Source organism: Lepisosteus oculatus, chromosome 27 (genome assembly GCF_040954835.1).
Source record: "Lepisosteus oculatus isolate fLepOcu1 chromosome 27, fLepOcu1.hap2, whole genome shotgun sequence".
Classification (NCBI taxonomy): Eukaryota; Metazoa; Chordata; class Actinopteri; order Semionotiformes; family Lepisosteidae; genus Lepisosteus; species Lepisosteus oculatus.
This window is the reverse complement of record NC_090722.1, coordinates 3,548,981-3,599,711: the sequence shown is the minus strand read 5'-3', so window position 1 is coordinate 3,599,711 and position 50,731 is coordinate 3,548,981. Positions and strand designations below refer to the sequence as shown.

General features: G+C 51.1%; 3 protein-coding genes across 7 annotated transcripts; all 3 read left to right on the top strand.

Moving 5' to 3' along the window:
- The first annotated feature begins 3,000 nt into the window (after positions 1–3,000).
- Positions 3,001–10,114, top strand: LOC138225275 (histidine N-acetyltransferase-like). 4 transcript variants are annotated; one of them, XM_069184927.1, is made up of 4 exons: positions 3,001–3,090; positions 6,156–6,358; positions 7,187–7,405; positions 8,044–10,114. In XM_069184927.1, the coding sequence occupies exons 2-4, from the start codon at positions 6,167–6,169 to the stop codon at positions 8,599–8,601; spliced, it is 969 nt and encodes a 322-aa protein (XP_069041028.1). In that variant the 5' UTR covers positions 3,001–3,090; positions 6,156–6,166; the 3' UTR covers positions 8,602–10,114. The 4 variants fall into 4 exon arrangements, with proteins under 4 accessions (XP_069041028.1, XP_069041030.1, XP_069041031.1 ...); XM_069184929.1 differs by lacking the exon at positions 3,001–3,090 and adding an exon at positions 4,988–5,094; XM_069184930.1 differs by lacking the exon at positions 3,001–3,090 and having other exon boundaries at positions 5,691–6,358; positions 7,187–7,347.
- A 592-nt stretch (positions 10,115–10,706) lies between these two features.
- Positions 10,707–15,376, top strand: LOC102693390 (zinc transporter ZIP1). Its single transcript, XM_015336629.2, is given in 5 exon segments — positions 10,707–10,986; positions 12,202–12,467; positions 13,282–13,359; positions 13,362–13,396; positions 14,563–15,376. Coding segments are annotated over 5 exon segments (1,116 nt in total). The 5' UTR covers positions 10,707–10,963; the 3' UTR covers positions 15,277–15,376.
- Positions 15,377–19,079: 3,703 nt separating this feature from the next.
- LOC102693587 (CREB-regulated transcription coactivator 2-like) lies at positions 19,080–46,217 on the top strand. 2 transcript variants are annotated; one of them, XM_069184667.1, is made up of 15 exons: positions 19,080–19,259; positions 23,886–23,987; positions 24,689–24,802; positions 25,862–25,923; positions 26,572–26,646; positions 28,477–28,577; positions 30,052–30,078; positions 31,359–31,441; positions 32,081–32,130; positions 33,643–33,875; positions 36,330–36,820; positions 37,290–37,805; positions 39,603–39,689; positions 40,278–40,482; positions 41,951–46,217. In XM_069184667.1, exons 1-15 carry the CDS (start codon positions 19,092–19,094, stop codon positions 42,136–42,138), a joined length of 2,502 nt encoding a protein of 833 aa, XP_069040768.1. In that variant the 5' UTR covers positions 19,080–19,091; the 3' UTR covers positions 42,139–46,217. The 2 variants fall into 2 exon arrangements, with proteins under 2 accessions (XP_069040768.1, XP_069040769.1); XM_069184668.1 differs by lacking the exon at positions 26,572–26,646.
- The last annotated feature ends 4,514 nt before the right edge of the window (positions 46,218–50,731 follow it).

Below are 50,731 nucleotides of genomic sequence, written 5' to 3'. Positions count from 1 at the left end.
TATTTGCTTTTAAATACTCTTAAAGCATAGTTTTATAATTATATAATTCAAAATGTACATATGCTTTTCTAGCTAGATTATAATTATGATTTTTATAATCATTTGCTTTCTCGTGTAGTGCCTATTTCAGGTGAACTTTTCTGACACTGACACTGGACGCAGTGCCTTGTCTCCTTGCAGTGTGGGAGACTGGGGCTCTTATTTGCACAAACTAAAAGCTCTTTATGCTGTAAAGCCAGCTGTATAGCTGTAGACTTGCAGATAGCAACCATGTTTATTTTCTTCATGATGCCAGTTTGAGGTGTAATGGAAAATGAAACTCAATAAAATGACAGCTAATAGAGATGCATTTTAATTTGAAAAAATGTCATTTTCCGTTTAACATCCGATATGTATCCAAAGCACTCACCGATGCTGAATTCAGAACTCCAATTCCCATAAACCCACAGGGTGACCTCCTGGCAGCGTCTACATCACCATTCCCTATGTTACCTGGCCTTGGTGATGTTCTGCAGCTCCAGCCTCTTTATTTTTTTTAGATATGAAATATGTCACCTTAGCTTAGTACAGTGTAACCCACATGTATTTCATCATCTTCGTTATCTCCAAACAAGCCAAGGTGGTGTGTGTACAATTTCCCTTCGGGATCAATAAAGTCTTATCTATCTACAAGTAATAATAATAATTGCTTACACTTGCTTACACTTATATAGCGCTTCTCTGGACACTCCACTCAAAGTGCTTTCCAGGTCATGGGGATCCCCTCCACCACCACCAGTGTGCAGCCCCACCTGGATGATGCGACGGCAGCCATAGTGCGCCAGAACGCATCAGCTCTCAGTGGGGAGGAGAGCAGAGTGATGAAGCCAATTCATAGAGGGGGATTATTAGGAGGCCATGACTGGTAAGGGCCAATGGGAAATTTTTGCAAGGACACCAGGGTTACACCCCTACTCCTTTCGAGAAACGCCCTGGGATTTTTAATGACCACAGAGAGTCAGGAACTGGGTTTTACGTCTCATCCAAAGGACGGTGCCTGTTTACAGTATAGTGTCCCCGTCACTATACTGGGGCATTAGGACCCACATGGACCGCAGGGTGAGTGCCCCCTGCTGGCCCCACTAACACCTCTTCCAGCAGCAACCTTAGTTTTTGCCAGGAGGTCTCCCATCCAGGTACTGACCAGGCTCCCACCTGCTGAGCTCCAGTGGGCTGCCAGTTGTGAGTTGCAGGGTGATATGCTGCTGGCATAAGTATGGGTGTGTTACCCGTGTTGGGAGAATTCCCTCTCCCTAGTCTTGCGTGGGTCTTGTCAGGGTTCTCTGGTTTTCTTCCTCTTCCTGCAGACCAACGGATTCGTTTTTTTTTTTATTTGCGATCCCTGGTCCATATGACGACGGGAGCTGGGACGGACATCTCATTACTCTGCCCAGAAAAGAGCGACTCCGGTGCTGTGACCCAAGTATGTGCTGCAGAGACAGATTCGCCATCTTGTCAGCTTGGTTACACAAGCAAACACGCACCTAATTTAAATACAGGGAGAAACAGCTGGGCGGAACACAACACAACATTTCTGAACGTTTCTACAATATGGATAACGTTTTGTGCTTGACCTAATTAAAGATGCTCCTCGGGATTATTTAGTGAGAAAAATGTCCATCATTAGCAGGTTATATATTGGTGTACACCTTGAAACCTTTTAAGGCTAAATAAGCACAGTAAGAGGGGTAAGTTTAACATAAAACGGAAAGATGTTTGTACTGAGTAAAATCAAGAATTAATGGTTAGACACGTTGTTAACAAAAACATAGTCATATAAACCCACAACTTCTATAAAGAAACTAAACAATCTTATAAATACACTACCTATTTTTTGTTTCTCCACAAAACAGCTGAGACTCGTCAAATGAACGAAAGAAACTTTACTGTAACATAGTAATAGTAATGTCCGGTTTCCTAGTTCATACAAAAAAAAAACCCTCAGAGTGGTGTTCATTGTACGGCGCCCTACAATCAGCCGTTTAGCTATTTTCGGACCACTTATCCAATTCGGGGTCACAGGCAAAACCAGGAAGTAACGGGAGTAAGGCAGGGTACACCCTAGACAGGACGCCAGTCCATCGCTGAACACACACACACTCACACCAGGGCCAGTTTTCCCAGAAGTCAGTTACCCCACCAGCGTGTCTGTGCACTGTGGGAGGAGACCCTAGTGAACACGGGGAGAACATGCAGACCCCGGTATGGAATTGAACCCCGAGCACCAGCGCCGACATGGGGTCAAAACTCCTTCAAATCCAGACTCAAAAACTTCTTTTTCAGAAAAGCCTTTACTGAACTGGTTCCATTCTTCACCCCTCTGCTCTTCTTAGTACCACCTTCCACGGTCTCCTCTATTGTTATTGTTGTATTGCTGTAATTATAATTGTGTCTTATCTTCTGAAATCTTCTTATTTATTGTTGTAGTCTTCTTATTTATTGTTATTGTCATCCTGTAAAGTGCTTTGAGAAGTCACCTTTAAAGGCGCTATATAAAATAAAGTTTATTATTAATATTAATACTAACCAGCGTGCCACCGTGCCGCCCTGCAGCCCCTCGCCTTTTGCAACTGCATTCTCGATTTTTTGCTTGTACATCAAACCCAGACGCCGCCCTCGGCTGCAGGAGACCGGCTGCCCGGGGTTCAACTCTCCGCACGAGCGAGCCGGCAGCTGCGCGAACACAGAGGCGCGGTCCAGCTCGTGACAGCGAGAAAACTGATTTCGCCGTCGCCCGCGCATCGGGGGGCGGCGCTCTCTCGCGTTTCTGAAGATTAATTTCGTGAGGAGGTGCTTCCTGCTGGAATGCACCACAATGCATTCCAATGCAACGTACAAAAACAACAACCCGAGTTACCTTTCTGAGCGCTAAAAACGTGGTCGACGGCAAACTTCTAAGAAATGCATCGAGCAGCTTGTAGGCGCTGCTCTTTGTCAGAAAGCAGAAGTTTTTCAAATCTGCAGGAGGAACAGTGTTGAGCTTCCCAAGTGCCATTTAAGAAACCTTTGCACCGAAAGGAAAACAAATGAATCTCGCCTTCAAATAATAAAGTAAGTAGAAAATACTCTTTTCGTTTTCATGCAAGCTTGCGTTGAATGTTGTGGTTTTCGGTTGGATTAGTGTATTTTTTGCCGTGCAGACGTGTGATTTTGAAGTCGCTGAGAAAATATATGCTTCTTTTAAAGGCGAATAAGCTATGTGTCTGGCTTTATGAAAACCGTACTGGAAAATGTTTTACTGTTGACATCTGTATGCAAGATCTCAGTGTGACGTCATTGAAAGCCCGCTCCCCTCTTGGTGACGTGGCAACTGTGTTCGTTTTGAAAGGCAACCGAGCTCTTACTGTCCAGGCGCAGACAATCAGTGAAAGATCCCTTTACCCTGAACTCCCCTTCTGATTATACGCAGACAGACTCTGTCCTGGTGATCTTTTAAACTAGTCTTTTGCACCTGAGCCGATTTGGGGTTGTGAAGCTCGGTGATGAATATAGGGTGACGGGAAGCCAGTTCTTCAGGTACCCCTCTGGGGTGCTGACTGCTGACAGACAGCTGACTGCAGATCTCCCCCCAAATTTCCCGAAGGATTCCAGTCAGCCCCTCGCCTGGGCCGCCCCAGGTCGGCCTCTCCTTGTTAGACACCTCCAGTGCAGCTCTGCCCTGGAGCCTCAGTGTGGATGTCTGCCCAGTGTTAGATGTTTGGGTGACTCCCGCAGGTTTAGGTGCTCCATTCCTTCTCCCCTCAGTCCTGACAAGCTGCCCACTCCCGGCTGATCTCAATGCTTGACCATAAACTCCATTCGAGGTTTGTATGTGTCATGTTTTCATGATCAAAACATCTAACCATCCTCACACCTGAACAGGGCTCCTCAGCCGAAACGTTGTGTTCTGTTTCTGCACCTTGCAGCATGGAATGGGCTTTTTTACCACATGCTGACGCAGTTTCCCACTCAAATCATTTTTATCAATGGCTTCTTTCCTGTCACAGCCCCCATTGCAGGCTTGGTGAGTGTGGGGACTGTAATATTCAGTTCATTCACTTCATTGTCATCCTGCACTCATACAGATGTACAAGAGAGAAGGAAATCTAGTTTCTCCTGGCCTGAGGTGCACAATACACTAGGAACAGTCCGCATAATGTCGCAACACAAAAGAACACACACAAGGGGGGGACCGAGAGTCATTAGCCGCTATTGAGGTAGTATTGGTATGTAAGTAAAAGTAAAACAATGTACAGAGTAGATAAATAGATAAAAAAATGAATAAATGGGTATTTACAGTACTGTGCAAATAAGTGTGCAGGTGAGCCCTGACTCCCGTCACAGTAAATATCCATCTGCCCAGGTCACCACTGGCTTCAAGGGGGGCTTCTTAACCAGATTGCCCTGCTGGAAGAGAGGCCTGATCAGGGCCAGTGGGATCTATGTGGTTCCACTTCTGAACGAGACACACTTCACTATATTCCAGTGGTAATCATTCATCCATCCATTCATTCATTCCCTAACCACTTCATCCAATCCAGGGTTCTGGGAGAGCCGGAGTCTATCCCAGCAAGCAATGGGCTCAAGGCAGGGTACACCCTGGACGGGACGCCAGGCCACCACAGGGCAGACACACACAGACACACTCGCACCTGGGCCAGTTTCCCAGAAGCTAATGTGACCGTCGCGTTCCCGCGCGGGCTCGTGCCCTCCGCCGCTCCACCCCGCCGGTTCGTCCCCCAACACCTGGGGCGCGAACCCGGGTCTCCGGCATAACGCCACAGGGAACCAGCCGCATGAGCTAAAGGAGACCCCCCCCAGCCCGGGCGGCTGAGGCCCCTGCTACGCGCAGGGAGGGCGATGACATCACCGTGTCCAGACTAGCTCCTCTACACTCCTTAACCTGCCAGTGTGTCTTTGGACTGTGGGAGGAAGCACCTGGAGGAATCCAACACAAACCTGGAGAGAACATGCAAACTCCACACAGACAGCACTCCATGTCTGGCGTGAACCCAGGACCCCAGTGCTGCCTGGCAACAATGCTGACCAGTGGGCCACCACCTCGCCTTTAAATAGGTAATCAGTGACTCAGACACCCTGTTACAGCCTCTTCCTGGACCACTTCCTCCCGGGTTTTCAAGCCTGGTTTGTTGTGTCACCGTGTGAGCTGGGCCTTGAAAATCAAAAGTAAAGAGCTTTAGAGTGTCAGATACATTTACTCTGCAGTCAGTTCTAAAAAAACTTCGATTACACCACAGAGATGTGCTAAACAGACTCTATGTTTGTGATTTTTTTCAAATTAACCTCAACCAATTTGGGGTTGTTACAGCAAAGGTGTTGAAAATTTAAGCAATCGGAGATTATTCTGAAATATAACTTTTTTACGTACTATTAACATTTTGTATCGGTTAGGAGTACAGAATCAAGAAATACAGGCATTATGTTTGTGAATATAAAGTTGTGTTAGAAATTATCATGATTATAGGCTCAGAGTACAGTAACCCCAAGGAAACTGCAGGAGAGTGAATATCGTTACAGGACAAAAGTATTTTTTTCTTGGGTTTTTTACATTGTTTTTCCTTTAGGAGTTATAAACATTTAACCTCTGGTGACTTTTCTTCATGCAATTGAGCGCAATAATTTACAAAAGAGCTCAACCTAAAGAAAAAGACAACAGTGTTCAACAGTGTACTGAATCAAACAGGAAATTTGCTGAAAATGTCATGATCGTTAAAAAAGTGTCCAAAAAAAAGTCTAAAAGTGTGCATGTTTAGAAACTATTTCAATAATTGCATTGAAAAGCTTGAATCCGCAGCTGTTTAATGGCTGGAAATAATTAACAACATAACGATGTTTAACAGTACAGGCAACAGAGAGGCCAACAAAACCCGACTAAGCTAACCTAACTAGATCAGCAACTCCTACAGTTCAGTATTATCATTAACCAGAGTGTCTCCCTGGACTGTACTTGTACAGGATAGCACTGGTCTGTAGATACCAGTATAGCAGCCATTCTGCACCAGCAGCCACTGCACAGCACAGCAGGGAGTTAAGGACAAAATCTGCTAAAGAAATCTGGGATAATGCAGCATTCCAATGGAGTGCGTCCCTCCATGCCCTTGTCTGCTGTTTTCTAGTCTCGTGCGTGATGGCAGATTTCGGAGAAGGGGCGGGTCAGCCGGAGCTGGAGTTCTGCCCGGCCAGGGAGGAGGACGCCGAGCAGGTCCTGGCCATCTCGGACGACTGCTTCAGTGGACTGGACTACATGGCCGAGACCTACCATCACTGGCTCAGGGAGCCCGATCGCTTCGTGTTCCTGACCAAGAAACACGGGAGGGTGGTGAGTTTGTCTGCTGCTTCCCGACGAGCATCAGACATCAGGTTCTGAAACTTCCCAGGGGAATCCAGTAATCTTCACGCAATCTCTGTAGCTGAAAACAGATCAGCATTCTGTATGACCTGAGGCCAAAAATCAGATAAACAGTCACATTAAAAACTGTCTTGGCTTGTCTGTTCTTTACATAATGCAAAAATGTCATGCAGTACTATTTTTAATCTACTTGTCCTTGAAATAGCAAATATCACCAAACCTGTTAACATCAGTAAAGAAACCACTTATTGATATGGAACAGTGGGACTTGATCTCAGTAAGTGGCTTTTAATGTTATGCAAGGGGGTAGCATGGTGGTGCAGTGGTCAGCACTAGGTTCGGTTCTGGCCCTGGGGTGCTGTCTGTGTGGAGTCTGTATGTTCTCCCATAGTCCAAAGACATGCTGGTAGGTCAGCTGGCTTCTGAGTGTGTTCGTGTCTGTGTTTCTGACTGTGATGGAATGGCATCCTCTCCAGGGTGTACCCTGCCATCCGGGTTTTGCTTGCAGGATCTGTCTCTCCTGTGATCCTGAATTGGATAAAGCAGTTAGATAATGGATAGGCAGCGCTACAGTTGTTGGTTTTCTGACTTGAAAGAGTTAATAGTCCAAGGGCTGTTCCTTAATCCAACCATATTTCTCTCCGGTATATGCAAGACAGTTGACAAGCTTGAAACGTCAAATCTTCTCTTCCCTCCAAACAGTTCACAGATGATGATATCTTGGTTTGGTTTGTAATAAGTGCAGAACTAGCAGTGTGATATACTAGTGGCCTCTTTAACTGTGTTGGCGTGCTGCAGATCGCCCTGGGCTCGGCCCTGCTCGTGGACGGACGGGGGACAATGGTGACCCAGGGGCTGCGGGTGGACCCCGCCCATCGAGGCCAGGGGGTGGCGTTTGCTGTCCGGAGACACTTGATCCAGTTCGTCAAGACCCGCTTCCCCCAGGTCACCACCTGCAGGTGGGCCACAGAGACAGAACCCAGACCAGACGCCGACATCCGCCTGCTGTCCCGGGAGGTACTGGAGCATCTTTCTGCAGCTGTTCTCATCACCCCCCTCACTCCCTCAGGGTCCGGCTGCTGTCCCCCTCACCCCCCCCGCCTGGAGTCACACAGACTCTGCCTGCCTGCTGCTCAGCTGGACTTGCTGACTGACATATTAACTGACTGACTGGTGACTTTCTAGCTCACTGCTGAAATCATTAGCTCCTGACCTTCTAAGAGACTTATGTAATTACTTACAGTCGCATGGGCTTATGATCATGCTGTCTTGCTTAATTAGTAATGTTTCTGTGCAGTGCTTGATTAACAACTTTTAATCTTTGACTGTGTTAGTGTCCCACAGATCACACTAGGGACCCACCTAGCCAAGCATAAACTCTTGTTACCTCATTTAATCATTGATATTGTGTTTGTGTACAATGCAGGCCCATCATGCATTGCTGGGTGTTTACTTAAGTCATGCATGTGCTTCTGTTTCACTGCTGTGTGTCCATACAGGTGAAAAGGTACAAAACCCCTAGAGATTGACTCACTGATGATGCCACTGGTGCTGATTGCTCTGGACAGCAGGACTCAGACAGACAGCTCAGATACCCAGACACTCATGGCAGATGTGATTAAGCTCTCGTTGTTTTGAACCCTGACTTTCCGCAGGCTGTCCTGACCCTCTGCTGTGAGGTGGCAGACCTGGGCCCGTTCCTGCAGGAGCTGGGCACGAAGCTGGGGCAGCAGGCGGGGGGCGGTGGCCCCCAGCCCGTGACCCTGAGCCAGGAGGAGGCGGAGAGGCTGGTGCTGAGCCATCATGTGGTGCAGAACCTGCTGCCAGCCGGCACCATCATCAACGACTGGGAGCCCCTCCGGCCCCTGGAGAGCAACCTGGAGATCCTGCGCCGGCGGGGCCTGACCTGGGTGGCGGACCGGGCGGAGCTGCCCTCTGCGCTCAGTCTCTGCACCACGCCGCACCGCGTGCCCTACCGCGCCGACGCCCTGCACTTCAGCATCAACATCTTCAGCGGCGAACAGACGCCGGCGCGCGCCGTGCTCCTGGCCCAGCTCCAGGGGCTGCTCCCCTCCCTCCGCGGCTACGTCATCTTCCATGTCTGCCTGCGTCCCTGCCTCTGGGCCGGGATGAGGGACTTCTGTCGGAGCTCATCCGGGGTTTCCTTCTTCCGGGAACACTGGGAGCAGCTACTCCTGGAGAGGGACGTCTGAGACCAGGCTCAGCCTCGGTCTGCAAGAGAGAAGATCCCCAGGGGTACGGACAGTGCAGTTCAGGAGGGCCTGGTCACAAACTATTTTAAAAAGATAAAAAAATGCAGGAAGCCTAGATGGAATATGCAGCAGAACACTAAAGTATTATGCTGAAGCACTGAGTGAAGGGATCATGCACTTGTTCCAGCTCTCTATAGACACTGCTATTGTCCAGGCTGTTTGGAAACACTCTGCAGTTGAACCTGTCCCTAAGAAGAGCACACCTAAAGCCCCCAGTGACCTCAGGCCTACAGCTCTGGCTCCGTTAGTGATGAAGACTCTTGAAAAAATATTCAAGTCACATGCTGTGGCCACAGTAGAGTCAGATCTCGACCCCTCCAGTTTGCCTCCCATCCTGGAAGGGGAGATGATGATGATGATGATAAAAAAAAAATCTGCTAGATGTTCTTCATAAACATGCAGAGTGGAAAGATTCTTGAGCCAGTCTTTGCCGATTTCTCGTCAGCCTTTACAGCCACGCATGTTGGTTGAAAAACTAATCACATGTTTCAAATTAGATCATGGGCTTGTCATGTGGATCATTAGTTTTCTGTGCAGTAGAACACAAATTGTATCTATTAATGGGGGTGGCATCTGTAAAGAGGTTTTAGCACTATGATGTCTATTGGACAGAGCCCCCCCCACCCTGGACAGAGAAGTGGTGGGTGCTGCTGCCTCAAAGCTCCCAGGTGACATTCTCACGTTGGGGTGCCTGTCTGTGTGGAGTTTGCATGTTCTCCTGGGTATTTGTCCAGGTGCTGTGGTTTTCTTCCCATTCCCAAAGATGAGCAGGTCTTGCATGACTGGCCTCTTTAAATTGGCCCTCACAAGCGGTTTCAATGCATGGCCCCCGGGGGCTCATTAATGAAGTGAAATGGTAAAGAATACCAAAATACCGTCAAAACTAAGGTGACACAGACTACAGATGCACTGTTGCCATCTATACCTCAAGCCTACCCGAAGAGAGAAAGATTCAGATTTATCTTGTATTGGTATTTAAGATTCTGGGCTTTTCTGCAGAGGGCTCGGGTGCAAACACCAGATGGGACACTGTTGTTAGGAGCATTAGGACAGGTGGAAGGAAGGGGGTGTTCGTAAGAACATTAAAAAGGCTGCAAAAGCCAGAGTAGGCCACTTGGCCCTCCCATCCATCTGTTTCCTGGAAAAGAAAAAAACAGTTTGGCTTCAAGAGCATGGGCGGGCAGCTTGTTCCACACTCCCACCACCCTGTGTGTAATGTGGTGCCTCCTGTCCTGACTGGCGGATCTCACACTGTTGTTTTGGGGGGAAAGGCCAGAGTTTTGGCTTCTACAACTTGGTTGGGCGGCTTATTCCATGCAGACCACAAGTTACTTCCTTAAATACTGCTGCAGCAAATGACCCGCTGTATAAAATGGGTTCTCCACACAGGCCCTGGCGATTTGTTTTTATTGAGATTAAATAAATTTAAATAAACATGCCTTCATTTGCAAAACCAAAATCTATGGGGTTTCTTTCCAGATAGTGCCGCACAGATTTTTGAAATGACACCATTTTTAGATAAAAGTGCCAGGAAGTGATCACGGTGTTAAGCTCCCAGCGGGAATTCCCTTTCGGCGATATCTGTTGTACCTGGACGGGATCAAGGAAACCGGCGTCATTACGGCTCTACAGAGCAGTACGTGATCACGTTCCCCGCTGAGAAATCTTGAGCCAACATGGCGGACACGCGGTGTCCGTCGCACAGACCCTAAGCGACCTCGCTTCGATTGGACCGTGTTAATGTCAATCCACCGGGGGGGTCTGCCTGGTGTTTTTTTTTTTCCCGCCTACTGTCAGCTGACAAAGACTGTACATGGAAAATTGAGTCACAGGAACTGTAACTGTAACAGTGTACTTTAAAGTCGGTTCTTCCCGTTTTTAAAAAAACAAAACACCGAGCGCACTAAACGCGTTGCTGCGTTTAAAGTTTTACTCCCTGGAGTGAAACCTCATCCATTTTCTTTGCGTATCTTTCATCATTTGTTTGATCACATTTCTTTACCGTATGTTGGACAAGAGGGAACCGGTGAGTTGCCAGGCGATGTACTGTAAAACCCCGTACCGTGCGGTACCGCCCGACACGTTGCATGTAGTCCAGCCTGGGCCTCAACACTTTCGCGTTGTGTTTCGGGCAGGAGACGAGCTCGCAAAATAGTAACTCCAGCCGAGGCCGCTTCTGTTCACCGAGTGGAAGTTATATTCGAGTTATACTGTACTTTAATCCCGTGTGCGAAATAACTTTCCGGCTCAACACACCCGATCGCCAAAAACGACTTGAAAACGGAGAACCTGAAAAGGTTTCATGCTGTTCTTGCCCCGGACTACGTACGTATACAAATATAAACTCGGGTCTCGTCTGCTCTGGTGGGGGGACAAACCCGTTTAAAACGCCGAAAACCAAACCGACAGCTGTGTAATTGCGAGTTGTTGTTTTTTTTTTAAAATCAGTGCTCGATACCGTTAGTGACAAAATGAAAACGAAGAAAGAAAACGGATGAGGGGACCCCCCCAAGGTGGGGCGTTCATTTTAACACGTTCTCGGGGGGAAAGGGGTTCTTCATGTCTGGGGTCCCCCCCCCAAAAAAAAACCCTGTATTACCATGGCGCACAACCCTGGCCGAAATCATGATGTATTTATACAGAACCATCTCTCCCTCAATTCCTTTCTGCGGCGCTGCTGTGTGGGCATGTGTGGCGGGGGAGGGGAGGTTCAAGACATAAAAACAGACAAATCGCATTACCCCCCCATACTTCAAAAAGTCTAACGGGAAAATCCGCCTCTTTCTCCTTGCCTTCCGAGAAGTCACTTTCGGTAATGTACTGGGATGCTATTCCGCGATTCCTGTCAGTGACTCAAAGCCAACAATAGAATTGGACATTTTCCCGGTAAACAAGACAGCCAACTCGTTTAAAGTTGAACTGTTTCCCGTACCCACTACTTGACGCCCAGAACAGGAGGCATTTTTTCCCGACGTTAAAACAGCTTGAAGAAACGACATTCATTTCTGTAATGAGAAAACAGCAGGATTGTTTTTGCATGTGTATGTCGCATGTGGCCGTGTTTTTTTGTTCGCGAGTCTTGAAACAAGTTGCAACGACCCGACGTGGAAAATAACTCGCCCTTGTCGATCACGCCCCCTCCTCCAACCCTCAGGATTTCGTGTCAGGTAAATCTGGAAAACGAAATGTTGCCGAAAATGCACGAAGCTGCGCGGTTCGTACCGGGAGCCTACTCAATCCTTCTGCTTGCGTGTGGACTGCGATAGCGATATTTTCCCCAAAACTACTTCCAAGAAACTCCAGGGCGACACTTCGTGGGCAGTAGCGATGTAATTAGGGTGAACAAACGTAACGCCTGTTAATTAACCCTTATTCCGGTCTGCGTATTGCTGAATGAGACTGAATACTAGGACTGGATAACGCAATGTGATCATATATCCGCTTCAGACACAGTTCTGGATCTCTGTCGATACCGTTCATGTCGTCTAAGAGCCGTGAAGTTGGGGAAATTGACCGAAACAGTTTTCTTGTTCTTCCAAGGACCGCGACTGCGTTTAACGGCCATGGAGGAGTCGGAGTGAAGCCGCCCGGAGAGCGAACAGAGACGGCGAGGATGAGCTGGGGAGCGGGCGGGCCCGGGGTGCAGACCCCGGGCTGGGAGCAGGCGGCGCCCCCCGCCCCCGGCTCGGTCTCCGGGCTGGACTTCAAGCTGGGCTCCCTGTTCCTGCTGCTGGCCGCGACGCTGCTGTGCGGCTTCGCCCCGCTGTGTCTCGTCAGAGGCTCGGGGAGATGCAGCACGGACCCGGGTGAGTTTCGGGGGAAATGAAGTCTCCCCCCAAAAAATGTCCAGGTCTGTGTGGCACCGACACACAGTCAAAGACCGTAGATAAGCAAGAAAATATCCGAAACCTAAATCCTGTTTTATCTTCAAAGCCGGTTGTCTGATGCATGTATGCTGTGCTCAGCGCCTTACACCAAACGCAGCATAAAGAGCTGTGTAGTTCTTGACCATGAAAAATAATAATCACGTTATAGAAAAGAAATACGCGTTTAGTAAAAAAAAAACAACAGCAGCACGATGAACCGGCACAAAAATAAAACGTACTCCATGCAAAAGATAATCAAATATTAATTTGATTTAAAAAAAAAGCCGGAGCAGTAAAGGTTTTAGAAAAAGCCACTGACTGCCAGGGTTTTTCAGCAGGCTGTGCCGACAGGCTGTCGGGGATGTGGGGAGTCCTGGTCAATTTCACTTTCCTGCTCAGGTGTATCCAGGTCTTTCCCAGAATGTCAATCCTTGAAGAGCCTAGGACCCTAAACCTTTCCCTACGGATCTGAACAGTAGTAGTTTCTGTGCAAGCAGTGTGCTTATGTGTGAGATGGACTTTAATTGACATGCTGCACTGGGGGGAAAAGGGACTTGTTTACATGGAGTACTGACGAGGAAATGAACTGGATCTGTATCTGTATTGATAGGATTTGTAGCCCTTTTTAATGATCAAGGACTCGAAGGATCAGGTCCTGTGTACCAACGTGACTGCCTGCCCTTGTTCTGATGGGGGCGCTGTGCTGTCTGGGGCTCTCGTTCTGATGTGGACGCTGTGCTGTCTGTGGCCCTAGATCTGCGGCGCAAAGTCCTGAGTTTGGTGAGCTGCTTTGCCGGAGGTGTGTTCCTGGCCACCTGTCTGCTGGACCTGGTGCGATCAACGAGGCCTTCGAAAGCATGCAAATCACGGTAAGGACTGGCCAGTGCATCATGCCTTGACGCACAACCTCTGTTCTCTTCCTCCAGATTCGGTTTCCTCGGCCAGTGAGGGTCTTCCTCATTCACCGTTCTGGAGGTGCATTGTGTTTGCCGGGAGCACTGCTACCTCCATTCCTTCTCTGACCACTTCCTCCAGTTCAGGGTTACAGGGGAGCTGGAGCCTATCCCAGCAAGCAACAGGCGCAAAGTGGGATAAACCCTGGACAGGCCAGTCTATCGCAAGGCTCACATAGACACACACACTCACACCAGGGCCTAGTTTCCCAGAAGCCTATTTAGCCCACCAGCATGTTTGCTCCCAAGCTCCTGTAGGAAACCCTCACAGACACGGGAGAACATACCAACTCCACACAGACAGCACCCTCAGGAATTAAACCCGGGGCCCCCGTGCTGTGAGGCTGCAATGCTCACCACTACGCCGCCATGCCACCCAGAGTTGCTACAAAGGGTCTTTGTTCAAGCCTGGCTGTTGTGCTCATTTGAGTATTTATTAGTTGCCAGTAGAGCCCGTGTGAGTCGCGAATGTCCACCCAGGAAGAGAGTTGAGCACTGAAGGGGCAGCCAGGAAAGGCACTCACTCGGAGCTCTGTGGCCCGAGCCCCAAGCGTACCAGTATGGGTCAAGGTGCCAGGAATTCTCCAAGCTGCCGGCCCATGACCGGCGGAGCGGGGCAGGACTAGGGATGGGATGAGTCCTCTTCCTGGCAGACAACAGCTTTGGCACCTTGCTGGGCGCCTGCGAGTTGGTGACATCAGCGAGTGACGATCTGCTCCTCCAATCGGAGCCGACGCTCCCGTCAGGCGCCGTGGTGCCCTCGGCCTGTCAGGAGACCACTGGCTCCGCAGGTGGATACGTTACAGGAGCACGTCTACCTGTCTTATTCCTCCTACGGCAGGGGTCACTGTCGGAGAGTCGAGTCTTAAACTGAGTGTATTTCAGGTTTGTAAGGTAATTGACCATTGCATTTTTTTTTAAAGCATCTGAAGTAGTTTCTCCATCTGAAGCAAATGGACTGTTCCTTCCTACCTGTCATGTTGCAATCCTTGTAAGATCTTTTTTGAAATCTGTTCTGGTGGAGTGAAAGCAGTGCCCCCAGATGGCCCTGCACTCACTCTTCCCCTCTTTGTCTGCCCCAGCTGCAGTTCCCGCTCCCCGAGTTCATCTTGGCCATGGGCTTCTTCCTGGTGCTGGTCATGGAGCAGATTGTGCTGGCCTACAAGGACCAATCCGGGGGTTCGCTGGAGGAGAGGCGCGCCCTGCTCGTGGATCCCAGCATCCAATCGCATGGCAGGGAGGCGCATGGCCCCTCCCGTCGGCCCTCTGCGATTGGCCGGTCCGGAGACGGGGAGGCGGGGGGAGGGGAGGGGGTGCACCTCCACGTGGACCTGAACTCGCACTCGGCGATCCGCTCCTTCATCCTGGTCTTCTCCCTCTCCCTGCACTCGGTGTTCGAGGGGCTGGCCGTGGGGCTGCAGCAGGACCGGGAGAAGGTGCTGGAGATCTGCCTGGCCCTGCTGCTGCACAAGAGCGTCATCGCCTTCAGCCTGGCGCTCAAGCTGACCCAGGGCCGGCTGCGGCGGGCGGCGGTGGCCGGCTGCCTGCTGCTCTTCTCCGCCATGTCGCCGCTGGGCATCGGGCTGGGCATCGCGCTCACCGAGACGGCCGCCACCCCCGAGCACCGGCTGGCCCGCGCCACCCTGGAGGGCTTCGCCGCCGGCACCTTCGTCTACATCACCTTCATGGAGATCCTGCCGCACGAGCTGGGCGCCCCCCAGCAGCGCATCCCCAAGGTGGCCCTGCTGCTCCTGGGGTTCACCGTGGTCACAGGCGTCCTCTTCATCAAGCTGTAGGCGCCTCCCCCCACCCACCTCTGGGCCGGCGGATCTGCTTTCTTCAAAGAGGAAGGGAGGATTCTTCTCCCTTTGTCGCGGCTTCGGATGGACGTGACAACTGAGGGCGTCTTCCCCTCTTTTCAGATGCGTAAACCACGGACCTTTTAACAAGCATCTGGCGGTATTGCTAACATTGCTTTGCAGAAAAAAAAAATTAACTAGGATAGAAACAGAATTAGAGCAAGACTGTAGGTTCTTTTTAAAATGGTAAGTTTTGGACCAAAAAAAAAACAAACATTTACATAATAAAGATCATGGGTTGGAATGTGAGATCCGCAGTGTATAATCCAGGTGAATTGAGAGCATAAGCACGCACATCATGTAGTCATCTGACCTTTAAAAGGATCTAGGGGTCAACGCTTAAATGCTAACATTTAACATCCGAACCCCGGTACTCCTTCTCATGCGGGCGATCCAGAAACGTCGGTCCTGAAAGCCAGTTTCAGGTTGTGAAAATCTGGACGGGTGCTTTTCTTCCAACCGAAGTGTTGAATACGCCATCCTTTATTTAGCCTTTTGAAAATCTGTCTATGTAAATCATGTATATTTTTCCACTGAATTATTTTTGTATCGTCTCAGTGGACGCACACAGTGAGTTCCTCGGATTCCTCTGGGTGCGAGAATCCCTCCCCCAGACTTCGACGCCTATAAAGCCAGGCGTTTGATTGGAGGCACTTTTTCCTCCCACTTAATCTGTGTTTGCCGGGATCTTTTGCAAGTATCTCAGCCGAGATCCAGGCTCACGGAGGCCCGCTGTGGCTGGGTGTGCCCTGGCTGTCCTCCGGGGGCGTCTTGCTGGTACAGGAGAGATGAATCCCTCTGTCCTCTTGCGCGTGAGGGTGCGCCTGGCTGGGCAGTATAATCCTCACAAAGTGACCGCGGGGGTCCTGTGCACGGGGAGGGGGCTGTGTGCCTGCCCTGGGCACTGCTGGGTAAATGGCACAGCGCTCCTGGCTGACTCTAGACACCCCGGGGAGTGTCGGCTGAAGTTTGGAGTGGAGTGCCGGATTGTTTTTTTTTTTCTCCTGCGTGGGCTTTATCGGCGGTCTCTGGAAGGTCAGAGGTCTCCCCTCCCCCCCCACACACACACACGCTCTTGGCAAGACCCAGCGCCTCTCTGCCAAGCTCAGTTGACGGAATTGCGCACAGCGGCACGCCTGCTGCACTCGTGGTGACTGGACCTCCTGCGCCCGGGTCTGGAACCGCGCGGGGAGGGGGTGGGCGCCAGACCTTGCCCTTTCCACGGAGCCCAGGTCTCTAAAGACATCAGCACCCGAAGGGGGGGTGAGGATCCCTGAGCCAATGAGACGCCCTGTCCCCATCCCCAGTGGTGTTGTGCTAGTTGTTCTCCAGCAGATGGCGATAAGACTCGGGCTCAAACTAGCGGCCTGGCAGGGGGTTCATTCTCAGAGCAGTCCGTTTCCTGATCTATTAACTGATGCTCCTAGATGGCTCTCAGCTCTTCAGATCTGCTTTTTCCATATGTGTCTTCCGAAAGGGCATTACCTTATTCCTCGCTTGCAAAAAAGCCCCCCCCGCCATCTTGCAAGTGAGGAATAAGCTGTTGTAGATTGTTGTGCGGCAAAATAAACGTTGGCATATTTCACCTCGCGTGGGGCCGGGAGACTGACCTTTTCCGGAGATCTCCGGAGCTCCGGAGGAACGCAGCAGCCCTTTGCCAGCAGTGTCAAGAGCTGATCCCACCCCCCTCCTCTTCCGTGAAATTCTTTTCTGCGGAGCTCACCGGATGCTGAATCAGGCTGTCCAGACAGAAAAGACTTGCACAATTCTCTGTTTCCACTAATACTTTATCTCGGCAGTTAAAAGGTTGTTGAAGTAGCAAAATATCGACACTGGGCCCTTTTTAATCCTTCTGTACCTCTCCCAGCTTCAGCTCTCGGCTTCAATGGATCCGATATTGAACATGCCTGCTTGTGGTGGGAGGGAGTCTTTCTCAAGAACATCAGGCAGGTTACAAACGAGAGGAGGCCATGGGGCCCACCTAGGTCCACTTAGGTATTTAGTAGCTAATTGATCTGAGGATTGGTGCTGCAGTGGTTAGATGCTGCCTTGCAGTGCTGGAGCCTTGGGTTCAATTGCAGACCGGGGTGCTATCTGTGTGGAGTTTGCATGTTCTTACTGGATGAGCATACAGCATTCGGTGCATTTGGTTTCCTCCCATAGTTCAAAGACACGCTGGGGAGTTAATTGACTTCTGGGAGGGTGTGTCTGTGTCTTTGTGCCCTGCGACGGACTGGCGTCCCCAGCACCCCTGAATTGGGTGAAACAGTGAGAAAATGAAAGGAGGGATGACCTGAGGATTTGAAAGAAGCCAGTGTATCATCCTTCCGACATGACGGTGTAGCTCGTTCCACGCTCCCCCCACTCTTTGTGTAAAGTGGCTCCCGCTGTCTGGTTCAGATGCGCTCCCACATTGTTTTCACCGCGGTTTCTCTGTTCTGGTTTGAAGCGGACTTGAGCTGCGAGTGCAAGTCATGGACTGAAGAGTCTCAGTTTTGACACTTAAAAGCCGTCTCAAGAATGTGCAGATTGGGCACCACGAGTGTAGAAGAGGAGCCAGGCTCCTGTAATTTTAGGTTTGCTGCTTTTTGCCTTTCTGCCCTGACTCCTGAAATTTCTCTGATGGCTCTTTCAGTGAGGGAAACCTGATATGGTGCAACGCGCGTACGCGTGGTTCCAGCTGTGTAGGTGTACATTAGCGGTGGAATGAACAATATTACCAACTTGCTTGTTTTAAAATGTTTTTTTTTCTGGCTGGATTTTTGCCTCTTTTCTAACTCAATAAAAGTTTTTTTTTGTACCAGAACGCCTGGTTTTGACTTTGTCATTGTTAAGCCCTGTACTAAATCTGCTTTCTTGTGAAACCGAACGTGAATTATGGTCGGTGTCGGCCGTCTCGGAGCGGGGAAAGCCGCCGCAGTGACGGCTTGGCACGATGCTGCCCTCTACCGGACAGCACAGGGCGCAGCACGCCGCCTCATGGACACGGTCACAAAATAATATTTGCGTCTGATTCTGAAATAATATGCAGTGGACATTGAAACGGTTTTATTTTTTTTTAACAAAAGCAAAGTATGACGTCAAAGCAGCACTTGAACGTTTTTGATGGACGGCTAATTAACTTTCTTTCGAGGACGTATTGCAAACTTTCCACAAATATTACAACTGGTAAATCATATGAATTATTGACACAATTTGAAAAGCTTCAGGATGTTATTAAACACTCCATGCTACGGTGACGTTAATTAAATATCGCTTTTTTATGACCTACATGGTTTATTTTTTTTTTAAGGTAAAGGCTGGCAGTTTAACTGGAATGACTCGAGTTAAGGTTTATTTTCAGTGTACCGCGTTGATGTATTTTAAGTCTGCCTCTTCTTCCGTACTACAATTATTGTTACTCTGTCAATCTTGGACAGAAACTTCAAAGTTTTTTTGCAGGAATGCACCCGGAAGAATTCACAGCTAGTGTATCAACATCCACTCCTTCTGTACGTCACTGCGCATGTAAATAAACTACATCTCCCATGTCGCACGACAATGTTTTCCTACGTTTGCGCGCCCCCGCACAGAGCGAGCATGGGAGTTGTAGTTCCGCCAACGCGCGCCTCCCTTTTCAGCGAAAGCGGCCACCTCCACCATCAAAACTACACATCCCACAAGGCCCGGTGGCAGGTTTCCAGGGATTCCCCCCTCCTCCCTCCGCCCCTCCCCGCTTGCCCTCCTCCCAGATTGCTTTCACTGAAGTAAAGATGTCTGCGGCGGGTGCGGGTGGCTGCGGACCCGGACCCGGTTCGGGCGCCGGTTCCGGGGCCTCCAACCCGCGAAAGTTTAGCGAAAAGATTGCCCTCCACACTCAGCGACAGGCCGAGGAGACCGCTGCCTTCCAGGAGGTCATGATGGACATCTCTTCGACCCGGGTGAGTCTGGAGTCAGGGAGGCAGCAGAGAGAGAGAGAGACACATCCCGGGGGAGGGCAGGCCCCTCTCGGGGTATCCGAGATGCAGGGGCCCCGGGCTAGCCGGCAGCGCGGCCATCACCCCCCGGGCTGTCTCCTGACGGCGACCAGCCCCTAATTTGAGCAGGCTGGCGCGTCCGGAGGGAGGAGGGAGGAGGGACGGCACAGCCGCCCCACACGGGGCGCAGGCGGCGCGCCTGTGCCGTTTGCCCAGCTCCGGGGCACGGGCAGAGCAGGGGCACCCCGCTCCGGGGACACGGGCACCCCTCTCCCCGGCACCCTCCGGGGGCTGTGCGGTCGTCAGGAGTCGAGTTTTCCAGGACCGGACTGGCGGGGATGCGCGCTGAGTTGGGTGCGTGGGGGTGGGAGAGCGGGTCGCGAGTGACAAGTTCCCGTTTGCCCTTTTTTTTGTTTGTTTGTGGGTGGTGGGAGGTGGGGGGCCCCCTCTGACTCTCCCAGGAGGACCCCCGGGGGCGACAGGCGAGGCTGGTGACGGCGGGATGCTCTGACGAGCCGGTCCGGCCCGGGTCGTGGCGCCCAGTTCGGCTGCGGTTCGGAAGGGGGGTCTCGGCGAGCGGAGTACAGTCGCAGACGACCTGGGTCCCGGGGTACCACCCCCCCCCCCCTCGGCGAAACTGGCAGGAGCTCATTCAAAAAAACTGAACATGTTTCTTAAAAAAAAAAAGAAAGAAAATCGGAATACGTACTTTATCGCTTTCGGGGCGCCCCCTTCAGGTCTACCTGGAGTGAACTCTCCGCCGCGGGCGGTGGAGCTGGCTGGTCGCGTTGCTGCTGTCCGGCGCGTTTGGCGTTTCGGGTCGGCGCTGCGATTTTCAGTCTTCATCTGTGTGCCTTTCGGCGTTGGTTTTTGTTGTTGTTGTTGTTTTTTTTTGTCCGACCAACGAATGAAACAAGCAGGAAAACCGCAGGGCAGCGGGACGCCGGCGTTTTCTTCGAGGAAAGACGGCGCTGTCGCCTCGCCGGAGGTAGCTGTTGCCGTGACCTGTACGTGTGGGCAGGGAGCGACAAAAAGGCGTTTCATTTCGCATCCTTAAGAAGAAAGATTACCACCTGCACGCCTGGTCTATTTTTTATTTCTTTATTTGACTAAGTACTGTAGGTCATTAAAGAGGAATTGCTCCCAGCTACTGAATTCCACATACATCATCCCAGCTGGGATTCGAACCCGTGACCTTCCTGTCCAGGGCCCTAAAAACTGCTCCGTGCTGCCGTCTTGGAGAAAAGAAAGTAGCAGCAGTCTCAGTGATGTTGTCATCCACCCATTTTCGAACCGCTTCCTTGAATTTCAGGGTCACGGGGTTAGCCAGGAGTCTATCCCAGCAAGCAACAGGGCGCGAGGCAGGCTACGCCAGGATCAGGACACTAGGTCATCATAGGGCAGACGCACACTCACGCCAGGGCCAGTTCTCTCAGAAGCCAGTTAACCCACTGGCATGTGTTTGGGCAGTGGGAGGAAACCAGAGCACCAGGTGGAAACCAGCACACACCTGGGGAGAACATACAAACTCCACCCAGACAGCACCTCAGGAATTGAACCCAGGGCCCCAGCTACCTTTGTGACCCAGGGTAATTTATTTTTTGTGAAGTACCCCTGCCACTACCCCCTTAAATCCTTCATCACTTTATCCAGTATCCGTCTCTCAGTGAAGTGATATTTTTCTGTGAACACATTTTTCTGCACCCTTCCCCCAGGTACAGAAGTCCCCCCGTCCCTCTGCCGTCCCTTCCCAGCGTCCTCTTTGTCTCATCCTTGGCAGCCCTGCTAGATTCCCCCTGAAAACCCCTTAGAAGTGAGGTGTTGTACCGCTAAAACATGCGGATGATATTTTTATGGCACTGCTTTGCCGAAGTGGGATGCTGAACGATATCGCCGTGCTCTTACAACTCCTGGATCTTCTCTGGATGACACTTTCTCCGGCCTCTAACCTCACGAGCTCTTTTCCCGGAGGGCTGGCTGACAGGTTCATGGCATCCTGCTCCCCAGGAGTACACAGGCCATCACACTGACCAGCCCCGGCGCCCAGAAGGAAACACACAGACCACAGCGCTGGCTGGAAGACTTTGTGTTTTATTCAGAAATTAAGAAATGCAGATTAAGACGTGCACACGCGAGGACGAGAAGAAATTCGGGCTTTTTTTTAGAGGGAGAACCACTCTTCTCCAGAAGCGCCGGAGCACCGCAGAGAGAGCTCTTAGAAAAAAGTCCCCATCCTCCCAGTTAATCCCACCAAAGGCTCTTTCCCTTTTATTATAATTAAATTAAAATGAGCCTTCTAATTGTTACTCTCCCTGTTTGTTTGTTAGTAGATCTAATTTCCTCCTCCTGACTGATAATACCCCTTTTCACTTTGAGCTAAGCCCATCTCTGTCCGCTGTGTTGTCGTGTTCCTGGTCTGCTGTCCACTCATTTTCCGGACCGGGTGCAGAGACCTGTTGACCAGCACAAGCTTGTACCCCAGCCCCCCCAGACCCAGTAAAAATAAGGTCGTTCTGGAGATCACCAGGGCCCTGGCAGACCTGCTCCTGTTTCAGGTGTGAAGTGATTCTCGAAAGCATCACTGGGAGACTCCTGGCTCGATCCCCGTCCGAGGGGAGGCCGATGCTGAATAAGAGGGTCTGGCACCCCCAAGACTCCTGGGGGGGGTGTCTTGTGAAGGCCCCTGGCAGACCTGTGGGAGAAGGGAGGGCGATGTCTGTCCCTAACGGTAATACGGGTGCATCCGCGAGCTCCTTTTGCGCTTCGATTTGAGACGCAGTTTCAGTGGAGGGGGGGAAGGTTCCTCCATCTCGATGTCTCTTATGACCACCTCTTCCACCTCCATGGGCTCCTCCCTGTCCTGGGGCGGGCTCACGCGGAGTGCGCTGAAGAACACGATCACGCTGTTGGGTATTTGGTAGCACTGCATTTTGAATTCAGTCTCCTGGCTTTCTTTCTCGCTCTGTGGGGCTTCGTTCGGCTCAAGTGTGGGGGGCCTGGGGCTGAATTGTAAGGTGTCGGGGTGTTTTTCCATCGCCATGGATACTGCACCCCAGCACTCCGCCGTGTAATAGTAACTCAGGGCCAGGCCATTATGGAGTCGCCGAGTCCTCCCAGCCAATCAGAATCCTGCATTTTCAGAGATTCCGTGACATCATGTTGTGGACCCACCCATGCGTGCTGGTTGGGGGTGGGGGTGTGTGAGTGTGTTTTAAGTTGAAATTTGCCCTTTCTCAACACTCAATACTCAATTGTATGGTTTTTTTTAGGGGATTGGGGTGAGAGGTGAAGAGCTGATTTGAGGCATATTCGGTTTGAAATTCTGTTTTTCATTTAATTACCCACCACTACCCTCTTTGCCACCTCGGCTGAAGTGGTATGGCCCCAGTGATGATAATACAGTTTTATTTATGAGTGCTTTTCAAGAAGCTCACAGTACAGTACAAAAGCACACTTATGATATAATTTGCAGAAATAAAAAAAAAATAAAATGCTGAAATTATACGTTAAACTCTGGTGAGAAGATAGATCTTTTAGAGAATTTTAAAAATGTCCACAATTGCAGAGACTGTAATGGACTTGGGCAGTGTTCTCCACAGATTAGAGTAAGAAGACCCCAATCAACAGATCGTGGGTTAAGAGTAAGAATGTACTCATATAATAAGTCCTTAATTAAGGTATCCTATGAATTTTATCATTCAGTACCTTATGCATGTGCAAGGGACCCTCAGACACTCATTTTAAATTTCACTGGTAGCCAGTACAGTTCACAGAGGACAGGGGTTATGTGCTGATGCAGAGTGATGTCAGCTAGCACGCCAGCCACTGAATCCAGGACATCCATTTTCTAACCTCTTCTTCCAATTCGGGGTTGCCGGTAGCTGGAGCCTATCCCAGCAAGCAGCAGGCGCAAGGAGAGGTACACCCTGGGCAGGACACCAGTCCAGCACAGGGCAGATAGACACAAACACACCACTCAAGCCAGGGGCCAGTTTCCCCAGAAGCTGATTAACCCACCAGCTTGTCTTTGGACTGTGGGAGGAAACCCACATGAACACAGGGAGAACATGCAAACTCCACACAGACAGCACCCCAGGTCTGTCATTGAAGTTCCAGTGCTGTGAGGCAGCAGTGCTAATGACTGTGCTGCCCTGCCTCCCCATTCTGGACTAATTGAAGCCTATTTAGTACCTCAGGTGATATCCCAATATGTGAGGCATTAAACTAGTCTAATCTCCCGAAATCTAAGGCATACCTCACGTGCCTGTGAAGAGGAATAGAACGATACTTTAGCGTTAAATTGATTTATTTTACTAGGGAGCAATTCTTTTCCACAGAGCAATGGAAATCTGGTGTAGCGTAAGTTCAGAGGCAGCAGGCAGTGAAACTGAAGGTGTGCTGATTAGGGGGTTAATGACTAGTCTGGTCTCGGAAAACTGCTTTAGTATCCTGGAATGTGAACATGTGTCTTGGGGTGGATTCTGGATGGATTGTGGGCAGCCCAGATGATCTTGATCAGTTGAGGGTGTCTCCTCGAATCCGGGACACGGCTTTCTGACGGGCTCCCTGTCTCTCCTCCTCTCTCTCCAGCTCCAGGCTCAGAAGGCACGCGTCGCTCGCACCCAGGGCCCGTACTACGGAGGCTCCCTGCCCAACGTCAACCAGATCGGGAGCAGCGCCGGCGATTTCCAGGTGGGGCCCGCCGCCACAGCGTTCCCACATCCTGGCGGCCTCTGTCGTACGCAGCGCGGGAGGGATCGGTGAGGTGGGAATGTCGCAGGGGTGGGTGACGGTAGCCAGGGACACGACCCCGGCAGTCTTCGTCAGGAGGAAACTGGAGAGCCCGGAATCTCGGGGGAGAACGTGCAAACTCCACACAGACAGGTGCCCCGGCGCCCCAAATCGACCCTGGAGCTGGAGCTGGGAGGCTTTACCGGTTGTGGCAGGGCGTCACGCCCTCCCCACAGCGATCGGAGAGTTATCCGAAGCGTGAGAACATCATAGCTGACTGTGCGCACGTGGGAAGGGTCTTAAATGTAAAAAAAAAGGTGCATTTCAACATTTAAGAAAAAAAATGCTATTTTTCGGGGAATTGACGTTATACTCAAATTAAAAACGCCCTTCTTCGAAAAGAACCTCTGCACGTGTACGGGGATATTCTCTCCAACACTGGTCCTGGATCTGCGGGTTCGTATTTCACAAGAGCAGCCGAAGGAGAGACGAGAGAGATGTGATCTGCTGAGAGTCTGTCTGGGTGGGGGGTCAGTGGACAGTGGGCATCGAGGGCCTCTCGCAGGTGGTCAGCCCGGCGGGCTGGGGGCTGAGCTCGGCCAGTTCTGCTCGTGACGCCCCCGTCCACCCCTGGCCTGTTTCTCTCTCTCTCCGTCTCACAGGGGCCGTTCCTCTCGTCGCTGGACTCCTCCCGCGGCACGCGGCACCACGGCCTGGTGGAGAGGGTGCAGAGGGACAGGAGGTTCATGTCACCCCTGCGCCATTACCGCCGCCAAGTATCCTTCACACCCGCCAGCCTGGGGAAAGGGAGGGAGGGGGCGGGGGCTCATCTCTGGTGGCCTCAGCATGCTGTTCCGTCTGACCTCCTTCGCGAATGTCGGTCAGACACCTTCTTCCTGCTGAACGTGGCTGTAGCTGAACATTTAGATCAAAAGAGACGCGTATCGTGTGTGTGGGGCTCTCTTCTGGTTGTTGCCTGCACAGCACAGCGATCCAGCCTTCTCTGTAAACAGACGCCGCTCTTGGCTGTGATGACGTGGCTCGGCACCCTGTGGAGAACGATTCCAGTGCCGATTGCGGAGGACCGCATCGCTGCGGTGTTGGAAATCGTCTGGGAAGAGAGAAGGGCTGTAAAAATTGTTTCAATGTCATTTTCACTCAGTGGAAGGGAAGAATCACCCTCCCTTGTCCTGTTTAAACTGGCACAGGGGCAATTAGTCACCTTTAGCCACTTTCCAGGAATGGTCCAGATGCTTTTAATGAGTAATGAGCGTTCCGCTTATATAGTGCTTTTCTGGACACTCCACTCCAAGCGCTTTACAGGTCATGGGGATCCCCTCCAGCACCCCCAGTGTGCAGCCCCACCTGGATGAGGCGCCAGTCCGCTCCCCACACACCAGCTCTCAGTGGGGAGGAGAGCAGAGTGATGAAGCCAGTTCAGAGAGGGTGATTATTAGGAGGCCATGATGGGTAAAGGCCAGGGGGACATTTGGCCAGGACACTGGGGTAACATCTCTACTCTTTTTTTAAAAAAAACACCCTGGGATTTTTAATGACCACAGAGAGTCAGGACCTCAGTTTTATGTCTCACCCGAAGGACGGCGCCTTTTTTACACTATGGTGTCCCCGTCACTATACTGGGGCATTAGGACCCACACAGACCGCAAGGTGAGCACCCCTAACTGGTCCCTTTAACACCTCTTTACCACCACCTTTAACATCTTTTTGTAAGAAATGCTTACAAGGAAAGGGACAAGGTGAACGTCAGAACTGACCTGTGAAGTCAGGCAGCCTGGTTTGTCTGTTTTTGCTTTTGCCTTAACGGCCTCCACTAGATCGACAGCTCGCCCTACAGCGCCGCCTACCTGTCCCCGCCCCCAGACGCCAGCTGGAGGAGGTAACTGCAGGACCCCCAGGTCGGGGGCGGCTGGGCGGCCGGGGTCGTCCCGCAGGGTGCCTGTCTGCTGCTGCGTTCCCTTTCCTCTGCAGAGCTCTGTCGCTTGGCTCTCGTCAGTGTCCGCGGAGTAGCCAGACTAATAAGCAGGCTTGGACAAGGGCATGCCTTGGCTCATTCTTCGCTGCGAATAGGCCCTCCCCAGTCTTCTTCTTGCGCCACAACTATGCGTTAACCTCAAAGGTCTCTGTTAAAAAACCGATGGGGCCGGCGGTTTTTTTCTCTTCTCTTCCCGGGCTCTGCTGCTCTTCTCATTACACTCTTGGGCTTCTTCCTCTGGGATGGGACTCCCCCCTGTTCGTTTCCTCTCCTCTGCTCACTTCCGCCTGCTTTTTCTTCACTTTCTTCCCCAGAACAAAAACACAATTCTTTTTAATGACATGAGAACGCGGACGACAGACTTGGGAGCCGGGGAAACAGTCGCTTAGACGCTGCTGGTAAATGACGCAGCCCCCGGGGAATTATGGGATGGATTGCCAGCTCTTCCCTGTCTGGGCGCGGTCCCTGTCTCGCAAGCCTCACTGTCCTCCCTGTTGGGTTTTTTTTTGTCCCTTTGTTGTGTTTAATGGCCTTCTTGTGTTGCCCACAAAGGAACATGAACTGGTCCACCAACTTCCTCATGGACAAGGGACAGTTTTTTCGACTGCCATCCGCTGCACTCAACAGGTGAAGCCTTTTGCCATGTCCCTTAAAGAGACCTCATTCTTGTCCCTCGCTTTGGTGCTCAGTAAGTGTGGGTGCGTGCGTGGGGTGACCGGGAGGAAGGGGGGGGGGTGATCGTCGGCTTCCTCCCCACACCTTTGTGAATGGCGGTTCCCAGTACCCTGGAAGTTGCCAGAAGTTGTCTCGTTTCTGTATCGCAGGGATCGCCCGTGTCGTAAGAACACGGGGCAGGTCTTTGTTTGAGGGTTCTCGCGCAGCCACGTCACGAAAGAAACGGGAGTACCCCCCCTTCAACCACGTGGCTGGGCGGCTTGTTCCACACCCCTGCCACCATTTGTGTAAAGAAGTGCCTGATTTTTTTTTTTAAAAGTGCACAGTCAGTGCCTTTGCAGATTTTGAAGGCTTCTGTCGGGTCTTCTCATAGTCTGTACGAGACTAAAAAGGTTCAGTTCCGTCAGCCTGTCAGAGCAGGACCCCCCTTTAAGCACAGTAATGTGTCTTTGTGCTCTTCTCCAGCCTTATTCCACAGCAGCACGATATTTTCTGTAATATGGTGACCAAAACTGTGCACAGTGTTTTAAACGAGGCCTTCCTAGTGCATTATCCAGCTGTATTATGCAACATAAGAAGTGGGTCATCAGATGTGTGCCCTGCTGTGCCTGTAAATTGATTTTTTTGAAGGTTTTTGTTCTCAGGCGTTTACCAGTTTACAAGAGGCTGTTTCGATTCCAGCTTGCTTGTTTGGTCACCTGTAGCTGATCCTCAGTCCTCTTTCTCAAAGCAGCTGGATGTGCCCGAGATCCTGAAGGCTCTGCAAATGAGCTGCCCTGCGTGTCGGTGTTCCAGACCCAGGTTTAGGAGGCGACGTCTTAGATGTGGAAAATCCCTCTGTGCTGTTCTTGAAATTGCCCCGGATTTGCAGCAAAATGTGTTCAAAACATTTCACTGTGATGTTTTGTCTGCATGTCCCCACGCTATTATTACCATGTTGATTTAATGCTAGGTTTTGGGAGGCTGGGTAATAATGTGTCTTCCGAATCATGGCCCCGAGTTTGAATCAGCATTGAAAAGTCTGCAATACAGACTGAGATCAGGGTAGATTTGCATGGGAATTCAGGGCTGCGGCTGTTGAGTACTGAGCAGGATTCAATTCATTGCAGCTTCTGAACAGGTACATGCTGGAATAAGAATGTTTTGTTGTTTTTAGCCTTAGACTTACCGTTTTCTGCACTACCCCTGTGGTTTGCAATTGCCATTCCTGTGTTTTCCACGTCTCGGCTCGCAGCTATGAACCCGCATCTGCACATGGGGGAGAGTGAAGGAAGACTCCGCCCACCCGGCCACCTTCAAGCCAATCAGCTTTTAATATGTCACAGGCAGAACCGCCCCGTAGAGGAGAATCAGCGTTTTCATTGGAGGGCAGGCGCGTCCCTCATTGACAGCACTTGCAGGCACTCGGAAAGCCACAGGAGTCCCTTTATTGTGCAGATCTCCTGCCCAACGAGTCCCGCAATCGGCTAAGGCCTGCCCGATTTGAGGAATCCAAGTCCTGTTCGACTACTGACATGACCCAGGCTCAAACCCACGATGACGCACTTTTACTGGTTGAGCCACTCTGAAGGCTCCAGGAGGGACATCACTGGGGGGGTTTGCAGGTTGTGGATGAGCTTGTTCCAGACATGAGGGGCTACTGATCCTCAGCAGAATGGTTTTGACGCTGCCCGCCCTGGCGTCAAACCACGCTGTTCCAGCCAGCGATCTCTGGACAGTGAGAAGGGAAACGTTTCTTGTAACCTCTGACCTCTGACCTCCCTCCCACTCCTCTCCTTGCAGGACAAACTCGGACTCTGCGCTCCACACCAGCGTCATGAACCCCAATGCGCAAGATGCCTTCGGCTCTGGCCCGGGCCTGGCGCCCCAGAACAGGCACAGCGGTGAGCTTTGCTGGGGGAGTTCAGATCTTAAACCTCTCTCTTGTGTTGTCAGAATGCAGAACCCCTTAATTATTGGCTCTCTCCAAGAATGTATAATTCAGATCTTTTTTCAAACACTCTTTGGCTTTAGAATGCCTTGCATGGGATATGCTGCAGTCAAGAAACTTCCCCCAGAGCTTTCTCCAGCCTGTCCTTAACTTGCCTGATAAATTAGAACTGTCTAAACCGCGCTGGAACGTGTAGTTATTAGTGGTGAACAGGCACTGTTGAGCAATTACAGTGTGTCAGTCCAATTACAGTCCCTTAATAAGCATTCTCATTCGTACCTGAGGCCCAGTTGCTTGTAGTCTTGATTCCTAACCTAGGCTGCTCGAGACATCTTAATTATGGAATAGTTGTAGTGTTAAACCTGAGGGTGCTCCCCTGCTTTGATTCACCTCAAGGAGGAATGTAACTAAAAAACTTTCCAACCCCTTCAGACGTCTAAAGCGCTGAGATCCGTTTGCAAAGGAAGAGGTCTGATTGAGAAACCATTTCCGCCAAAGGATCAGTTTGCCTGTATCTTTACGAATTGCCCTTAATTTGGGCTGTTTGACGGTATTCACCTTTTAAACAAGCCACCTTTTAACTATGGCATTTCATAAATAAAATGGGCGAATATTTGAGTAGAAAACAAACTTGCCAGTCTTCCAGTCAGTCAGCTTGCTGGTTCAGCTAAGCCTTCAGCTGGGTAATTCAGCCGAGCTGGAGAGACAACCAAAGTGTTGCAGGCCTCCAGGACCACGGTCTGGAACCCCTGGTTTAAAAGGAAACAGCAGTCCCAGTTTCTCAGGCCTGTCAATAAATCTTGATAACAAAACACATTCATTGACATTATAGAAACAAATGACAAATTTTGGATTAAGCACAAGATCGATAACTTCCTGAAAATACTGGAAGTTGCCGTTTTGTTGCAAACTCACAGTCAAGCCCCACGGACTGTGACGTGAAGCGGCCCTTCCTGCTCACTAGTCACTGTAACGACTAGTGTACGAGTGAATAAGTACAGGTACTGCAACAGACACTTCACCGCAGAAATGTTCCATCGTGATCAATCTACATGCAGAGCTAACAAGTAATATTTGTGAGCAAAACTGCCTCAAAATTGAGAGCAAAATCACCCCCTTGTTTCCTCGTTCTGAATAGCAGAACATGATGCTGCACATCCCTGGGAATTGTGTCTATTTTGTGATGTAAATTGGAGGTGTTACAAATTACTGTCTAGGTTGGACTTTTATCATGGTTTGAAATGCACTCATCAATGGTGATGCTTCCTAACCCCTGAAATATGAAAATAGCATTGCCGTTCCCTTTTTAAGGTTAATGGAGGTCTTGAGCTACAACTCTGAAGCCCCAGAAACTAGTTGAAGGATGAAGGTAACTTGTTCAATTTTGCAGGATTTCATTTTTTAATTCTTTGTCTCTTTAATTGTAGGCTTGATTGAAGGTGATGGAAGAAAAAGTAAGTTTGTTTTGTTGTTCTCGTTTCCTGGGGTTAACATAATTTATTGTTGGCCGAGCGTGATTTGCTTTCTGTTGCCCCAGTTCTTGAACAGGGGGGTAGTAAGCTGTTGTACTTGTAGTGTAGTCCTTAAGGGCCAAAGATTAAAGGCCCCATGCTCACGAAGGCTTGCCCACCCATATGAAGACATACCCCGTCCCCAAAGAGACATGCCCCACCCACATGAAGACATACCCGCCCCAACAGAGACATGCCACACCCACATGAAGATATGCCCCACCCCCATAGAGACATGCCACACCCACGTGAAGACATACCCCGCCCCCACTGAGACATGCCCCACCTATAAGAAGTTATAGTTTTAAAGTGGGGATCTGATTCTGTATAGGCTTTACAATGGATGTACACATCCAGGTGGAGAATAATTGCTTACACTTATATAGCGCTTTTCTGGACACTCCACTCAAAGCGCTTTACAGGTAATGGGGATCCCCTCCACCACCACCAGTGTGCAGCCCCACCTGGATGATGTGCCAGAACGCTCCCCACACATCAGCTCTCAGTGGGGAGGAGAGCAGAGAGAAGAAGTGGTCCAGTCCTACAGGGTTTTGATAGTGGTCTAATTTGAGAAGAACATAAGTAAGGTTACAGTCGAGAGGAGGCAATTTGGCCCATTGCAACTCATTTGGTAGTTAATAGAAAATCGATCCAGGGATCTCATCCAACCTTTCCTTGAAATATTCCAGAGGCAGTGATGATTATTCCACAGCATTAAATAGCTTTAAAGCCCAAATCACACCTTTTATTTAAAATTTCCAGAATGTGCAACCAGTTTCTTCAGGGATTTCTCAAAAGGGGTAATTCTGTAGGATATTTAAAGGGAGTCTAGTCTTTTAGGTAGTATAAAGAGGTTATAATCCTGTTGTGGTGTATAATTATACAGGACAAGAGTCCCCAGTCCTTGTCTTCAAGGATGAGTGTGTCTGCAGGTTCTCGGTCCAGCTGGGCTCTTCCCAGACTGAATCGACTCATTATTGATCTCAACTGGACCAGTTTAACAGCTGCTCCCAGCTCTTCAGGTACTGCTACTTTAAAGAGACCTGGAGACCCTGCAGACACAGCGCCCCTGCTGGACCAGGATTGAGCACCTCTGGTGCAGAAGGTTTGAATGGGGTTCAGTAATCTTACAGGCAGCTGACAGGGTCTGCTGCAGATGTCCCTGTAATGACCAGAGCTGACCAGACCCCTCCTTCTCTCTCCTCCCCCCACCCCACCTGCAGTGTTCCATTACCCAGTACCTCCCATCGAGGAGAATATCCTGGACGACAGCAAGCAGTTACTGAAGCCCTGGGACACCAAGAAGGTAGAGAACAGCCCTGTCTGCTGCTTCTTCCCCTCAGTGTGTGTCAGTCCCCCTGTACCTCTGTCTCCATGTCCTGCTGTGTCAGTCTGTCCCCCTGTCTGTCTCCATGTCCCCTGTGTCAATCTGTCCCTCTGTCTCCATGTTCCCATGTGTTAATCTGTCCCCCTGTCACTCTGTCCCCTTATCTGTCTCCGTGTCCCCCTGTGACAATCTGTCTCCGTGTCCCCCTGTCCCTATCTGTCCCTATGTCTCCATGTCCCCCTGTGACAATCTGTCCCCCTGTCTGTCACTGTGGCTGTGGATCCACTGTATTTGACAGTCGCTCTGTGCTTGGCTACAGTGCAAACTTGGCCCCTTGTAGATCAGAGATAAAAGGTGTAAATGATGATTTGGATTCCTCTTGAGGGGGAGGATTCAACTGTTTGAAACCCCAGTTTCCTCGCAGAGCTGCTCAGTAGCGCCCCGCTGTGGCTGTCCACTGTAACTGCAGCTCGCAGGCCTGCCCCAGTCCTCCATCTCGTGACCCAGGCCTTGCTTCCAGCGCCGCACCAGTGGACCGTGGGACATGTGAACCGCAGGGCTGTCCTACACTGGAGCCACTGGAAGCCTTTCAGCACTTCTCTCCTCTGTGCCTCCTAGGTACCAATGCTGTCCTCTCGGCCGAAATCTTGCGAGGTTCCGGGAATCAAGTAAGTACACCGGTCTCTTCAAGGAGTCATTTCACACTGACACTCTCCCGTTTCTGACAGTCGGAGGTCCTGATTGATTCAAGAGGAGTAAACATTGGAAGTTAAGCTCCAGTGATTTGACAGCTCTTAGAAATTCTTGTGACTGGATGAAGCATGAGAGGAGTCTTAGGAACATCTGTTGAGAGTGTTAGGAAGTAGGAGTTTGTGTTTCCAGTCAGCCGACCAGCAGTCTGAATCTTTGTTTTTTAGCTCTATAGATGTTTTCATTCCTTTCAGTCCTTCTGGCTAAGTTTGGGTCTGCACAGATGCAGCATCTGGTGTCTCCATCGTGATCCCATGATCCACCGGATTCGCCCTCGGTCTCCGTTCCTTGTTTCTCTCGCTCTCTCTTTCCTACCATCACTGGGCTTCTGTCTTCGCCTCTCTCGTTCTTCTCTTCAGATGTCCTCTCCCCCCGTCTTCTGCTGTGTTGTCTGTGGCTGAGCTGTGGGCATGTGGCTTGTAGACCATTGTAAAGCCTGTCTGAGTGGCGGCATTTTCACAGGGTTAAATGAGGAAAATCTACAGGGACTCGTTTTGATAAGAAGGTGGTTTTGCAAGGGTTGAGCATTGCCGTCAGTGACTTAGAGCACTGGGTTCCTGGGTCGGGGGAAGATCCCAAGTTGCGGAGGAGACGAGCAGGAACGACGGTCAGAAACGAAGCGTAGCCGAGCTGGTCACAGCCCAGAGCACAAGGGGGAAAGCCAGGAGATGAGGTCAGAGCCAGGAGAGGGTCGAGCATCCAGGGCGCAACACAGCGCGTGGAGCAAGAGGACGAGGGAGAGAGAGGAGCTTAGGCTCAGAGCCTCTTAAACGGTCTGTCCCTCAGGAGATAGGTGTGGGCTTCGGGTGAGCACAGGTGGAAAGCACTTCCAGCCTGAACCTGTAGTCACGGCAACTGGCTGGAAGCTGAGGAGTGGTGTTTCTTGGCACTCCAGCAGGGACCAGTACGACATCCGGGACCGGTCTGGCATCAGATGCAGTTCCACAGTTCCCTGCTGTTTATAGCCTGAGTTTATAATTCAACAAAGTGTAGTAAACAGCAGGTAGGATGCAGGGATCTATAACTGGGGGTTAATGGTTCTGTGGCTCAGGATCTGCGCCTGTGGCTGGGAGGTTGCCGGTTCAAATCCCGCAGCCGGCAGAGGAATCCTACTCCGTTGGGCCCCTGAGCAAGACCCTTCACCCCAGCTGCTCCAGGGGTGCCGTATAAATGTCTGACCCTGCGCTCTGACCCCCAGCTTCTCTCTCCCTGTCTGTGTGTCTCATGGAGAGCAAGCTGGTGTCTGAGAAAAGACACATTCCTCATGCAAGAAATTGTATAGGGCCAATAAAGTGATGTCATGTTATGTTATATGTAAAGCCATGGTACCAGTTTAGGGTGTAGGGTTTCGGGGACCTTTCACACACCCCTTTTTCCACCTGTGTCCACCTGAGATCTGCTCAGATCTCCGCCTCTCTCTCCCCACACAGCATCTTCCCCTCTCCGGACCAGCAGGCCAGCGGCCCCCTCATCCCCTCGGCCCTCAACACCGGCGGCTCCCTGCCCGACCTGTCCAGCCTGCACTTCCCCTCCCCGCTGCCCACCCCGCTGGACCCCGAGGAGCCCCCCTTCCCCTCCCTGAGCGGGGGCAGCAGCACGGGCAACCTGGCCAGCACCCTCACCCAGCTGGGCATCAACCCGGGGGGCGCCTACCACTCTCCAGGTAAAGGTCTTTCAGCCCAAGCAAGCACACAGGAGAGGATGCAGATGATTAAAAGTCGACACCCACGGGTTCCCTCTGAGCATCTGAGGAAGGGCCAACGCCTACAAACCTGGCGTGGGAATCGCAGGACGTTAAGAGCTAAAAATGTGTTAAGGAAAGAGGAAGCTGTTTGCGCCATTGGCTGTAGGTGTCTGGATTCGGTTACCTGATTTGCTGAGATCCATTGAGAAGCGAGGCAGAGGAGGCTATTTGTCCCTTTGTGACTCTGAGGTTGCTTGTGGCTAACTGATTCATCACTGGTCTGTCAGTGCTATGGTGGCGTTTCCTGTAAGGGCCTGCATTGCTTTCGGTCTGCGTGAAAAACAAAGTCTCCACCTCTCCTTCCCGTATGTTTGGGCTTGACGTGGTCAAGTGCCTTCCAGGGATTTGACTACCTGAATCCAATCCCCCTGTAATCTTCCCACTTTTTTAGCACTTTTGCATTTGGAATGCCGTCACTAGTCTTTGTGTATTTTTTTATTTCTTTGAATTTGGAATTTGTGGGCTGTTTACCCACCCAGTTTGGCTTTTGACGTTTTTCTGCCACTCTTGAGAGAGCACCTCTTCGACTGCTGTCAGGGCTGTTGGCATTTAGACAGGCTCCACAGCGCCTGGCAGGAGAGGCAACTCCAATTGGAGGGGGCGGGGAAACCCTCAATGACATCACCGCAGCGTGGCAGGCACCCCAGCCAATCAGAGGTGAAACTGTCACCTCAGGACCCAGAAGAGCTCCGGTAGCCCCACCCCTACCTCTGGCTCTGCTGAAGGGGTGTTTCCATTTGGAGAATCCAGGACACTCGTGCTTTTAAATTTGATCTACAGACATAATCATGTTTAAGTCCACCCATGAGCTGAGTTTTGTATTTTGTTTTAGCCTAATTGGAAGTCAGCCAGTAAGGGGGCGGTCTAAAGACTGAAAGGACAAAACTGACCGACTCTCCATCTGTGGGCACGGTCCAGCTTTGGGTCAAGGGACAAGGAAAGGAGATGCCCCTGAGACAGTGGATCAGGTCCCAGCTGTGAATAAATTCTACATTGTCCAGGTGGGGCTGGATGATCAGGCCCGGCCACCGTTGGCACAAAGTGAGGTACTGGGACAGTAAAGGCCGCGCTGGAGAAGTACCCCAGAGCCGCTCGGTCAGGGGTGTTGGAGACGTAGCTGACGGGAGCTGTGCTCTGGGCCGGCGTTGTTGTTTTTCGGTCTCGCAGAATGGAAAAGGCCTGTCCCCGCCTTCCGCTCGCGAGGCTGCTGTGGTTCACCGCACAGGAAGCTGCTCCTTCTCGCTTCAGGCTTGACATCTGCGCCATTCGGCGAGGCGCTTTCAGGGTCAGAAATCGGAAGTCCTTCAGAAGCGAGGGGGCGTTCTTCAGCGGCTGGTGTTCGTGGTGTGTTTTATTTTGGGGGGGGGTTGTCATTTCACAGTCCAACTGATGACGTCTCTCTTCCCATTTCGGTGGTTTTTACCCCCTGTTGTTTGGTCTGCTAAGACATGCTTCATCTGTCCACTTCCTCGCTGTCCACCCGAGAGGCTGTCTGCTTGCGTCTGCCTGGTTGTCGCTCTTATTAAGAGGTGACAGGGTGGGGGTTAACTTGCGGATATGGCCAGGAAGCTGTCTGGCTGGTTGTGGTCCACCTGTTTTGTTCTGTCGATGCTGCAGCTGAGACCCCAGCTCTGCTGCAGGCCTGTGGTTTTCTGTGCAGGGGGGTCCGTGGGAGTTTTGTGCACTCATTCTGCTGAACACTGCTAACCAGGAGAGGGTCTGGGCCTGTGAGGCAGTAGGCTTGTTAACAACAATACAGCAAGCATTTGTATTTCAATAATTAAGTGACATCATTCTTTTAAAACCCACTGTGCCGATTATTGTCTTAAAAAAATAAGTGTTGATTATCTATTGCAAGCGAAAGTGCAATGAAATTGAACAGGGTTGGTTTGTGTAGGGTTGAAACTTTCACCGTGGGGGAGAGATCTATTAGTAGGCTTATGCTGGCATGCTGGTGGTGCTCTGTTTTTTCAAGTTTTAATCAGCAGTTGTTTTCTGTTCCAGTGGATCTCAGTCCTGGTCCTGGAGTACTGCTTGGTCTGCTTGTTTTTATTTTCTGCTGGGCCCTTCATCCCCAGTGTTAATTGTTGCCTGTGACTGATCTGCTTGCTGACTTTTTTGAAGTGTTTTTTGCAACACAGGGGAGGGTGACACTGTCCCAGACACGCCCGCTGTGGGGGTGACACTGTCCCAGACACGCCCGCTGTGGGGGTGACACTGTCCCAGACACGCCCGCTGTGGGGGTGACACTGTCCCAGACACGCCCGCTGTGGGGGTGATACTTGACACCAGAATTGTGATGTAAAGGCAATATGTTTTACTCTAATGTTTTATAACATTACGTATTTTTTTATTTTTTCTGTTTCCTGTCAGTGTTGTCATCGTCCCTTCAGGGCAACCTCAGTAACCCCACCCTCCAGTCATCGCTAAGCAACCCCAACATCCAGTCCTCGCTTAGCAGCCACTCCTTCCAGTCCTCCCTGAGCTCCGCCTCCCTGCACTCGTCGCTTAGCAACCCGTCCCTGCAGTCCTCCCTCAGCTCCTCCCCTTCCCTGCAGTCCTCGTTCAGCAACCAATCCCTGCAGTCGTCTCTGAGCAACTCCTCCCTCAGCGGCCAGTCCATCCAATCGTCAGCCAGCAACCCCAGCTACAGCAGCGGGGTGGGCTCCTCCGCCTCCTCCTCCTCCTCCTCCTCCTCCTACACTCCGCCCATGAGTGGCCAGCAGCAGCTGTCACTCAGCACGTCTCCGCGGAGACGGGCCCAGCTCAGTCCCCTGATTCTCCCAATGGGAGGGGACTCCAGGAGGCATCACGTCAAGCAGTTCTCACCCACCATCTCTCCGACGCTGTCATCCATAACACAGGTAAATTCATCATTGGTATCTTGTGTCTTCTTGCTTCGGCAGCACATATACTACAATCTGGCGTCTCCTCCTTGCTGTGATCTGATTACGCTGTTCTCTGTCCTGTAAGATCCTGAAGTGTGCTTGTTTACAACACAGCCACTCAGCTTGGCTAGATTAGCCCAAATCTTTCACCTTAACATTTGCTTACGAGTCACTGCAGACTTGGATATGAAACCTTTGGAAAAAATCTAAAATTCCCTGTCAGTTGTCCAAAATCACTGCCGTGGCTGTTTCCGAGAACGGTGTTAATAGTTATCTTAGTTTTCTCACAATTCTGATGGTATAGTTCTTCTGTTATAGTTCTGCTTTCTTTGTTTTCTCAAAAATCTCGTTTGTGGAATACACTGGGGATGGCAGGATGCCAAGGAAACAACTCCACATTTCAGGGAAGAAACACTGTCATCAATTCTTTATTCTGTGCTTGCAGGGGGTCCCGTTAGACACCAGCAAGCTGCCACCCTATCCTTACTCCCAGGGGGGGCCCCAGCCGCCCGGCCCACCCACGTCCCATCAGCCCTTGCAGAAGGGCGGGGCCTCGTCCCCAGCCGGCCAGCTGCAGCAGCAGCAGCAGCCGCCGTCTTCCCAGCACCCTTTGCACCCTCAGCAGCCGAGTGGCGCCCACCTGGCCCAGTCGCAGTCGCAGCCGCCGCTGCCCCCGCCTGGCCAGCAGCCGCAACAGCAGCACGCGCACCTGCAGGCCCAGAGCGCGCAGGGCATGCGGCAGCCGCTGGGCCCGGGGCAGAACCCCCAGCACCTACAGGAGCGGAGCCCCCTGCACCAGCAGCACCAGCAGCACCAGCAGCACCAGCACCAGCAGCACCAGCAGCACCAGCAGCACCAGCAGCACCGGCAGCACCGGCAGCACCGGCACGGGCATCACTGCAGCGAACAGCAGCCACATCCGTCCAGCCAGAGCCTCGCCCCCGACTTCGGGCTGTACAACGTGAGTGCATCCCCCCACCCCAACCCCCCCACCCTGACCCCGGCAGAGCCAGGCACCGTCATGCAGAGCGACCTGAAACACAGACTCCGGAACACGTAGTGCCTTGCAACAGTAGGCGTATTCAGACTAGAGGTCTGCACGGCCACGAAGTCGAAGCCTGAACCCGGCTCATGTCCGAGACCTGAAGCCCCCGACCTGACCGAGCCCAGGTGGTACTGCCAAATTTGAAACCCGAACCCGAGATCGGTCGCCCTCTTTGCCTCTCAGAGCGAGAAGACACCCATGGCACGCACGAAGGCGGATTCTCGCAGACGCGGTTTTACGATGCTCTGCTCTGCTGAGGTCGTAGAGTAGTAGTAGGCCTACTTCAAAAAACTAGCGCTATAAGCAAAGTGAATATGCGCGCAGGCAGGACTGGCTACCTTCTGCATCAGAACGTCATGCAGCACGCGGATATTTATTACATGTTACACACATGAGAGAGCGAGCGCGCAAAATGAATGACGCATTTCTTCTCATAAAAATACATTTAAAACAGAAAATAATAATAATAATTCATTTTCACCTCTTAGAAAACAAACCAGAACCCGGCCCGAGCCCGAAGTTGTACCCGAAAAGCCGACCCGAACCCGATACCTTGTCGGGTCCCGTCGGACTCCAGTCGGGTAGCAGATCTCTAATTCAGACCCCACCCATGTTGTGAAATTACAAAAATTGCAGAATCCATCCTCTTTTTTTTCTGTTACCTGGGTGTTTTCTTCACGAGGCGGGACGGTAGTGCAGTGGTCAGCACTGCTGCCTGCCAGCCCTTGGGGGCCGGGGTTCGGTTCCGGATCTAGGGTGCTGTCTGCGGGATTGTGCCAAACAAATGAACTGCTGCTTCGCAGTATCGAGACTGACCGTTCGCAAGGAGATGGATACGTTTGCAAGGCACTGTCCATGCAAGTCGTGTATTAAGTCTGGCCTTTGTTTTGCAAACATCTCTGCAAGAGTTCTTCTGGTTTTAGATAGATCCGACTTTATTGATCCCGAAGGGAAACGGAGGTGTTACAGCAGCCCAGCCCAAGACAAGCAAAAACAGACATCAGAATAGACGAACAATTCAAATAAAATAAGTACAGCAATACAAAATAGAATATATAGAGTTAGGTGTGTGCAAAATATGCTCATACTCACTGTAAAACAATTAAATATGTACAAAATGTGCATAGGTATATACAGATAGTACCACAGTATATTAATGCAGTGTCCAAAAAGTACATGAGTGTAACAGGCTGTCCACAGAGGAGCAGATGAAGGGCTAACAGTCCCAGCCTAGGGCAGTGTTATACACCCTGACAGCCGCTGGGACGAAGGACCTGTGGAAACGTTCCCTTGAACACCGTAGCTGGAGCAGTCTGATACTAAAAGTGCTCCGCTGCCTAATGACAGCGGATGAGAGGCGTTGTTCATGATGGCTGTGAGCTTGGTCAGCAGTCTTCTCTCTGCCACCCCCTCCCGGGGGTCAAGGCACAGCCCCCCAGCACAGCAGTTTTGCACACAGATGGGATTATGAGTGTGTGTGAAGGCAGGAGAGGGGGGTGTCACAGGCAGACAGATCTTTCTCTCCTAGGAAAGGGGGTTCCGTAGTGTCTCCATCTATGTGTTGTTCTTGAGTCCCTGCATCGACGGTAGTGAGCCAGGGGGGTGATGAACGATTCCCCCGGTCTTCTTCCCAGCTCTTAGAAGAGGTACAGTCTGCTTTCCTTGCGCTAGAGCTCCGGTGTCAAAGTCCTTTCCCCTTGGCTCTCCTCACAGGATTCCTCCTTGCTGAACTCCCTCCTGGACGACCCCTACCTTGACCTGCAGCTCACAGCCCAGCAGACTCAAGTTCTCTCCCAGCAGGCAAGAGCAATCGCCGGCAGAAGGGTGGGGCTGGGGGATGGGGTGGGCGGGGTCATATGAAATGCAGCGACATGGGTACAAAAAAAACATGTGGTCCCACGTGTGAGTCATCCTTGAAAAGACAAGGGGCTTCACTGTGTGGGGTGACTCCGTGCTCATAGCTGATGGGTTGTTAGTCCTGTGAACCGATTCAGCTTGTGAAAGACTCAATGTTGTTTTTTGTTAGAAGTGGGATCCCAGTGGCACAGTGGTGAGCATTGCTGCCTCACAGCGCTGGGGCCCTGGGGTGCTGTCTGTGTGGAGTTTGCACGTTCTCCTCGTGTTCATGTGGGTTAACCCCCCCCCCCCCAGTCAAAAGACATGCAGGTGGGTTAATTAGCTTCTGGGAAAACTGGCCCGTGTGTGAGTGTGTCTGTGTGTTGTGCCCTGGGATGGACTGGCGTCCTGTCCGGGGTGGACCCTGCCTTGTGCCCGGTGCATGCTGGGATAGACTCCGGCTCCCCCGCGACCCTGGTGGAAGAAGCAGTTAGAAGGAGGGTGGAGTCCCAGTTCTGTCTGACCTCTAGTCCTCTGTCCCTGTGCGTCCAGCTGGAGCAGTTCAACATGGAGGGCTCGGGCCTCAACAGCGGCACCGGAACCGGGGCCGGCGCCAACAGGGAAGGCGGTTTCCCCAGCGATCTGGCTTCCCTGGCCTTCTCCGGGCCCAGCGACCCGCACGTCCTCAACAAGCACAACCAGAGCTACGGCTGTGGCGTGGGGCGCCACGGCAACGTGCCCAACATCATCCTCACAGGTGAGCCGCCGGCCGACCCCACAGTGCGCTGGGGTCCCCAACACTGGCCCTCCAGGTCCGCCCCCCATCTTAGTGTCTGAACCCTGATGTGCAGTTCTCACCCAGACTCATTTGGATCAATGTAGATGGAGGTGAACTAACTTACCCATTTTTGTCAGATTTTTTAAGCAGGAAATGAACCAAGAAGATCTGATCTCTATTATAATAATAATGGCTCACACTTCTATAGCGCTTTTCTGGACACTCCACTCAAAGTGCTTTACAGGTCATGGGGATCCCCTCCAGCACCACCAGTGTGTATCCCCCACCTGGATGATGCTCCAGTCTGCTCCCCACACACCAGCTCTCAGTGGGGAGGAGAGCAGAGTGATGAAGCCGGTTCAGAGAGGGGGGTTATTAGGAGGCCATGATTGGTAAAGGCCAGGGGGAAATTTGTCCAGGACACTGGGGTAACACCCCGACTCTTTTAGAGAAACGCCCTGGGATTGTAATGACCACAGAGAGTCAGGACCTTGGTTTTACGTCTCATCCTAAGGACGGTGCCTTTATTGTGTCCCAGTCACTATACTGGGTCATTAGGACCCACACAGACTGCAGGGTGAGCGCCCCCTACTGGCTGTACTCACACCTTATCCAGCAGCAGCCTCAGCTTTCCCAGGAGTCTCCCATCCAGGTACTGGCCAGGCTCACACCTGCTGAGCTCCAGGGGGCTGCCAGCTGGGAGCTGGCCTGAGAGACTCTGCTGTAGCCCAAGGGTAATGCAAAGAAATGAAGGAAATTGTTAATTCCCCTCTGCACTAATAATGCAAAGGAATTATTTTATCTCCTGAAACGTTGTTTGTCAGAACCTCTTTTTTGGAGGAGGTGGTGGTGGTTTAATTGTGTTGGGCTCTGCCACAAAACACAACAACAAACACATGGTGATCATGCTGGACTTGACTGCTAATAAATAATAATAATAATAATAATAATATGCTTTATTTTATATAGCGCCTTTGAAGGTGGCCTCTCAAAGCGCTCTACAGAAGGACAACACCAATAATAAAAAACAAACATGAGATAAGCAGGGTGAGAATACATAGTAGGAGGAGACGGTAGATGGAGGTACTGAATACAGTAGGAGCAGAGGGGTAAAGAACAGAACCAGTTCAGAAAAGGCTCTTCTAAAGAAGACGGTTGTGAGTCTGGATTTGAAGGAGTTTAAAGAAGGTGTGTCTCCGATATCCTTGGGGAGAGAGTTCCAGAGCTTGTGGGCATAACAGGAGAAGGGTCTGTCACCCACAGCGTGTAGACGGGCTCGGGGATCTTGGTTTGTGTCCTGCCTGCTTGAGCTGTCTTTGAGAGCCCTGTACTAAGGGAAGACACTCGTGAACTAACCCGTGAAGATAAGGCACCCGACCACAGAGAGGGGGTTCTGGAACCCGGAGCAGCCCGCTGTGATCTGAGGGCTTGTCCTTCTGGCCCGCAGGGGACTCTCCGCCGGGCCTGTCGAAGGAGATCACCAGCGCGCTGGCGGGGGTGCCGGGCTTCGAGGTGGATCCCTTCTCCCTGGACGACTCGCTGGCGCTGGAGGGGCTGGGCATCCTGGCGGACGGAGACCTGATGCTGCCCGACCCGTCCGTGGAGGACAGCTTCCGCTCCGATCGGCTCAAGTGAGGGGGGGGGCGGGGGGTTTGGCGCCCGCCCGCCTGCCCGCTCGTTCCCTCATTCCGATGCAGAGAGGGCAGGGGAGGGGTGGGGTGGGGGGTCATGACCTGCGTTGTTTCGGTCTTGCTTTCCCTTGTGGGTGACTGCCCTGTCACAGCTTTGCCATTCTCATTGGTCTGCTTTTTAGGGAGCCCCAGTTCTGCCTGTTGGGGGGGGGTCACGGAATTTAGGGAGCCCCAGTCCTGATATTGGGGGATCACTGAAGTCACGGAGCCCCAGCCCTGTTGTTGGAGGTCGCTGAATTTAGGGAGCCACAGTCCTGTTGTTGGGGTCACTGAAGTCAGGCAGCCCCAGTCCTGCTCCTTAAGGGCTGTAGTTGAATATTTTAGGTTCCTGTAAATCCTTGAGTTACTTGAGGACCATGGGCCGGACCGCACTGATCCCAGTGGCAGCTGCACATGACCAGTCCGATCTTCTCTGCAGACGCTAAGTCGTTGATGACTTGAAATCAGGGATGGGGCGGCCCAGGTCCTCAAAGGGCCCGATTCCGACGCGCAGTGTGGTTGATGGAAGACCTGGTGCACGGGTTTCTGTGTGCCATCAGCTCAGTTCATCGCAGTGACCAGGAGCTGGCCGTCCCTAACTTCAGAGACTTCCAGAGAACATCCCTGGGGAAAACTAACCGAAACAGCCGCAGGTCCGCTGGCTGGAACTTCACAGTTCTGGCTGCCTTCCCCTTCCGCGGGATTTTCTCTCCGACCCGTCTCGAGATGAGCCGGCTAGAGGGCGCTATATAAGCGATACTGAGGTTCACTGATTCTGCGTTTCTCAACCAGTGGGACATTATCGGCCGTGCCCCAAACGTCTGATATTTATCTAAGTGCACCATGAGGTGAAAAGGGTTGAGAAGCGCTGATCTCGCTCACAAACCTGCGCGACCCTCAGATGCTTCCGTCCTGTGCTTTCTTCTTCGACCTGGAAGGGTCATGCCCAAAGCCGTTTCCTACTGAATTCCTGACCTGGCACAGCAGGTTAGCAGGCTGGCGGCTTCTTGCCAGGAGCTCTTCGGATGAAGTGTGGCGTTATCTGCAGCTAAGCACCTTTTGATTTAGTGTGATGTCTTGAGACGAGACCTGTGAATTGCCTTACAGTTCTGGCTGGGAATCTTTCTGTGTAATGTGACCGTTTTCAATGTATCACTGTATTGGGCAGGGCAGCGATTCAGACCTCTGTGTGTTGCTGCCACACAGCTCTTGGGTCCTGGGTTTGATTCTGGACTGGAGTGCCTGTCTGTGTGGAGTTTTCTTGTTCCCCTATTTTCGCATCCCACCTCCCGGAGACATGCAGGCTGGGTTTGATCGGCTGGTCTAGATTTAAAAAAGGAAGACGATTCCATCCATGATCCGAAATCTGCTTCTTCCTGTTTGGGGTCGCGGGAACCTGGGGTCTTTCCGGGAGGCGTAAGACACAAGGCCAGCCCACACTCTGGCCCCTGGTGTCAGTCCGTTGTGCGTGCTCGGGAACTGTGAGCGCACTGCGCTCACCAGGCTGAGCGGACCGGTTCAGATTGGTGTTACCTGGAAGTTTGGGGCTCGCTGTGCGACGTTTTTTTTAAATAGTGGGGTCCCAGGGGACGTAAAAGGTTTGAAATCTCCTGGGCTTGGCTGGGTTGTGACACTGTACCGAATCCAAAAGCTCTGAGCACCTTGAAGAGAAGCGGGCGGGCCTGTTTTGTCGGAGGGATTGTGGGACAGCCTGGCACGCGCAGGGCGGAGTGCTGCTGCTGTTTGTTCTGGAACACGGTGCTCTCAGGCTTGGGGCCTGGCTGAAGCCCTCGAACCCGCAGAAAGAGCACCGCCGTCCCACGCCAGAGAAACACAGCCAGCACCCTGACCAACCAGGAGTGCCAACTTTCAGGCGGCCCGGAGAACACCCAGACTTTGACTCGAGCCTCTGGTGATCGTCTCCTGCCCTCCCTGAGACGTGCAGCTCATGGCGAAATAACTCTCTTTGTTGGATCTTGATGGCATTGGAAGGTAAATGATGATCCTGCTAAAAAAGAATTCGGAAACCCAGCGATCCCAGTCACAGCTGCGCTCTGGGCAGTTCCCAGTGCGACGCACTTACATTTCACATGGATAGAGAAAAATCCACGTCACTTACAAGGTTAAACACATTTTTATGGGGTTTTACTGTTGTCCAATTGAGCGCACTAGTATTTTCATACTGAGCAGTTTAAGGGCTTAAATTGTCCCAACAGGGCTACGGTAATCGTCTCGCCAGCTTGTTTGAAACGTGCCCTCTTACACAAGCAAAACCACCAGCCCTTCCAAAACCCGCAGCGGGTCCGAGATGGCAGTGCACTTCGTATCCGAAATGGGCATGAAATGTTGCCGCCCAGCGAGCCTTAAACAGAGCAGCGTGTTGATATTTCGGGAACTGGTGGTTGTTTTTTTGGTGGTTGCGTGGAGGAGCGAAGGAAGCAGTCCCTGGGGGGGTCACTGCCTTGGCGTTGCTCACCTGGACTGACGTCAAGCGACACTGTATCGTTCCTTGGCCGGGCCTGTTGCACAGCCTGCTGGGAATGGCCAGAGTGTGGAGATTTTCATGTGTTAAAAAAAGAGTTTATTATACGGAAGAAAATGTGAGTTCTGTGTATATGTATATAGATGCGCAGGAGAATAGTGTAACAGTGCAGAACGAGAGCCCACCATGTGAAACATAACTCCCGGCTGGATACTAACGAAGCACTTTAGCTTGTTTTTAGTAATGACATTTTGTACATCACATTCTGTGCGCTGAAGTGTTTTTTTTTTCTCTGGACCTGACCAGCTTTCTGCTAATACAGTTACAGCGTCTGTCCCTGTTATCACATTGTCCGCGTCTGGACAGAGTTCATTGTGTGGTCTAGATTGTTTCTGCTTCACATGTGCAAGCAGTGTTTGAGGGGGGTGTATTTCTTGGGACGTATCTGCTGTCAAAGTCGGGAGAAGAGCTCTAAATTCTCCATTGAAACCCAATGTGAGGCCGGAGTTGGTCTTCCCAGCCCTGAAGTACACTGGCAGGGCTCCTCTGGAAGAAAGGATTCAATTTTCCCATCCCCAGTCCTTCAGCTTTTATAACTCTCTGGCAAGAGGAAAACGGGGTATGGGCGTTTAGAAAAGGGGTGCAATTGTTGTTCACTCCACAGCAGAGTCTCAGCAGGACTCCCCCTCAGCAGGACAGAGTGAGAGGAAGTGGTGTGGGGAAGTATTTATGTGCGACACACCCTAGGCGCTGTTCAGCCTTGCGTAACAGCAATTGTCTTCCCCTCCACTACAGAACATTTTTTTTTTCCACAATGAGCTGTGGGAGAGGCTTACGGGATAATGTGATAACGATGCACAGAATCTAAAACAATTACTCTTAGCAAAAGATCGTAAGTTATTGGGGAAAAATGAAATAAAAACTCCCACTCCTGAAAGAGAAATCTATTTAATGTGCTCGTGGCTGTAGCCACCATCCACTGAAGCCCATCTCGGACATTGCATTTATCTAGAATTTCTGCCACTAATTTGACGATTCCGTGTGTTTTTTTCAAGTTAAAAAAAAAACGACCAGAACCCCCAGCCCAGAACAGCTGATGGTTCTGAGTGCCTCGTCTGTGTGCTGTATTTTCTGAATCGGAAGTTCAAACGCAAGCCCTTATTGCAGCACAGCACTTTACAAGGGAAACAGAAGTTAATTGCACACAGTCCTGTGTTTACTTGCCCATGGATGTGCATGGGACAGATTGCTGGGAGGTTGTGCGGGCCTCCAGTAGCTGTGATCGCATCACTGCCCTACTTATTTCGCCATCCCTCAGGGTAGTGGCTCGCTCCACTGTGTGTGAAAACCCACTGGAGGGTCTCTCATCCCCATGGGTCAGTGCCTACTGTGTAGGTGAGTAGACGTCAGGGAAGCTGGAATGAAATTGCTATATAAAGGATAGGATCTGGATCCAGGAAGTGTTGTGGTTAGAGGGTTATTCAGCGTTCAGCGGGGTTAGAGGGTGTTCAGCGTTAGATTGAAAGGCTGCAGTGAGTGTGAGCAGTTGAAGGGAGAATTGCTAGGCTTGGCAGTGGAAAAGAGTCACTTGTAGGAATCGCAGGTGCAGTAGAAACCGTCCAGGAAGCAGTCTGGTTAAAAAGCATCTCAGTCGCTCCCTACGAGTCTGCAGGAGCTGGCAAGGGAACACATCAACCCTGAGACAGGCTGCAGAAACGGATCAGGCACATGGAGTTCGGGCACACGGAGCAAGGGTTAGAAAAGCCTCAAATGCAGGTCATCTGATTAAGGTTTCCTGCTTTTTTCCACCGGCTCACAGTGTCTGTTGTTTGTGCGTTGATGGCTACGAGAGGAGCAGGTAGGCTTCTTGCAGTACAATCTTAGTTCTGCATGTCTCTGATCTGCTTTAGCCAAAAAAAGCAGAAATGGAGCGTTTTCTGTTTGAAATGATTCATTTCCACTGGACAAGAGGGAACTGTTTTAGCAAAGAAAAAAAGGAGATGGGTGATGTCTTCTCTCTGGAAGTAGGAAAGATGATCAGGTCTTGAAATATACTCTGCTGTTCTTGTAGAGAAATTAGTCAAAAAGGAAGGTCAAACTTCACCCCTGATATTCTTGGCCTAAAGAGAGACGACATTTATTGTAGGAGTCTGTTTCAAAAGCTGTACTGAGCATCAAAAGAAACATCTCACTGAAAAACAAAATACACACAGCTGTCATCAAGACAATGGCATTCTGTTCTGTAGCAGGGTGTGTTGACATTTTATTGACCAGACGTCCGTCCATTTTCTGACCTCTTGATCCGATTCCGAGCACAACATACAGACTCCACACAGACAGCACTCCGGGACTCTCACCCAGGGCTGTGAGGCAGCGACGATCTGTCAGTCAAACCTTCAGAAACATTCCGTTTAGGTTCAGAAGCCGAAAACACGTACAGTAGCATCAAGTTTGTTTTGATGCTCAGTGGCGTTTTTTTCTGGTGTAGGGGTCCTGACTGCCGTTAAAAACAAAGCCCTGCTGTGTGTAGGGGGCTCCAGGGTCACCTTAAATGACAGCACCCCCGCGGTTTTTCGTCCGAAACAGAAGACGGGGGTAATTTTGGTGCTGTCCCGTACTGGATCTCCCTACATGCAGGTGATGAGGGTTTTCGAGAGGCTCGTTTTTCTTCCACTCCTCCGACAGCGAGGGGCACGCCCTGTGCTCGTCGGGGGTTCGAATAAAAACAGAGAGACGTGTGTGGAATTTCCCCTCAGCCCGGGATCCCCTCAGATCGGAGGGCAGAGGATGGTGGAGCTCAGGGGTCCGAGAGGGAGGGAAATGACGTTCTTTTCTTTCGTTCCTTTGAGGGTCCCAGCGCTGGAAGCTGTTACGTGACCCAAAGGCCTGCAATTCGTTTTTTTTTAACCTAAAATGCAAAGTGCCTCTCCCCAACCCTAACCTCCTTTTCACTGGGCCATCCACTGCCAGGAGTGTGGAGTAATTTACAGAAGAGGTCATAGGCCTGATAACCGAGATGGCACCTGTTTGATCAGCTCCTACCCCCAGCCTGTGGTGAAATGCGGGGCAGGATTGCGGAAGAAGTTCTGCTCTCCTGGTCCCACCTGCCACTGGTGTAATTCCAGGGCTGTCCTGGCCTCCGTGTTTTGTAGATCTCGCTGTGTGGCATGTGGAATTCAGCCCACTCGTGAAAGGCTCTGGGCTCAGAGGCCCAGGGCAGTGGGACCCAGAAGCCAGCTGGTCCGGATGGGGGGGGCAGCCCGTTTGCTGGATTATTCTGGGTGTTCCTGTCTCCGCCTGTGACGTTGCAGCGCCCTCTGCAGGCACCTGGGTGTGCAGCCTTCCTGAGCTCATGCCTGCAGTTCAGGGGTTACATCAGCAGCCCCTCTGGGGTACCTCATACCGGCTGGGCTCCGAGTGCCCGAATTGGACCGATTCAACGTCATAATCGTGTTCCTTGATTTTAATCTGTTCCGCTGACCCTGCGCTCTGACCCCCAGCTTCTCTCCCTGTCTGCGTGTCTCATGGAGAGCAAGCTGGGGTATGCTAAAAAAAGACAAATTCCTCATACAAGAAATTGCATATGGCCGATAAAGTGATCTGATCTTATCTTAATCGCCGGGGCACCGGTTTCTGTTGTTGACAAGTCGGAAGCACTGTGGAACTGTGGCACTCCGGGAGCAGGATTCACAGCCCCCTGATTTAACCAGTGCTGATCCTGGAGAGGAGACTCCTTCGGAATGTCCCTCTCTTAGTGTGCAATATTAAAAATCAGCCATCTGAGTTTGTAGATGAAAGGTAGAATGTCTATGTCTCGCCTTATACGCGTAAAACTGTCCCAGTGAAGAGTGAAACCAAATTTATTTGAAATAACCATACTATTTTAAGTATTCTTTTTTGTCTCTTGTGGCACTTACTATGCTATTTCAAGGATTTTTCTGTGCTGGGGACTTAGTAGTGTTTAGTTATGGAGAAGTGAAGGTAATGTGAAGGTAATAGTGACTGATGGGTTGAAAGTCACATCGCAAGAGGCGGAAATGAATTTGTTCTCATTTCAGATTCAGTAATGGAGAACAGGCAATTGCTTGCTTGAGGTTTGCAGGGAGGTACATCACTGAAAACCAAGAACAAACAAGACTTTCAACAGGAGGTCCACTGCACAGCCCCCCCTCCTCCTTCATTTCCACTTTCTGCCAGTAGGGGTAGCTGTTGAGCAGCGAAAAAATATATATATGTGGAGTTTGGAAATGGGGATAAAATTTGTAAAAATGTTGACCATATTTTTTTATCGATCATGTCATTGTGTATTTTGTTTTGTATATGTACTTTCTTTTTGGTGGGGATAAAATTAAGATAAGCCCTTTTATTTTATTTTTTTCTTGCGTGAGGAAAAAAAAAGCCTATTGTTTATTTTGTTTTTTTTAAAACATCATTTTTTTTATTTTTATTTTAACATGTTTAATCTTACCAGGGAAAGTAACCTCTGTTGTAAATACTGTTTCTGAAGCCATAGGTTCTTAAACCTAGCAAGAATTTAAAAAAAAAACTTTTTTTAAAAAAACAAAGCGTGTATATTCACAAATATTTTACAAGAAAAATAAAAAGAAGAAATGCTAATCGCCTATTTTGTTCTTAAAATGGTGTTTTTGTTATTTTTCTTTTGGCTGCTTGGTGCAGAGTGGTGCATGCGGGATTGAGGTAACAGGTAGCTCACCCTGAGACCTGGGGAGAGCAGTTCGTTGTGGTTTGTAATCTTCCTTATGGGCATCTGAGGCTCAGCTTGCGTTTGTCCCCCCCACCCGTTGTCCTTACAGTGGGCCAGTGAGACATTACACTCCCCTACCAAGAAATTGAGACCCCACCCCACTGTGGCTCGGGATCTGTGCCTGTGGCTGGAAGGTTGCCGGTTCGTATCCCGCGGCCGGCAGAGGAATCCTACTCCGTTGGGCCCCTGAGCAAGGTCCTTAACCCCAGCTGCTCCAGGGGCGCTGTACAATGGCTGACCCTGCGCTCTGACCCCAAGCTTCTCTCCCTGGCTGTGTGTCTCTTGGAGAACAAGCTGGGGGATGTGAAATTGTACATGACTAATAAAGTGATCTTATCTTAGGTCACTGCACCTCTAAGGGCAGATTCACCTGCTCTGCGTGATACTGTTGGTTCTCCTTGTGCAGGAGTCCCCAGTCCTCGGCCTGTAGGGGGCACTGTGTCTACAGGTCTTCTCCATCTCTTTAACACGCCACCACCCACTGCTTAGAGAAGCCATTACACTGGTCCCATTAAGCCTGTAGCTGGATTTGGGTCCTAAAGAGCCCAGATGCACTGGGAACCTGCAGCCACACCACCCACCTGCTCTGCGACTGGGGATCCCCTGCATCACTGGCTCACAGGCAGCCATGGAAATGGGGATGGGGGGGGTCACCGCAGCTGGAGTGGGGAATGATTCAGGAACGACCTGCAGCTGCAGAGTGAAACAGCAGCACTGGCTCCAGGTGCGCTTGTGAGGTCACTTAACCCCACCTCGAGCACACTCAAGTAACAGCCTGGTGTGTTACTGCTTTACATTACTCATCATGCACATACCATGAGTCACGGCATTCCCATTTCTTCTGATAGGAAGGATTGCACTACTCTCCCAATATTTTAGTAGAACCCCACTCCCATGAAACAGCCAGCTTTCCCTTGTCTGGTCTATGGAATTTATCCAGCTGTAAACAGCATGGACAGTTTTAATCGGCATTATTGTCACCGTAGCCTGTGGCAGCAGAGAGAATGGCATTGATGTAGCATACCCCTCCATAGAGGGAGTGACTCTGCAATCAGACCCCACCCACAGTGGGAGGGACCCTGCCTCAGACCCCACCTAATGTGGGAGTGACCCTGTCTGACCCCACCCATAGTGGGAGTGACCCTGCCTCAGACCACACCCACAGTGGGAGTGACCCTGCCTCAGACCCCACCCACAGTGGGGTGGACACCATCAGTGTCTTCTAGATGTGTTGATCGTGCTGAAGAGGCTCATTACAGCATAAATTGCTTTTCAGACAGCACAACTGAACAGGAGTAGCTGGGAAACTCT

What these genes read in the sequence shown, in the direction of transcription:
- LOC138225275 (XM_069184927.1), top strand. Translation starts at nt 6,167, where the DNA reads ATGGCAGATTTCGGAGAAGGGGCGGGTCAGCCGGAGCTGGAGTTCTGC. An exon ending in CCAAGAAACACGGGAGGGTG is followed by an intron (nt 6,359 to 7,186) that starts GTGAGTTTGTCT and finishes GGCGTGCTGCAG; the next exon opens with ATCGCCCTGGGCTCGGCCCT. An exon ending in TCCGCCTGCTGTCCCGGGAG is followed by an intron (nt 7,406 to 8,043) that starts GTACTGGAGCAT and finishes GACTTTCCGCAG; the next exon opens with GCTGTCCTGACCCTCTGCTG.
- LOC102693587 (XM_069184667.1), top strand. Translation starts at nt 19,092, where the DNA reads ATGTCTGCGGCGGGTGCGGGTGGCTGCGGACCCGGACCCGGTTCGGGC. An exon ending in GCAGCGCCGGCGATTTCCAG is followed by an intron (nt 23,988 to 24,688) that starts GTGGGGCCCGCC and finishes TCCGTCTCACAG; the next exon opens with GGGCCGTTCCTCTCGTCGCT. An exon ending in GCCCAACATCATCCTCACAG is followed by an intron (nt 40,483 to 41,950) that starts GTGAGCCGCCGG and finishes TCTGGCCCGCAG; the next exon opens with GGGACTCTCCGCCGGGCCTG.